Source organism: Syzygium oleosum, unplaced genomic scaffold (genome assembly GCF_021117445.2).
Source record: "Syzygium oleosum isolate NSW1041296 unplaced genomic scaffold, Sole_v2.1 Sole_v2.02, whole genome shotgun sequence".
NCBI lineage: Eukaryota > Viridiplantae > Streptophyta > Magnoliopsida > Myrtales > Myrtaceae > Syzygium > Syzygium oleosum.
In genome coordinates, this window is record NW_026607486.1 from 3,725,442 (window position 1) to 3,795,359 (window position 69,918).

Consider the following 69,918-nt stretch of genomic DNA (forward strand, 5'->3'; position numbering starts at 1 on the left):
TAGAAGATTTGAGGCGTAAGCTAGACAGGATGAAGTTTCTTTGTGTTTGGATGACTTGGCATTGTGTTTTGGACTTCCTTTTCATGAGTTGAATAAATATGATAGGAAAATTGCACCTGAAATTGTGAGCCTTGTGCACAAAATGCATTGAAGTCCTAACCCTTTTTATTGATGGAATTTATCCCATAACCTTTTTGAAAGAGTGTAATCAAGTCCCGGTCAAAACTTCTCCAATTCCTCGTATTTGACATATCATCAGGCTGCTATGTACCCAATGTGCAACTGCCACGTAAGCAATTAATGGCAGAAAGACTTAATTGTACTTCTCTTGAAATTTTAGGACTTAATTGCCCCATTGAAAAGTTTAGGACTCTATTTACATTCCTACTCTATACAAAAAGTACACAACTTTCGGTGCAATTTTCCTATATACTGTATCATCAAAACTGCAGGGTTGTCAATGTAATTTACCTTTCCACAAAATGCCAAAGACATGTAGTTATGCTGGTGCGCAATTAATTGTTCCAGATATGATTTTGGTGAAAAAGAAACTTTTTTGGATATGATGTTAAGAATAGTTTTGTTTTGCAATAGTCTTCTCTAATTTGTTTTTTCTTGTAACTTCAAATAGGTTCCTTCATTTAGTTCTCTACACCGCAGAGAGGGCTTGGAGTCATGCAATGGAGAAAAGACAACTTCCGGATGGTCCAAATTCTCGACAACGCATACATTTGATTGGTAGGCTGAGGAAGGCTGTAAAGTGGGCTACCTTGTTCTCACAATTGTGCTCCGTGAAAGGAGATTCACGGACGTCTTTAGAAGCTGAGGTGTGCTTCAATTTGAATAGGAATGGTATCTTGTGTACGCTAATTTCTAATGTTTATGCCTGATAGGCTGTTACTTTATGATTTCGGTATATAACTTTGATCGTGAGACTGAGACACTTTGAATTTTAATGAATTTTAAGTTGAGTTCTTCTTAACGGTGGGAACCATTATTTTCAATGCTATGATGATTGTAAAAGAAGTAACCGTATAGAACCAAATGATTTCCTACCACACTCTTCTATTCTTATATTCATACCCCTTCAGTGAGGCCAAAATGTAGACAGAAGACTATCTTTAAGAGCTTCCTTTTCTCAAACTGTCTTGCAATTAGGTTGCTTAATGAAGATTTTATGTTGAAGCTATTCGTAGTTTGTCACGACAAAACAAAAATCGAGAGGGTTAATTGAAATTTGAAGAGGTAAATCCACGGGGCTAAGGTTAATTGTTTCTTCATTTCTTCTAGTTTTCTTCTTGTATACTTCTATATAGATTTAATTAGTTCCAATGAACATTCGGTTGCTCTTTCTGATAGATGTTAATTGCACTGTATTTCCTTTCCAATTAGCTTAGTGGAGTTGCTTATTTTCAGGCCTATGCTTCCTATATGAAAGCGAACCTTTTGTTTGAGCAAGATCGGAGCTGGGATACTGCATTGATGAATTTTAAGAGTGCCAGGTAGTTCCTTTTCTGTTTTCGAACAATCATTTTTGAGTTGTTCCTTTTTGTCTAAAGTCTGAACACAGTCACATTGGATCAACAGTTAGGGTCGGGTTAGGATTTGATTTGACCTATTTTGAAATTTTCTTGGATGGGTTTCCATTTAAAAATTTCTTAAATAATATGGAACTCATGAGAAATACATCATATTTGCTTCTTTTAGTAAGTATATTCTAACTGTTGGTATTGTCACAATTACAGGGCTGTTTATGAGGAACTAGGTAAATATGGGGACTTAGAAAATCAGGTGTTGTGTCGTGAGCGAGTTGAGGAGCTGGAACCAAGCATTCGGTATTGCCTGCACAAAATTGGCGAGTCCAATCTCCAAACCTCTGAATTTCTGCACATTGGTGAGATGGAAGGACCAGCACTTGACCTTTTCAAAGCAAAATTAGAGGTAAGCACTTCCTAAACATGAAATATGCAAATTTGTACTTATATTTTGCTCCCTAGAATGTAGTTATTTTTTCTGTCTTTTCAGTTTTCTTGCAGAACTCATTATTACTTTTTGCCTTCAATCTAGGCAGTGAAGTTTTTTTATCTTCTACAGCAAAGAATGTTTCTTATCTGTATGTTCTTTGGTAAATATTAATCTTGCTTTTGTGCCGTCTTTCAATTAATATAAAATTCGGTGCTTGGTGGCTTCTTTTCTTTTCATTTCTTTTTTAATGTGATACTTGGTGCATTTCTTGAGTCATGTTGTCACCATGCCATTTTTATGTTTCTTGGGAACTTGTTCAGCTTCAGCGATTGTAGATAATGACCTCCTGATTTTTGTGTATTTAAATGGCACAGGGGGTTCTATCTTTTAACAGGAATTTGCTCTTACCTTTCTCTCTATTTTGACTGTAAATAGTGGAACATATCCTTTTTTATCTCCTTGATAAATTATCTGTCTCAGATGTTGAGATTCTTTTGCCTGTGTCATAAGGGATTTTCTGGTTCATCATTCCTTCCAGGATGCTTTAGATCGATTTTCTTTTCCGAATCGGAGTCTACAAAGATCCTTTTGAAAAATGTCAAGTAGCGGTATATGCCTACCTATATATAGCTGAATTCCAGGAGTTGTCAGCTTTATTTTTTTATAGTTGTAGAGGCTTCGTTAATTATGGAATTTAGTGTAACTGCAACAATTCTATTTTAAGAGTTGTCGACCACACACACACACGTAATGCGTGCAGTTGTTTTTATAAGCGTTGGCTATGACTATATATTGGGCATTCCTGTGCATGAAATGGCTGCCACTATTAAAATGATCCTCGACTTCATCTGGTAGCTATTGTTCGTTGTGTTTGTTTTCTCCGCCCTTCTAGACCTGTTACTTTTTGGTTTGACAAGACTCCATGTTGATGCCTCTTGATAAAAATTTTATTGCCTCTTTGATCTTTTTTGTTAATTGCTTTGTAAATTACCGCCTCCTCTTCGTGCTTGACCTTCATTCATATGTTAAATGTCGTGATGCTCGAGTTGTCTTGCTTCACAGGCGGTCATGGCTGAAGCAAGAACCCAACAGGCCGCATCGCTGACAGAGTTCCATTGGCTTGGTCATAGATTTCCTATTTCAAATGCAAAGACTCGAGTTGCCATTTTAAAGGGTTAGTGCCAGTTCTTGCTAAGTGACAATGGATTTCTTAGATTAGATCAGTAGCAGTGTTCTTTGTGAGCGACTCTATTGCTGATCCCTGATGCTGTTTACCCCCACCCCATACCCTCGTAACACCGCCCATTATCGCACAATGATGGAAAAGGGAAAAAAATATATAAGAGGAATTCTGAGGGGGGGAAAGAACGAGAAAGAGCCTTTCTCTGGATGAACTCTGTCCCACAGGCATAATGCTTAAGAGCTGTAGAATTACTACTTGCTTGAAGATTCGTTGACTTGTCACATCTGCATGGTTTCAACACTTGCATTCCACCTCACTCTAAAGGGGATGAACTCCTTTCTGTGGCCATACGATTTGAAATGATGTTTACTGTGTGACATCATGCAGCACAAGATCTAGAGAAAGATTTGCATGGTCCAGCAGCGGAATCCCTTTCGTCAGAGAAAAGATTGACTGTCTTTGACAAATTATTTGCTGCTTATAATGAGGCGAGGAGTTGCATCAGAAATGACCTGGTAAGGGATATAAGAATATGAACTCTCTTTCCACTGAGGAACTTTGTCATGTTCAATTGCCCATTCTTTTGAGAAAGTTGTGACCTATTACTGTTGATGAAATGTATCTTCTAGGTCAGTGCCGGGAATGCTGAAAAAGCGAAAGATGACCTGAATGGTCTTGACAAGGCTGTTAGTGCTTTACTAGGACAACGAACCATTGAGCGCAACCAGCTTTTGGTCAGCATTGCCAAGAGTAAACTCACTAAGCGTCGTGAGGAAAAAAATGAGAAAGTTACCAAGCCTGAAGAGCTTGTTCGCTTGTACGATCTCCTACTTCAGGTTGACTCTTCTAGTCTTTTGGTTTCTAACTTGCATATTGACATACAATTGCGCGGAGCAAAAATCCTGGAGTCATGTTTGCATGTTACCGTGTTAGTTGGGTGAATTTTTAGATGCTTTATTCTGCAGAATACTGCTGATCTTTGCGACCTACTAACTTCTGGAAGAGACCAAAAACCGGAAGAAGTGGCACTAGCAGAGGAGTGTGTACTTAAGACTCTTGTATTCCAAGCAGAAAGGTTTTCCTTGGTCCCTTTGCTTTTATCTGCATCAGCATTTGCCTTATTAAATGTTCTAGAGAAGTTCTGTCAATTTCAAACAGTTTCCTGGTCAATAAGGTCATCTTGGTGTTCCTTGATGCTAAATAGTTTATGAAACTTCATTGATGAGGGTCAACATTCTCTGCGATAGTATCTTCAGTTTTTGCTCTTTGCTCATCTTCTTTTTTCTCCCATTACACTATATACCAATTCTAGCTCCAATTTTATGATTTTTCATTTTGTGAATGACTTTCAAAAACCAAACTTACATGAGGCTCTCATATTGTCTATTTTCATCAATCAAGACGTCTCTCTTATTCGTTTCCAATTTCTACTTTGATGGAGACATCCTTTGTTAGCTACTTTTGGGGTATTAAAAATTAAAAGTGCTGGTTCATCTTACATCTTAAGCTTTTAGATAAGTTGGCAATGGTATCACTATTTATACAAGGTGACAGAATGCAAGTCAGAATTTCAAATTTTTGACACTCTTATTTTTAATTTTTATCTGTTATTTTGTTTTTACCTCCAAGGTGTGTTAAAAAGAAATGCTTGATATGCATTGGTGGCTTGTTTGCTAAGATTTTTTTTTTGGTTGAATTCCTAAGAGCTTAAGATTGATCATTTAACATGGCATTAGGTCATATGTTCGAATCTTGACAGACCCATCATTACTCATATTCATAATTAATGTCAACACTTTGCCTTTGTTCAAATCCCAGTCTATGCTCAAGGAGGAACTGCCAGGCATTATGTATTTAAGGCACGCTTTAGTTTTACAGCTTTTAGATAAGTAGGCAGATGGTCTCACAGTTTCTATAACAGCTTAGGTTTTAGATAAGTAGACCTTACCTTTCAATTCTGTGTCAATGGATGTCTTTAATTTGAAATAATAATGGTTTCTAATCGTCTGCAGGTGCTTTTACTTAGCCTTGTCATATGGTTTGGCTGGAAAGAGGGTGGAAGCATACGCATTGTATTGTCGTGCTCGCTCTTTAGCAGAGGAGGCGCTTCAAAAATATGACAGTTCAGGCCGTAGTGATGAGGTATCCAGATTTTTTGTGTATTTTATTGCTTTTGGTTGATAATTTATTTGGAGATGCTTCTCTGTTTTGGGAAATGTTAATTATCCACGGGATGCTATGGTGTTGCCAAATTCATGGTTTGGCTTCTGCTCCTTTCACAGACGATGCGAAGAGAGTTGAAGACTTTACATGATGAGAGCAGATCTAACAGTTGCATAGAGCATGCAAAAGGAATATTGGAGGAGGTTAAGGGTCCTGAGAATCTCTCGAAGAAAATATCTACTATATCATTGTCTGGGACTGACAGGAAGGTACTTCTTTAGTTCCCTTTTTTTCCCTCTTCTATATACAAAGAGAAGACTCGGCTGCAGTCATAGTTTAGTGTAGCTAAATTAGACATCGAAATGAAAAAAAAAATCAAAATACGGGGATTTTCCGCAATTGATAATCTGTCCATGAAAACTGGCAATGCTTAAATTGATAATCTTGTAAGGTAAAAACTTGATTAAGAAATCAAAATTGTTTTAAACAGGAGCGAGCTAGACTTCTCAAAGTCATCATGAGTCATGACACCACAGGGGTTTTTGGGTAACGTAAGGGTCATCTATGTCAATGAGTCATACACCAAAACTTTTAGAATGTTTCTTTAGGTGACAGTGTATTAGTCATTGAGCTTATTTCATAACAAAATAGCCCGACAACAATAACAAATGGGTGATTATGTATGTGTCACACTTTGCTCAAGTAAATAAAAAGAATGATCTTTGATAATACTGTTGGACTGTACAATATTGCCTTGACGTGGGATTTTTGTGACCCTTACTGTGTTTCAGCTGGAGAAACTTCTCGAGAAACTTGACGTATACGAATCTGCAGTCGGCGATTCTTCTGTGAAAGGCGTTACTCACATTGCAGCCTTCCCTCCTGCTTTTGAAGCAGTGCCCCGTAATCCCATTGTTCTCGACCTTGCTCATAACTGCGTAGAGTTCCCATCTCTTGAAAACAGGATGAAGAAGGACAAGAAGGGCTTCATAAGCAGGCTATGGCGATGAACCCTGTTGATGAGGTTTTTCGATTGTGCAGATTTATCTTCCAGCTGCTCTCCGTTTCACCATCTATTTAATCTTCCGGGAGGGGCGTGTTGAATTTTGGCTCAAATTGCTTGCATTTCGGTGAATGACCTCCGATATATACTTCTTTTTCAAAGTTTAGGCGCTCTTAACATTTTCACTTGACAAACAACTGCATGAACTTTCTTCTCCTACGAGCATGACGCCGAGGAAAATGGAGCAGCGCGTGAGATTTCGTCCAGTTTATTTCATTTCGGCATTCAATAGTATTGTGAAATCGGGAAATTTTGGTATGTATCTATAGATGTCACACAACTGCTCTAATTTTTCTCTTTCTAAAGACTAGCAAAAGAATAGTGAGAGAACAAGAATGATGCGAAGGCAGATTGTTTACAATTGTTAGATGCTTTCCGAAGCAAATTCATCTACGGAGTCTTTTGATTACGTTAGTAGGACCTCAATCTGTTTTGGCAAATTTTCTACTTTTGGTAATCACCCGGTACTTTGACGTTCTTTCTCCGCACGGGAAGTTGCTGACCAAGGAAAGAGTTTACCCCAACTGGTCAATGTTATAATGCTCGCTTTATCAATTTCATCTACCAAATGACTACAAAGAAGAAATGTAATCCACGCTATATGAGGTAAACACGTGCACGGATTGTTTTCCATTGTTATATTCATGCACCTATACACAAACTTTTTGAAAGTAATTCACTGATTTTGTGCCTAAGGTGCACTTGTTAACGAGGCCCATAAACATAACATCTTTTTCATTGACTTCATTCTTGGTGGGGGTTCTTTAAAACTCACAACAATATATATATATATATATATATATATATATATATATAAAAAAAAGGTCACCCAACAAATTTCCATGATGGAAATTGAAAGTCAGACAATTCCACGATGTAATCTGTTGTTCGATCTGAACCTTCGGGTCCAACAGATTTCAATGATGGAAATTGAAAGTCCGACAATTCCATGATGTAATCTATTGTTCGATCTCAATCTTAGGGTACATCGGATTTTGTTTGTTTTTTATTTCTGCACTTCAATTGCCCTTTTGCTAGTGTCTTCTTCGTACACTATTACAGTTTTCTTAGTTACCTTACCTGCAACATCTCTCTCTCAGCTCTCTCTCAACTTCTGTTAGAACACTACTTCACCGATCACTATCCGACATTTTGCATGAAACCCATGAAAAGGATCAGCCCAAAAGCCATCTCTAACATCATATTTTTATCATTATCTGCATTTCTTTGGAATGACAACACGAATACGTGCTCGAAAAAACTGGTTATTCGATGGGACATATGGTGGGTTCATTCATTTCTGGCGTCACCAAAAGGATTGGTGGTCTCTTGGAATCTCCTCGCAATTTCATGTCAGGAAAATCTTGCAGGTAAGCATCGCCCTGCTCTGAGTCATTCATTCTTTTGTTCTTAGTTCGAAATAAAAGAAAATTAAGTTCATGCTATTCGGTTTTCGTCTGTTTAGAAGAAGCCTGTGCATACACGAGTTGCATGAGACAATGCCTGTGCAATGTGAAATACGTGTGCATGTAGCAGTGTTTGTCTGTGTTGATAGAAGCCCTGTGCGTCTAAAGTTACATGAAACAATGTCTCTCTCTTTATTAAAAAGTGGAAGTACTTTGTATTTGAATTTTGAGAGTAATTTTCTGTTAAAATTGCGCTTCAGCTCTTTTTGCAGATCGACATGGGACTTCCTCTGTTAAATAGAGAACTTTTGTATTGTCAATCTGCTGTAGATGGCCGCGGTTGCGATTCGTCTGTACATAAGTATGGTGCCTAGTCTTTCAGGATCATAGTACTATAAACTGCAGCCTTCGAATCAATGGAAAACTTTCGAGCTTGTTTCTTTTTAATCAGCTATCGACTTACATTCAAGGGTGCTTTTCATGTCATATGGCTCGGACTTGTTTTCCACATTATCAGATATAAGGCTACAGAGATTGCAGTTATGCTTCTGAAGCTTTCTAAGATTAGCACTCGGGTACCATTGTCATTGATATAGTCCCTTCATTTTAGCTGGTGATTTTGAGACGTATCTTTTCCTGACGATCTAGTATAGGTTCCATTTGTTATCTTGCCTGCGACGAAACAGATGTGAAATGAGGCTGTGCAATAATCTGTCTTTTAATTCAGGTAAGCTAAACTTACAAAGGTATTTAGAGGCTGAAATGTCTTGAGAGGCCTAATTCAGTCCAATAAATTTGGGTTGTCTGCTCGCGTGTTAGGAATTTGATTTTTCCTTTTCATTTGCAGTTCTGCTCTTCTTTTATCTTCTGTACAAATTGGGCATCTTCCGGTGTGTTGGCAGGAGCCTTGGCAAATTGGCATGGTCATGCTTCTTTTGCTGCTTCACCGCCCTATGTTGATGCTTTTTCCTTCAGGGATAAGCTTCTGAGCAGTGTGACAGAGTTAATTGAAGGCGCTGGAGAAGTGTGGAAGGCTTGTATTCAAGCATAGAATATGACGACTACGATGGAAACTCTGTGTATGATATGAGTAGACATATGGAAATTAGGAGTTCATCTCATCATCTGAGATGCCGTAAACTTTCTCACTTGAGGAAGTCTTTGCAGCCAAGAAGTAAAATAAGCATGAGCAGATATGATCACAGGAGAAAGGCTTTGCAGCAGCATTGCAATTGCGGTGGCTCACTACGTGATTTTAGGGTAGTTAGGACAAAGAAACTTGTGCTAAAAACGCACAGATTTTGACCATGGGATTGGCCGAAGGTGAAGGAGGTGAGATGGCGGATCTAAAACACACCGGAGGTGAATTTTTCTTGCGAAGTAATCTGCGGTTGCATTCCTTTCAGCACTTGCGCATAAACATGTCCATAAGACTTCATATAATATAAGTTTACTTAACTCGATTTTGCTTGGTACTTACTTCACGAGATGTTGAAGTTAATTATGATGGTCCCTTATTAAAATTCTTCTGCCTAAACGGATCGAGCTTATGCCTCTATAATCGACGTTTGGTAAAACCTAGATTAGAATTTATAACAACCCATTGTGTATTCCATTCCCACAATATTTTCTCTCGTTACCAGATGAAAGAATCTCGTTCCAAATTCCATATTTCTTCGTAACCCAACAAAGAGATGGAATCCTGATTTCATTTTATTCTATTGTTGCGAATTCCATTTTGCTTCGTTGTACCAAACACATCATTAGCTTTTGGTATACTGAGTCTAACAGGTTTGTGCTTATGTTTCTGAAGTGTATCGGCTAAATATTATGCATAATATCTGGGAAGTACAAGCACCACTCAGCAAGACATATTCACCAGCTATTGTACAACTCAAGTCACCAATCTGTCTCTCATTCTCATGAATTCACTTCAAAGAACATTCCACAATCACTTTGCCAACATATATTGATTTTTATAATTCATTAGAGGATTCAGTTTTGAGAATCAAACAATCTGAAGAAAGTCTCTTGGAGTAATACAGCTGCATACAGCCAATTTTTTTGAGTTTGATGTGATGTGAGTGCACAGATGTTTTTCATGCCTCTTAGGGTGCGTTTGGCAACTTGCCAAATAGTAACTGATTCTATTCTTTTGTTCCCAGAATCAGTTTGGGAATAAAAATCCGTTTGTTAAATTTTTTTTGCCCGGACACAATTTTGCAAAAAATTGTGCCCAGAATCAGTTTTGGAACAGAATTAAGAAGCAAAAAAAAGTAGCTTCTTGATTATTGAACAATTTTTCCGGAACTGATTCTTCTTGGTTTTCTTCCTTTCTTTGGTTTGTTGTTGTTCTTCGGCCCCGCCACCCGCTGGCCACCGGCCGCCGGCTACCGACCACAGGCTAGGGCCGGCGAGGGCGGCTCGTGGTCGCGACGGCAAGGCCTCGCCCAGCCAAGGCGAGGCCGGCCTTGCCGTCGCCACCCAGGCGACCGACTTGGCTGGCGACGGCGAGGCCTGCGGCGAGGGCCGCAACGCCCTCGCCGGCCTTGGCCTGTGGCCGGTCGCCGGCGTCGGCGGCCGGCCATGGCCAAGGGAGGGAGGGGAAAGAAAGGAAAAAAAAAAGAAAAAAAAGAAAGAAATATTAAAAAATTCAAAGTATTATTAATAAAAAGAAATTTTGTGTAGTTACCAAACGCATTTCTGTTCTTTTTCTATTTTAAGAACAAAAATTTTGGGCAGTTACCAAACGCCTTCAAATGCTTAGAAATTGTTTCCGGGCATGGAATTAAAAAGAATCATTTCTGTCCAGAATCTGTTTCTAGACACAGAATGGTGGCCATGCACAGTCTTAAATTCAAGATATAGGAGCCCATATTCACGCCCATTATATTTACTTTCTTTTTTGACCAAAACAAAATTATATTTACTTTCTTTGAAAGATGTTCCAAACTGTTAAGTGTTCTTGAGGTTTGCCTAAATTACCGGAACATGTCATCATCTGCCACGGAAAGGTTGCCATTGCTTTGCATGAAACTTGTCGTCTCCTTAAAGCAATCTCTAGCGAACATCCTATGTCTTTCCTTGCCTGGCTTGAATTGGCGGCATTCAAACGTTGGTTGTTTACACGTTTATGTCAGAAGAATATGGAATGTCGTCGCTCACTGGACATTGGGTTTCTTCTACTTTGCATTTGAGATTGCCTTCTTTCTCAAGAAACCTAAGCTTCATCTCATTCCAATTCCTCACAATACATCCATTATCTATCCCATCTTTCATCTTTCGTCTAAATGTTAAAAAGGGTCAAAGAGAGAAAGCTTTCTTCTCAATACTCATCGTCTTTTGAATTGCCATGGACAACGAAGAGGACAACAGGAACTCGAGGAACAGGCCGGCCACCCCTCCCGCCGGGATCAATGACGACCTTGGCCCTGATCTCGCCTTCGCAATGTCTTTACCACAAGGAGAGGAAGAACAAGAAGCACGAGAAGAGACAGACCGCTTGGCGACGCTCTCCACCATCGAGAGCGAGTCGGAAGAAGAGGATGTAGACAGCGACGAGGAGTCGAGCGACGGGGGCGAAGAAGAAGAAGACCGTTTCGAGTACTTCTCGGGCATGGGGTTAGAAGTCGAACTCGGGTTCCTGGAGGGAGAAGACAGCAGCCCGAGCGACATGGACATGGCCGAGTTCGATGACATCGATCCGGACGAGCTGTCATACGAAGAACTGATTGAGCTCGGGGAGATAATCGGGGAAGAGAAGAGGGGACTCTCGCTAGAACAAATTGGTAAATGCTTCAGGCCATTCACTTTTCAATCGCAATCAGTAATTGATAGGAGAATGGGAGCGATCGATAGATGTGTCATCTGTCAAATAGAATACGAAGAAGGCGACAAGCTAGTGGTTCTTGATAACTGCGAGCATCCTTACCATTCAGATTGTATCACCCGGTGGCTTCAAGTTAAGAAGACGTGCCCCATCTGTAGCTCTGAAGTTTCCGCGCCCAAGAAATCATTGACTTAGTTGTATTTATTTGGTCCAAATTGTGAATAAATGATGCCTTATATTTTAGTCAATTGATGTGTGTATATTATCTCAAATTTGATTTGTGAAGATAGCAATGTGCAGTTTGGCATTGAAAGGAGAGAAGAAGAAGATTGGAGACAAAGAATGTGGGGAAAATAACCAAAAAAGTCCCAAATGTATTGCATTTTTGCCAGTTCAGTCCTAAACCTTTCGAACGTGCCATTCGAGTCAATCCGGCCAAATTAAATTGGTCGGATATCTCTGTCGTGGACGCCGACTGTCCTACGTTGAGCACCCTAACATTTATCTAAGCTAGATAGATTGTTCGATTTATTGCAACTCGCCTTACCTCGTCAACCCAGTTCGTGGGTCGTGACCGAGTGCATGGGTTGCGGCCGAGGCCATTGTTCTCTTACCACCATGCATACAGTTTCTTTCACTACAGGATCGCGACGGGCTTTGACGGGCCGGTCCGACAGGTCGAGGCCCAGTTATCTCGTCCGTTAGGTTAAATAATGTATGGGCGTGCTATGCCTATTCAAGCCGGGCGTACAACAGCTGTAGTGTGCAATTAATGGTAGAGGGAAAACCCTAAGGTAGACGCAAAAACGATCAAAAGCCCAACCACCATGGAGGGTGACAATTCGAACATGGTGACCATGTACTCTTAAGAATTCCAGTAGCATGTCGCTGTCCTCCGATAATAGGTGGTGCTGGTGGTTCGCTGCGTGGGCCGCATTGGGCCCATCTGCGAAGGCTGTCCACATCGTTAAATATATAACTCGATCTAGTTCCGGGCCCTACTCATCCGTGCATCAATTGTGTGTGGGGCCATTCAATTGATTAAATGAGTTATTTACTCCAACAGAGGGGGAGGGGGGAAATTGCTATTCGTCGATGTGTCGGTGTGTCCAATCTGGGAATCGACACCCGACTAATTAGATACAATGCTAGCGATTTCTGCAAAAAGAAATAGGGGTGATCGGTTTCGGGTGGGTCGGTTCCAGTCGTGGAACTGGGAAACAGACCACGCAGGGTCGGTTCCCAGTCCGTGGAACCGGGAACCGATCTTGTCCGACCTAGAATCGGACCGGACCGGCTGGTTCTGGGAATTGGCGGCTTTATTTTTTTAAAAATGTTTTATTTTCTTTCTCAAAAGTTCCTAAATATATTCAAAGTTACTTTAGTGTATGATGAAATTACTTTTCACAAGAAAGTTACTAGTAAAAGAAAAATCACTCTGAAACATAATTTGTACATTTTGCCTTTGCTGAATAAAAATATACATATATACATATTCTGGGTCGGTTCGATCCAGTTCCTCTCCAAAATTCGAGAACTAAACTAGTTATTCTTGGTTTCAAAAATTTGGAAAAAAAAACCGGACCAATTTTCTATGAGAACCACCAAGAACTGGCTAGTTCGATATGGTCCAGTTCCTGGGTCAGACCATTACCGATGCACACCCCTAGTAAATAAGAGGTTAGGGATGGTCGCTAAATTGGTATAGAGCATGTCTTTCTATGCTTGAGATACTACGTCACTTTCAAAGGCTAGTGGCCGAAGTTATATATACATCGATATATGTATAGAAATTGTTAAACATGAGGGAAAAAGCCATAAAGAACTCCAAATTATATTCATTGCGAGACATTTAATTTCAACTTCTTCCTATGACATAAAAAACCAAAAATAATGTCAATTATGACACATTTACCTTAAACTTCACGAAAAACTCCAAAATTGTATTATTGTAACACATTTACCCTCCGTCAATGTGTCGTCGGATGATAATCCAACAAAAACGATGTCATTTTTTATGCCGTGTCAACACCGTTTCCTTTTCGTTGTCTATGTAAGCAGATTTTTGAATGTGCTCATTAACGGAATTTTGATGGAAGACAAATATGTTACACAAGTACAAATTTAGGAGTTTTAGGGTAAATGTGTCACAATGGGTATAATTTGAGATTTTTGGCCCTTTTTTTTTCCCTAAAAACAATCATAAATATCCTTATTTCTCCATGTTGTTTCTTTCTAATCTAGAAAGCATCTAATCTATTCTTTTCTTGTCGGTGCGTGAAGGGTAATTAATTCCCCAAAAAGAATATGCTGACGTCGAATTTAGATGGAAATGTCTTCATAATTGTGAAATAATACAGGAGACACGGACATTAATCGTGACCACGAAATCCTCATATTACTCGCGGAGACAAGAAACGTGGAAAAGGATGCTTGTCTTGTATCTTTTGAATCCAAATGAAATCTTGTGTCTCCGTTTCAAGCTTCCAACATCGCCATCATCCTCTTGTTGTCGATTAGTCTTCTGCTAGTCTTTGCCCTTCCTAAGGGTCATCGTCCCCATTGGTCTATGCACACGTGCGAAGCCTCATGGTGTTTGGTAAGACTTAGGCCATCCCACTTCTCTGTCCACCTCGTCACGGCTTCTTATATCATAAGATTCAATCATACCACCACCGCGCAATCGCAATTGTATGCACAAACGATGCCGATGGGGACCGAATTTGATGGATGGGATGGGCTCCGGAAGCTGACTCGTCTTTCGAAGTTGATATCGCTACTTTTTGTATACGCTCGTATAAACGTTTTTCTAATAACGGCCGAACAAGAAAAAGGAAAAGAGAAAAAAAAAGAAGAAGACGGTTTCGGACCCTGAAAACAACAGATTCTATTGATCAGAATGGACAAGTTGTTTTAGATCCATGAGTTTTCCAATGTGTGCGGTGGTCTTAGATTCCACATGAACTCAACACAAGAGGCCAAAAGCCTGCCTACATCTTCTTAGGGGGGGCGTTGGATTGTCCTATCTAACAGCACCATATGGTGGCACCAAGGCTGCGGTCACCCATCATACCAAGATAGAAAAATCGACCACTTCTACTTACTTACACCGATTGAAGTCTCAACTTCCTGTCCTTGTCATCTAAATCCACAAGCATCAGAAACCCAAAATTTTCTTTTGCCCAATTCCCATAAAATCAAAGTTTGCTGGTGCAAATCAAAATATTAACTCGACGATAAATAAGCCGGCAAAACGGGAATATTTGCTATGTCTACATCTCCCTTTCCGTGAAAATAATAGGCGTCAATTCCTCTCGCCTACATTTTAACAGCAACCTTAATAGCACATTATGTGTCCTTGTCAAATTTTCACGAGATTTCGGTAACTTAATAAAAAAAGGAAAAAGAAGAAAAGAAACAAAGGTCATTGTCAGCAAAACACCACTGTTGGAGCTGTGTCGGCAGAGGTGATTGAACGCGCGAAAGCAAAGCGATGAGTGGGAGCAAACTCTTTGGGTTTTCCTTTTAATGATACGAGATGATTGTGAATGGCTAATGATCTCGAGCACCCACATGTGCAAGAAGATGCTGGCGATCAAAGAGCCCACCAGATCTGAACGACCAGTTCTGGATTCCACAGATCATCTTAACTTACTACTGTCAGAGCAAAAGGCAAATAAAAGAGAGTAGGAGGTGGAGCTAGAATCGTCACGAGAAGCAGAATTTGTCCTTTTCGGCACATGCCCATCTCGTCCCCCAAAAGCTTATTAAACAAATCCTGTCGAATTCAGAAAACAATTGGGGAGTGATTAATCTTTCTTTTTTTCTGATGATGACGATGATGGTCTTCCTTCGAGTTCAGCAAACCACGGTCCAAAACGTGATCGTCAAGGCTCATAACGTAACCGTGATGTCTCCCACTCCCTCCCACCTGATCATCAGCTGGCTTCGTCGCTGATGAACTCGAGATCAAACACCAAATCGCCATCACATGGCATGCCCCCGAAAGGAAGACGTCGGTTGCCGCTTGTTTATGTTTTGATCACATCAGAAGATGTGGAGAAAATAAAAAAGGATTGGAACACCAATGATCCTTAAATTTTGATCCAATATATAATGTGATCATTGAATTTTTAATTTATGCAATATGATCCTTGAACTTTGACCTGATGTCCAATGTCGTCCCTAGAACATTTAATTTGTCCAGCGTGGTCTGTGAACATTAGTCCAATGTTCAATATAGCATCTAGATTATATAAAAATGTTTAAGAGTTCAGGGATGACATTGCATATTGAACTAAAGTTCAAGTACTGCATTGTATAAATTAAAAGTTAAGGACGATTTTGCACGTCAAATCAAAGTTCAGAGATTACATTTAACAAATTAAAAGTTTAGGAAAGATACTGCGCATGGATCATTTTTGTTAATTTTTTCTAAATGAAATGGAAAGAAAGGAAAATCAAAAGGGTTAATATCACGAAAAATCTCAAACTGGTACACATATGATAAATTTACCCCAAACTATTTTTTTATCACAAAAAATCTCAAATTGGTACATTTGTGACAATTTTACCCTGAACTATTTTTTTAACTACTAAAAACCCCATACTGGTACACTTGTGACAATTTTATCTCAAACTAATTTAAACCCCAAACTGGTACACTTGTGACAATTTTTCTTCCAACTAATTTTTTAACCATTAAAAACCCCAAACTTGTCCATTTATGACAAATTTACCCTCCGTCAGTATCCATTAAATTGGATTAATATCACGAAAAATTACAAATTGGTAAACTTGTAACAAATAGAGGGGCAAAATCCCAAACTGGTATATCCATCAACTACCACGTGTCATCAAACTTAGCAATTTGTTAGTAAAATTTAACGAAAATTAACGGAGAGTACATTTGTCACAGGCGTACCAGTTTAGGGTTTTCGGTAGTCAAAAAATTTAGTTCGGGATAAAATTATTACAGATGTACCAGTTTGGGATTTTTTATAGTTAAAAGATTAGTTTGGGGTAAAATTGTCGTGGGTATACCGATTTGGGATTTTTTTGGGTCAAAAAAATAATTTTTGGTAAATTTTTAACGGGCGTACCAGTTTGGAATTTTTGATGGTATTAACTCAAATCAAAAGGATAAAAAAAAACAAAATAGTGCACGAATCCCCAAAAGAAGAACAGGAGGCGCTTTGAATGTTTGACTGACCAAACAAGTGCAGCAGAAGAAACCCAATCGATGATGATCGAGGCCCCCCGCAGTTGTCTGACGCTCTCGCGCAGTCTCGCGCTTTTTCCCATGCAAGCAAGCTTCCATTTTTTACAAAACCAGAAATAACTGACAAGACAAAGGCAAGAAAAACAAAAACAAAGATGTTTCACAACGAACATCCTATCTAATCTACCAACTTTCCTTACGAAATTATGTTAGAAATATAACGCGGAAACGACAGGATCTTGCAAATTAAGTCAATGCGAAAATACCAGAGAAATAAACGAGGAACGATAAAGGACACTGAGAGATTTACGTGGTTCGGTCCGAATATCGGTCACCTACATCCACGGGAGAGCCAAGCAACAAATAATCCACTATAATCGGAGAATCAGAGTTACAAATCGCTCAAACGCTCGAGTGTTTCCCACACCTAAATTTAAGCCCAAACCCAAAGTGTTTACGAATAAACAACTTAATTGGACAAAATAAACTCACTGCACAAATCACCGCGTGTTGAAGCCCAAAGCGAAACGCTCTCGTACGATCGAAACCAAGAACGACTGTACGTTCTTTTCTCTTGTTCTCGTGCGGCGCTTCTTCTCTGAGAACTTCGTGGGCGTTCGCGGTTAGTGCGGCTCTGTGCGTGTGCGGCTAGAAACCCTCGCAGAAGATAACATGCCTTTTATACGTGTGCCCCTTCTTTCTCTTTTATTTTATTATTTAATTTCAAGAGTCAACAAAGAATAACTTTGACCAGGGCCCACCAGTTTTCCTTCTCTGTTGAAGACGTCCTTCGCTTTACGTGCCATCAGAAGGAATTCGTTTATAGGCAATTTTGAATATTTTCTCCAAAAGAAAATATATATCTTCACGATAAATATGAAATTTATCCAAGCGAGTCACATTCCGTAAACGATTCAAACTTGAGACATAAATTCAACAATTCTCCACCTTGGCTCGATGTTTGTAGCCAAGTTATAGTGCTCATCTTCCATGCTGCTCTCCCAGCGCCCCGACGGACGCTCACTCTCCACAGACGCCAATTGTGCTCAAGCAGAGCTTGAGCTTCGCCAAAGGAACAGACTTGGTCATCATATCCGCTGGGTTTTCTGATGTCGCAATCTTTTTAACAACAACTACACCCTTCGCTAAGACATCTCGGATGAAGTGGTACCTGATGTCGATATGCTTCGTTCGCTCGTGATAAATCGGATTATATGCCAAATATATCGCACCTTGGTTATCACAGTGTATATCAACACTATTCTGATCTAACCCAAAGTCCGAGAGTAAACCTTTTAGCCATATCGCCTCTTTCGCTATAAAGGTCGTGCCATGTACTCGCCTCGCCGAAGACAAGGCAACGTGATCCCGTAAGGATGCCTTCCAACTAACTGCACCACCTGCTAGCGTAAATACGTACCCTGCTAAAGACCTGCGTTCATCCAAGTCACCTGCATGATCCGAATCCACATAACCAGTGATCTCACTGCCATTATTGTTCCTTCGATACACAATTCCAACGTCTGCTGTCCCCTTTAAATATCTGAGGATCCACTTCACAGCTTCCCAATGAGCTTTACCAGGACGCTTCATATAACGACTAACAACGCTCACTGCTTGTGAAATATCAGGCCTAGTACATACCATAGCATACATAATACTACCCACTGCACTAGAATAAGGAACACGGGACATATGCTCCTCCTCCTCCTCAGTCTGCGGTGATAACTTATATGAAAGTTTAAAGTGCATCGCCAAAGGTGTACTTACAGATTTCGCTGTCTGTATATTAAATCGTGCAACAATCTTCTCAATATATTTCTTCTGAGAAAGACGTAAAATTCCTATAGTCCTGTCACGCAAAATCTCCATACCCAATATTTTCTTTGCAGCACCTAAATCTTTCATCTCAAACTCAACACTCAATTGCCTCTTCAGCATAACAATATCAGACATATTCTTAGCTGCTATCAACATATCATCAACATATAGTAATAGATATATCAAAGACCCATCCTCCAATCTCCTATAGTAAACACAACTATCCATCTGGCTTTTGGAATAGTTCTGACTAGCCATAAAAGAATCAAAACGCTTATACCACTGCCTAGGAGACTGTTTCAGCCCATATAAAGATTTCTTCAATAAACAAACATGATCTTCCTTACCTGGAATAGCAAATCCCTCTGGCTGCTTCATATAAATCCGTTCCTCCAACTCACCGTGAAGAAACGCTGTTTTCACATCTAACCGCTCCAAATTCGAGATCCCGTGCAAGAACTAAGGCAAGTAAAACACGAATAGAAGTATGTCTTACCACAGAGAGAACACCTCGTTGTAGTCAATGCCCTCCCGCTGAGTATACCCCTTCGCCACAAGTCTCGCCTTATATCTCGCTGCCTCGACACCGGGAATGCCGTCCTTCCGTTTAAAGACCCACTTGCTACCGACAATCTTCTGGCTCTTAGGTACTTTGACCAACTCCCATGTCTGATTCTGATAAAGTGATTCCATCTCTTCACTCATAGCCCCTATCCATTGCGACGACTCAGAACTCGCCATCGCCTCAGAGTAAGACGAAGGCTCATCTCGTCTCCACCTCGTCACCTACAAGCCAATGCATAAGCAATATCTCGTATAACCATAACGTACCGGTGGTTTAATTTGCCTTCTCTCGTCTACCCGCGGCTATAGTGTATCGCGGCTCGCCGATTGTTCATTATCACCAACTTCAGAACCGCGCCTCATCTCGCAATCTCGGCTTCGTTACCTTCGAGGTCTCCGAGTCTCCACCCGAATCTCCACCTCACTACTGACACCACGATCTGTCTGCTCTGCTGGTTGTGTCTCAAGACCCCTCCTTTGAAGCATTGCAGTCTCGTCGAAGATCACGTCTCTGCTGATTAGAAAACCGGGTGATCTGGGATCAGTGCACCACAGCCGGTAGCCTTTCACCCCATGTGCATAACCCATAAATATGCACTTCTTCGCCCTCGGCTCAAGCTTACCATCACTCGCATGAGCATACGCAGGACATCCGAATACTCGTAATCCGGAGTAATCAACAGGTTTCCCCGACCATACTTCCTCAGGAGTCTTCCACTCTATAGCAGATGATGGAGATCGATTAACCAAGTAACATGCCATGTTCACTGCTTCGGCCCAAAATTCCTTGCCTATTCCTGCATGTGAAAGCATGCTCCGAGCTCGCTCCAGTAAAGTTCTATTCTTCCGTTCTGCAACGCCATTCTCGCCGTGGTGTCCCGGCACCGTGCGGTGTCTCACAATCCCTTCTTCTCGCAGTAACTCGGTAAAATCTTTACCACGTAACTCCATGCCGTTATCGGTTCTCGTGCACTTGATCCGTTTATCCGATCGCTTCTCAATCAATGCCTTAAATTTCTTGAACCGATCAAACACATCAGATTTGTGCTTCAGAAAGTAAACCCATACCTTTCTGGAGTAGTCGTCGATAAATGTTAGCATATATCGGGCACCTCCTTTCGAAGGAACCGGAGACGGGCCCCAGACGTCTGAATGAATGTACTCAACCGGTCGCTTGGTCGAATGAACAGCTGTTGTAAACTTAATCCGACGCTGCTTCCCAAAGATGCAGTGCTCACATAAGTCCAAGCTTTCCCCTGTCTTTTGACCCTTCAACAACCCCCTATCACTCAGCATCATCATACCTGCCTCACTCATGTGCCCCAAACGCATATGCCATAACTGAGTCAAGTCAGAATCTGACTCACCTAATGAAACTGCAGCAGCTCCTGTCACGGTCTCTCCCAGTAGATGATAGAGAGAACTCACTTTCTTCCCCTTCATCACTGTCATGGCACCTCGAGAGACCTTCAGCACTCCACCTTCAGCGGTGTACTTACACCCGATATCATCGAGTGTCCCCAAAGAAATAAGGTTCTTCTTGAGCTCGGTACATGTCTCACGTCCGTCGGTGTGCGCACCACCCCATCGTGCATCCGAATCCGAACCGTTCCTATCCCCACAACATTGCAAGTTGCATTATTCCCCATCGAACTCTACCACCATCTCGCAGCCGGTAAGTAGTAAACCGGTTCTTATGAGGCGTCATATGATAAGAACACCCCGAATCTAGCACCCATTCGTCTCCTAATGAACCAGTAGTCACACACAAGACGGCCTCTGCATCACTAGTGCTCTCCTCAGCAACGTTTGCCACACTGCTTGTGGCATTCTGCTTGTCACCTTTATTTCTTCGCTTCGGACAATCTCTCCTGATGTGCCCCTCCTCGTGACATTCAAAGCACTTCACGCGTCCTTTAGACTTTCTATTGCGTGACTTTGATCCGCTTTTACCTCTCGTTGCTACGGACCCTCGATGTTGTTCTCTACCTCGAATCACTAGTCCTCGCGCTACATCCCGCGCTAGACCGTCATCTCGCAACTTCCTCTCGCCACTCTTTAGAGAACAATGCCGACTTTACCTCTTCCGAGGTAATCGTAGTACGCCCTTGGAGTAGTGAATCAGTAAAGTGCTCCCATGATTCAGGTAAAGAAGCCAATAACATCATGCCCTGTTCCTCATCATCAAGTATCTTACCGACGTTCTTCAAATCCATCATGAGTTTATTAAATTCATCTAGGTGGGATCTGATCGACGTACCTTCAGTATATCGAAATTGAAACATCCTCTTCAACATGTACAAGCGATTGTTCAAACCCTTCGTTACATAGAGTGCTTGTAATTTTGCCCACAATGCTGCGGCATCCTTCTCCTCAACCACCTCTATTAACACTTCATCCGATAAATTCAGCAGGATTATACTCTTTGCTCTCTCCATTAGGTCTGCTTTATCAGCTGCTTTCATTATAATGGGTAATCCATCTTCGCCATCTAATGCTTTGGCCAAACCTTGGGTTGTCAATAGCGCACGCATCTTGACGCTCCATAACCCAAAGTTGTTCCTCCCGTTAAACTTCTCAATCTCAACTTTCGCTCCAGACATAATTGCAATAGCAGAATTTCCAGATAATAATCAGACAAGCAGAAGCCCCAAATCACAATCCAGAAAAATCCAACCCTCAAGCTCTGATACCAATTGTTAGAAATATAACGCGGAAACGACAGGATCTTGCAAATTAAGTCAATGCGAAAATACCAGAGAAATAAACGAGGAACGATAAAGGACACCAGAGATTTACGTGGTTCGGTCCGAATATCGGTACCTACATCCACGGGGAGAGCCAGCAACAAATAATCCACTATAATCGGAGAATCAGAGTTACAAATCGCTCAAACGCTCGAGTGTTTCCCACACCTAAATTTAAGCCCAAACCCAAAGTGTTTACGAATAAACAACTTAATTGGACAAAATAAACTCACTGCACAAATCACCGCGTGTTGAAGCCCAAAGCGAAACGCTCTCGTACGATCGAAACCAAGAACGACTGTACGTTCTTTTCTCTTGTTCTCGTGCGGCGCTTCTTCTCTGAGAACTTCGTGGGCGTTCGCGGTTAGTGCGGCTCTGTGCGTGTGCGGCTAGAAACCCTCGCAGAAGATAACATGCCTTTTATACGTGTGCCCCTTCTTTCTCTTTTATTTTATTATTTAATTTCAAGAGTCAACAAAGAATAACTTTGACCAGGGCCCACCAGTTTTCCTTCTCTGTTGAAGACGTCCTTCGCTTTACGTGCCATCAGAAGGAATTCGTTTATAGGCAATTTTGAATATTTTCTCCAAAAGAAAATATATATCTTCACGATAAATATGAAATTTATCCAAGCGAGTCACATTCCGTAAACGATTCAAACTTGAGACATAAATTCAACAAATTATATATAAAAAAATTAATTATGTATTTTAAATATTTACATTGGAATTTAAGTGACTTTGCTGCTCCGTTTATGGAAAATGAATGATTTTAATAATATTTTCCTTAAAATGATCCTCTATCAACTTCGTAAATGATTAAAATATTTTTTATACATTCATTTTCCTACGACTCGGTCTGTTTTGTCGAAAATAAATGATTTGGAAGAATTTTTTTGAAAAAAATAATCGCTTGTGTTACTTACGAAAATGAATGGACGAGAAATATTTTCATTGTTTACGAAAATATTTGTACGTAAATTGTTATCGATAGTGAAAATATTTTTTATTGACTAATTATTTCTGGCAATGCAGACGATTATAATGTGAACAATTTTTAATTAGGAAATTTTTTCCAAATCATTCATTTTTCGCAAAATAAAAGTATCCTACGTTTAAGTGTTTACATTTTTTTTTGAATTTTCCAAAAGGTCTCGTGTGTTGACTTCAAATAAAAAAAATGTAAGACCTAAAAAAATTCATAATAAAAAAGGTATAAATCAGGTCCGTTCGAAAAGCGAAAGAGATTGCTCATTATTTCTATTTGTAACTTTTCCTTCATATTATGCAAGTACGAAAATTTGCATCTCGAAAAATCATGAAAAAGATATACGATTACTACGGATTCATATTTGTATATTTGAATAGATTTTGAACATTCCAAGCCGAGAAAACTCTAAATTTGGATGCCATAACGTCAATAAAAAAAAGTTAAGAAAAAGTAGAAGTCATCGGAAACAGGGCTCGAGTGTCGGCATGTCTTTCACATGTATATTCGAATGTTAGGCGGTGAATTCGGTGGTGATTGAATAGTGGGGGCTGTGACGCTATATATTCAGGAAGACCCGAGTTCGGAAAGAGAAAAGAGAATTAGGGTGCAAATAAAAACCATTCTCTTTCTTGAGCCTATTTCTAGCAAGAAATATATTTTTCTATTTCTATTCTTTGAATGAGTTTTTGAGTAAAAAGTAGTATTTGATAACGATGCAAAATTCATGTTCTTGGAATAGAAATTCGTTTGATAGGTTATTCTTAAATTTCTGTTCCCGGAGATTGGCGGGGAGGGAGAGCGATAAGAAGAGTTGTCATTTTCATTTCAGTTCCATAAATTGAAATGTAAAAAGAAATATTTACTTTTTATTTCTATTCCAAATCAATTTCTAAACTAAAAATTTATTCCGGAAATGAAAAAATGAAGCTGCGTTGTCAAACGGATTTTTGTTCAAAATCAGTTCTCGAAAATTAATAAAATAAAAAAACAGAAAAAAGAAATGATTCGTGTCACGATGACTACTTGTTCTCGCTCCAATTATTAAATGCACGAAAAGTAAGTGATTAGACTTAGGTCGAGTGTCGAAATCCAATCATTTCACGGTTTGCTTTATTATCAAATAAAATAAAGAGAGGAGGAAAAAAAAATCAAAAAAGAAGAAAAAAGATAAAATAATATAAGAGAGGAAAAAAAAAACTAGAAAAAAATTAGAAGGAAAACGAAAAGAAAATGACAGAGGTAAGAAGAAGAGCAAAAAGGCACCGATCGCACGTTGAAAAAGAAACGAATTGACACCGACTCTCTCTCTCTCTCTCTTCGTCGCTGCACACTCGATTTCGGCTCCGAGCTGGACTGGATTTGCTCCCGAAGATTCTCCCTCTCTCTCTCTCTCTCTCTCTCTCTGTTCTTTCTCTCTCTAGGGTGCACCGCCGGCGGGAAGGAGGTGGCTGTGCCGGCGTCGGTGGCGGCGGCGGCGGCGTCGTGGCGGCCGCGTTGCGTCCGTTCTTTCGTGCGTGTTCGCTCTTCTCGGCGCATGCATTCTCTCTCTCTCTCGCGTCGGAAGCGTCCATCCAATCCACTTGGCGGGGACGGGACGAGACGAAAAGGAAGAAGTGACGTCTCTCTCTCTTTTGCCCTAGATTCCGCGGCGGCTGCGTCCGATCCGATCTGCTCGTCCCGCCCGTTCTCCGATTCGTTCCGCCGTTCCCGTTTGTTTTGAGCTCGCCGAATCGCCTGCCATCGGCTGCGTTGTCGGTTTTTTTTTTTTTTTGGTTTTTTTGAGCGCGGCTGCTCGTTCGCGATCGCGCATTGCGTGGGCTGGGAAGATCGGATTCGGTCGCGGCTCGATGCTTGTGGCGTGCTCGTTGATCGTCGTTTGGTCTCCAGGGCTTGGTTTTGGGCGATGAGGGAGGTGTCACCTGTGCTATCTATTCGTGTTTAAGCGAATTTCAGTTAAGTGCATTCGATGGCGAGGATTTGAAGTGGGCATTGGAAGGTGTATTAATTATTTTATTGGCCGGCAGGAGCTCTTGCACATCAGTTTGGTTTCGTCCTGAGAGGTACACTTTCTTGGTCTGACGAGCTTACTGCTAGAGTGATTTGACTGCTGCCCGAGGCTTCAGCGTATTAATTTGACTAAAATTATTGCTGTAACACGTTTGGATTTCAAAAATCGGCTTGCTTTTTCTATATTTTAGTTATAATTGTGCTTCTAGCATCGCTACTGATCTTGCGTGAATTCCTCTGGGGAAGGTCGGGGAGTCATCGCGGATGGGTTCCCTGGCCCACCCTTGGGTATGTGAGTCAAGATAGTGAAGTGGGAACGAATAATCAAGTCGGTAAATGTCTTTGGTAATTTTAATGAGCAGATAATCGCTTGGTTTTTCAGACAGCAGGACGAATGTGTGATGTGCCCATGGAGTGTTGCGAGGAAAAGTGAATGATTTTGTTCGCTGTCACGTGGTAGACTAAATTATAAAAGCAGTGGACCTAGTATGGTCATTACTGCCTTGCAGAATGCACGTCTGTTATTGAATTTTTTTTTTTAAGAGAGAGAGAGAGAGCTATTGATTGCAATCTCTCAAACTCCAGATGCTCTTGTTACATATGGGCGTGTGGACATGGATGCTGAATCACCATTCTTTTGTTTGACTCAACTATCAATTTTTTTTTGAAAACTTGATCGGTACTTGTTTCCGGCAGTTTCGAGGTCTTATCCGGCACTTTGCATCTCCACGTGGAATGGAGCAGAGGAACAAGTCGACCAGGTGGAATTGTTTTCGTTGATCCACAGGAGGTAAAGGGCAAAAGCTGAAGCAGAGAGTTGGTGCAGATGTCAAAGTCTGCTTCTCCCGGACCAAGAGAGTCTACTGTCCCATTGACTTCTCATCTGCAGTGAGTATCTCTTCTCCAAATCTTGCCAATGTGGTTTTAATTAGAGTATTAGGTGAAGGAGAAGCAATCCTTGATGGATCCATGCTTTTAAGTGCTTATTTTCGTTTGCCGGTCTTATTGAAAAGAACCCGGTAGAATTCAAATTTCTGTTACACTCCTGGTATCTTTTATTCCCTTTTCCTTTTTTTTTTGGGGGGGGGAGGGGAGGGGGGTTGCGGGGCTGTAGCGAGCTTATGTTTCGAATCACTTTTCTTACAGCATGCCATCATACAGTAATCTACAATTATGTGTTATGTCATAGGGAGTCAAATGGAGCAGCTGGACTGGATGATACAGAAAGCACAATGGCCACAGTTGCTCAGTTCATTGAGCAACTGCAAGCCAACATGTCTACAGCACATGAAAAAGAGCTCATAACAACTCGTCTACTCAGTATTGCCAAAGCAAGAAAGGATGCAAGGATGCTTATTGGTTCTCATTCCCAAGCAATGCCGTTGTTCATATCAATTCTTAGGAGTGGAACCTCTTTGACAAAAGTTAATGTTGCTATGACACTCAGCATTTTGGGCAAAGATGAAGAATTACGTTTGAGAGTCCTTCTTGGTGGTTGCATTCCACCATTGCTTTCACTTTTGAAATCCGAATTGACTGAAGCAAGAAAGGCAGCAGCTGAAGCAATATATGAAGTCTCAGGTGGTGGGCTCTCAGGCGATCATGTGGGTATGAAGATATTTGTTACTGAAGGTGTGGTACCGACCTTATGGGATCAACTTGATCCAAAGAACAAACAAGACAAAGTGGTTGAGGGTTTTGTTATTGGGGCACTGAGGAACCTCTGTGGTGACAAGGATGGGTACTGGAAAGATACACTCGAGGCCGGGGGCGTGGATATTATTATTGGTCTTCTGTCTTCTGATAATGCTGCTGCTCAATCAAATGCTGCTGCTCTTTTGGCCCGTCTTATGTTGGCTTTCAGCGAGAGCATTCCCAAAGTGATAAATTCTGGAGCTGTCAAAGTTTTGTTACGACTGGTGGGTCCGCAAAATGATGCTTCTGTTCGTGCTAGTGCCGCTGATGCCTTGGAAGCTCTTTCTTCTAAGTCAACCACAGCTAAGAAAGCTGTTGTGGATGCAGATGGTATCCAAGTTCTCATTGGTGCTGTAGTCGCTCCTTCTAAAGAATGTATGCAAGGAGGATTTGGCCAAGCTTTGCAGGGCCATGCGACACGAGCTTTAGCAAACATTTGTGGTGGGATGTCGGAGCTAGTCTGTTATCTCGGAGAGGTCTCACAGTCTTCTCGTTTAGCTGCACCTGTTGGTGACATAATCGGAGCACTTGCTTATTCTTTGATGGTGTTTGAGCAAACATCTAGTGTGGAGGAAGAACCATTCAATGTGACGCACATAGAACACATTCTAGTCACGCTACTGAAGCCTCGGGATGATAAATTGGTTGAGCGCATCCTAGAGTCCATGGCCAGCCTATATGGTAATCCTCGTCTATCCAGATGGGTTGACCATGCTGAAGCGAAGAAGGTGCTTATTGGACTTACGACAATGGCAACCCCAGATGTACAAGAGTATTTGATACTCTCCTTGACTAGATTGTGCTATGATGGGTTGGGCCTTTGGGACTCCATTGGAAAAAGGGAAGGAATACAGTTGCTAATATCACTGCTGGGTTTATCAGCCGAACAGCATCAAGAATATGCTGTTGAATTGTTGGCACTTCTGACAAACCAAGTAGATGACAGCAAGTGGGCAATCACCGCTGCTGGAGGGATCCCTCCATTGGTGCAATTGTTAGAAACAGGATCGCAGAAAACCCGAGAGATTGCTGCACTCATTCTATGGAACTTATCTTGCCATAGTGATGATATCCGTGCTTGTGTTGAAAGTGCGGGAGCTATTTCATCACTGTTGTGGCTTTTAAAGAGTGGTGGACCGAATGGGCAAGGAGCATCAGCAAAGGCACTCATAAAGATCGTGCAGACCGCAGATTCACCCACCATCAATCAGTTATTAGCATTGCTCCTGGGTGATGGTCCCAGTTCCAAATCTCACATAATTAGGGTTTTGGGTCATGTATTGACTTTGGCATCCCGGAGCGATTTGGTGTGCAATGGGTCTGCTGCAAATAAAGCGTTAAAAACTCTTGTCGAGGTTCTGAATTCATCAAATGAAGAGACTCAAGAATGCTCTGCTTCTGTTCTAGCAGATATATTTAGCATGAGACAAGACATTTGTGAAAGTCTAGCAACTGATGAGATTATTCATCCCTGCATGAAACTTTTGGCCAGCAATACTCAAGTGATTGCAACTCAGTCTGCACGAGCTTTGAGTGCTCTATCTCGTCCCACCAAGAGTAAATTAGCTAACAAAATGTCTTGCATTACTGAAGGGGATGTAAACCCTTTAATTAGTTTGGCCAAAAGTTCATCAATCGAAGCAGCTGAAACTGCAGTAGCTGCGCTTGCCAATCTTCTATGTGAACCCCAGATTGCCGCAGATGCTCTTGCTGAAGATGTTGTTTCTGCTTTGACTAGAGTACTTGGTGAAGGTTCACTGGAAGGCAAGATTAATGCATCATGTGCACTTAATCAATTACTCAAGCATTTTCCAGTGGGTGATGTGCTCACAGGAAATGCTCACTGTCGCTTCACCGTTCTTGCCCTTGTTGATTCTTTGAACGCAATGGACATGGATGGAACTGATGTTATGGATGCACTGGAAGTAGTTGCACTCTTGGCTAGGACAAAACAGGACACAAACTTGAGTTATCCCCCATGGTCTGTCCTTGCTGAGGTTCCAGCAAGCTTAGAATCTGTTGTCCGCTGCCTGGCTGTGAGCCCCCCTCTTGTCCAAGATAAAGCCATAGAGATACTGTCTAGGCTTTGCGGGGATCAACCAGCTGTACTTGGTGACCTTTTGATTGCACGATCACAATCTATTCATTCATTAGCTAATAGAATCATCAATTCAGCCAGCTTAGAAGTGAGGGTTGGGGGGCCTGCTCTGTTAATTTGTGCTGCAAAAGAGCACAAACAGCAGTCTCTTGATGAGCTTGAGTCTTCTGCATACCTCAAACCCCTAATATATACATTAGTGGATATGACAAAGCATGACTCCAGCTGTTCCAGCTTAGAGATTGGAGTTAGGACTCCCAGAGGTTTTATGGAAAGAACCATTTTCCAGGAGGGGGATGAGTCTGATAATTCTGATCCCGCCACAGTGTTGGGAGGAACTGTTGCCTTGTGGTTGCTGTCAATAATTGCGGCCTCACATGAAAATAATAGACTCATTCTTATGGAAGCGGAGGGGCTTGAGGCTCTTTCTGACAAGCTGGCCAGTCATACTTCCGGTCTCCAGGTAGCGTTACTCTGTTGTCAATTGCTTTCTCATTTTCTTGGGATTGAGATAAATTTTTTATTCTTTTTCGACCACTGTAGTCTTCCACTGGGTGATCATTGCGAACAATTCAGTTGCCGGGTAAATTAGATTGAAATGCATCAAGTGATGAGCAGTCATTTAGGGGCTTTAGCTTAAGATCCTGTCTCTTATACATCTTTTAACTCTTCTGATACTTGCCAATTAAATGCATACTTTCTTTTAAAATGTACAGAGATAGAGATAATGTAAGCCACATAGAATCAAGCGAGGCATTATAGCCAAGAGAGCGTGCCCTTAATTTTCTGGTTAGTTCTGAAGATTATCAAATTTTTAATATATCCATGACCAACGGCACTTAGTTCAGCACCTATAATTCCCTAGGATGCAATTTTTATTCGGTGCATGTACTTGTGACCCTCAATTCATAAGTCAAATTTTCTAGATATGATGCTTTCATTGTTGGAGAATATATTTTATTTCATGGAGCCAAAACATGATTTCTCAAGTTGAGCCCTAGACTTAAGAAAGTCATTCCACTTTGCCCTAACATGCTTGTGTGTTGATGAATTGTAGTTACATGCTGTATTTTTCACCAAAATGAAAAAAATCATTTTAATTTGGGCAAAAGCCACCAAAAACCCTAAACTATGCCTCCTACTTTAACACATTTACCCTAAACTTTTTTTTAGTGATACCAAAAATCCCAAATTTGTACCTGTGTGACACATTTACCATCCGTCAAAGTTCTGTCAATGAGAATCGTTAAAATTCTACCTACATGGACACCAGAAAGCAAATGGTTTTGACATGGTGCTCACATAGCTTAAGTGAAATAAAAATAATGTTGTTTTGGCTGAAAAATCGTCTAACGGAACCTTGACAGAGGACAAATGTGTCACATAGGTACAAGTTTGGGATTTTTTATGTCACAAGAAAAATTTTAGGGTAAATGTGTTACAGTAGGCATAATTTGGGGTTTTTGATGTCACAAAAAAAAGTTCAGGGTAAATGTGTTACAGTGGGCATACTTTGGGGTTTTTTGTGGCTTTTTCCGTTTTAATTTTGAAACATTAACAAACAATATCATGTGACTTCTAACTTTAAATGCCAATGTATAAATTTTTAAGGAGCCAATATACACCAAGGCAAATCGGCTTGAAAAACAAACAAAAAAACAGAAAGGAAGTGAAAAGAATGCACAATCCAACTATTGGATGAAGTTCAGACCAAAAGAAAACTAGTATTGGATGAGGTTAAAATTATTTAATTTAGACAGATGAAATTATTTAATTTAGTCTATGTTGAAAAGAAAATATGCTATTATTTCGCAGTATCAAAATAACTAGCCACTATTTTCGTAGTGGACTAAGGGCTGGTTCAGATTAATGCACAATCTGATGACAATTTGCAACACAATGGGCCATTCTTAGTTGCAAATGGGAAGGGGATATTTAGACAAAGAGATGAAGTATGAGGTCCGTGATCAAATTTCTGTTTTATTTACAGGCTGAATATGGGGATGCAGAGGGCATAAGGATTACTGCCTTGCTGTTAGCTATTCTATTTCAAGATGCAAATGTTATAGTGTCTCCAGCAACTCTCTGTGTTATCCCTTCACTAGCTCAGCTGCTACAATCTGATGAAGTGATTGATAGATTCTTTGCTGCACAAGCAATGGCTAGTCTTGTTTGCCATGGAAATATGGAAATAAACCTTGCCATTGCAAATTCAGGTGCTGTTGCCGGATTGATAAACTTGGTTGGTTATGTGGAGTCAGGTATGCCTAACCTCATTGCTTTGTCAGAGGAATTTTTCTTGTCACGAAACCCTGATCAACTTGCTCTGGAGCAGCTTTTTAAACTTGAAGATGTAAAAAGTGGCACCACTGCACGTAAATCTATACCTTTGTTGGTGGACCTCTTGAGACCAATGCCTGATAGGCCCAGTGCCCCTCCCGTTGCTGTTCAGCTCTTGACTTGTATTGCAGAAGGAAATGATACGAACAAGCTAATCATGGCTGAAGCTGGAGCTTTAGATGCTCTTACGAAGTACCTGTCTTTGAGCCCTCAAGACTCAACGGAAGCTACCATAGCTGATTTATTGAGGATATTATATATGCATGCTGAGATCATCCGGTATGAGGCATCAGTTAGTTCACTGAATCAGCTCATAGCTGTTCTGCGACTGGGGTCGAGGACTTCGAGGTTTAGTGCTGCGAGGGCTCTTCATGAACTTTTTGATGCTGAGAACATCAGAGACTCTGATTTGGCCAGGCAGGCTATTCAACCATTAGTTGACATGCTAAATTCTGCATCAGAGAGTGAGCAAGAGATAGCTCTTGCTGCCTTGACGAAGTTCACTTCAGGAAATCCTGTAAAAGCAGTGGTGTTTACTGAAGTGGAAGGCAACCCCCTTGAGAATCTACATAGAATTTTATCCTCTGCTTCATGCTTGGAATTGAAGAGAGATGCTGCAGAACTCTGTTTTATTCTATATAGCGATGCAAAGGTTAGGGCAGACCCAATTGCCTTGAAATGCATTCAGCCCCTCATAATGCTTATGCAATCCAAATTAAGTACAGCAGTGGAGTCTGGGATATGTGCTTTTGAGAAATTGTTGGACGATGAAAGACTGGTGGACCATGCTTCAGCCCTTGATATCATAGATCTCATTGTTGGCCTGGTCTCTGGGACAAATTATCGGCTCATTGAGGCCAGCATCTGTGCTCTCATAAAACTAGGGAAAGACCGGACTCCTTGCAAATTGGCTATGGTTAAAGCTGACATTATTGACAGATGTCTTGAGCAACTCCCTGTCGCACCCATTTCCTTATGCTCCTCAATTGCAGAACTCTTCCGCATTTTGACCAACAGCAGTGCCATTGCCAGGGGTTCAACTGCAGCTAGAATAGTAGAGCCTCTTTTCACGCTTTTGCATTCTCCGGACTTCAGCTTGTGGGGACAGCACAGTGCCTTGCAAGCACTTGTAAATATTCTGGAGAAGCCACAGAGCCTCGCTACTTTGAAACTCACTCCTTCCCAAGCAATAGAGCCATTGATTTCATTTTTGGAGTCCCCATCTCAAGCCATCCAGCAGCTAGGCACAGAACTTCTCTCTCATCTTCTAGCCCAGGAACATTTTCAGCAAGACATCACTACAAAAAATGCGGTTGTGCCGCTTGTGCAGCTTGCCGGAATCGGTATCCTCAATTTGCAGCAAACAGCAATAAAAGCACTGGAGAAAATATCTACTAGCTGGCCGAAGGCTGTGGCAGAGGCTGGTGGTATATTCGAGCTTGCGAAGGTTATCGTGCAAGATGACCCGCAGCCACCACATACATTGTGGGAGTCAGCTGGTTTAGTTCTTTCTAATGTTCTGCGCTCTAATGCAAAGTATTATTTCAAAGTTCCTCTTGTTGTCCTAGTTAAAATGCTGCATTCAACACTGGAGAGCACTGTTACAGTTGCTCTCAATGCCTTGATAGTTCATGAAAGGAATGATGCTTCAAGTGTTGAACAGATGACTGAAGCTGGAGCAATTGATGCTTTGCTAGACCTTTTAAGATCTCATCAGTGCGAGGAAGCATCTGGTAAATTGCTTGAAGCATTTTTTAACAATATTAGGGTTCGAGAGATGAAAGTCTCCAAGTATGCTATAGCACCTTTATCACAGTATCTGCTGGATCCACTTACTAGATCAGAGTCTGGCAGACTTCTTGCAGCTCTAGCACTTGGGGACCTCTCCCAGCATGAAGGACATGCTAGAGCTAGTGCTTCTGTTTCTGCATGTCGTGCTTTGATAAGCTTGCTTGAAGATCAGCCTACAGAAGATATGACAATAGTCGCAATTTGTGCGCTGCAGAATTTTGTCATGCATAGCAGAACTAACAGGCGGGCCGTGGCAGAAGCAGGTGGCATATTAGTAATTCAGGAACTGCTGCTGTCTACCCATTCAGAAATTGCTCGGCAGGCAGCATTGCTCATCAAATTTCTATTTTCTAATCACACCCTCCAAGAATATGTCTCCAATGAACTGATTAGATCATTGACAGGTACATTACCAGAGTAACTGATTATTCCTTAGCTCATATCAAGGGTCGATACTTCTTCTCTTTTCATGTATGTTCCTGGCTTTACGTTGTCATTGACCAAAAACTTTGCATGCCTAATGCATTGATGCCATGTATGCCATCTGTCCAGATTTTCTCGGTGGTATTCTTTGTCCTTCAATTTTAATAATATTGGGTTGGCTATTGGTGAGAATCCAACCCTCTTATTGACTGCAAAATTACGATCCAATATATCAAACATTTAGTTTTGGACCTATATTACTTTTTCCACTGCATGTTCACTGCCTTCTTTGTCTCACCATTTTGTTTCTCAGTTTTGATAGATGTACAGAACTTTCCCTTTTTACTTCATCATATATCAAATTGTGCCCCTGTTTCTTTTGCAGCTGCACTGGAGAAGGAATTGTGGTCAGCAGCAACCATCAATGAGGAGGTCTTGAGAACTCTGAATGTGATTTTCATGAACTTCCCTAAGCTTCATGTATCTGAAGCTGCTACCTTATGTATTCCGCACTTGGTAAATGCCCTCAAATCTGGTAGTGAGACGGCTCAGGAATCTGTTTTGGACACTCTATGTTTGTTGAAACAATCTTGGTCCTCGATGGCTTTGGACATAGCAAAGTCACAGGCCATGATAGCATCAGATGCCATTCCGATACTTCAGATGTTGATGAAAACTTGCCCACCTAGTTTCCATGATAGGGCGGACAGCCTTCTCCACTGCTTACCGGGATGTTTGACAGTGACCATTAAGCGAGGGAACAACTTAAAACAGGCCATGGGTAGCACAAATGCCTTCTGTCGACTGACAATAGGCAATGCTCCTGCACGACAAACAAAGGTAACATTTCTTTCATGATAAAAATCGTTTACCAACAATATCTTTTCACCTCATCGGCATGGCTTTGATGTATTTTTTTTTTTGTTAATGGTAGGAGCTTAGGAGGCTTGATCCCAATACTTTTAGTTTAGTTCTTGAACAGTTAATATTGGCATGCTATAAGTTGAAAACTCTGGCTATTTAGATTATGAAGTATGCATCTACATTTGCATCTAGACACTGATATTTTTAATTTTGCAACTCTCATAAAAGTGTTCTTTTTTCGTTTCTTTTTTATTTTCCTCCCTCAGGTGGTTAACCACAGCATCTGTCCAGAATGGAAAGAAGGTTTCACTTGGGCTTTTGATGTGCCTCCAAAAGGACAGAAACTGCATATCATTTGCAAAAGCAAAAACACGTTTGGGAAGGTCTGTGTGCTCTGACCACTCTATGTTGAAGCATATCAACCTAGACACTTATTATTGCAATGAATATATGCAGTTCATGTTATCGACCAGCACCTTTACCAGGCAATTCTTTAAATAAATGTAACTGTGTGTTCGATACATGCTTAACTCTTAAAAACTTATTATCATGCTCTATAGTCCTACATGGTAATCTGTACTTGAACTTGGGTGAGCAAGTAGCACATACAGCCAAAAGTTGTCCCGACCACTATCATGTTCTTCGATCTGACATGAGATGTGTCCCTTTTCAGGCAACTCTCGGGAGAGTGACTATCCAAATAGACAAAGTTGTGACAGAAGGAGTATACAGTGGATTGTTCAGTCTTAATCACGAGAGCAACAAAGATGGATCTTCCCGAACGCTTGAAATAGAGATTATCTGGTCCAACGGGACACCAGGTGATGACATATGAGGGGATTAAGTTAATTTCCCTGATGAAAATCAGAAGACGGCAAGGTCATGAAGTTAGCTGGAAAATTGATCAGTAATAGTGTGCAGGATGTTGATTTGCTTGTAATTATTTGTCATTTAAAGCTTCAGTTTTGTAGTCTGATGCATGGTGCTGCTGGAGGGGTGTACAGTATAAAACTTACGCAAACTAGCAGAGGCCATAAGAGTCGTGGGATTTTCGCTTTAGCCTTCTAAAGCTAAATTATAGATCTACTGTACAGGTCAGTCTTCTAGGATCTAGCAAGTTAAAAATCCTTGCAGAAATTGGCAGTAGTAATCGAATTTTGCCGATAGTGCTGCTCTTAGCTGACGAAATTGTTGTACTCGCGTCATGCTTGTGATCTTTCATGAGGCAAATCCTCTCTGCAAGCATTCGCATTCGCTTTTGTTTTGGTCTCAGAAGTGGATGTATAGGTTGTTTGAAATATTTCTTCTGGAGTTGCAAAATCTCTCAAATAAGAGATTCGTTCGTTGAGTTCAGAGGCTGAATGTCCGAGGGCTAGCAGGGGCCATTGCCTCCTCTGGCAGTTTGGTATCTGGTGCAATTTTATTGATTATTTATTGTATTCTTTGGAATTCCATGTGTATTTTTTAAACCTTGCCTCTAACAAGTTCAGATTTTGCAAACCTTCTGATCTTGCCTATGGTCCAATGGAAGCAGGAAGACAAGAAGGTGATCCTTAACTTCTCATTCCTACTTATTTTACTAGACATTAAGTTCCATCTTATGAGATTAATCCGAATTAAAGGTCGTGAGAGATAAATGGTTCTGATGGAAGAAATTTGCGGTGGGGGTGGGTTTTACCTCTTCGATTATAGACAGCTTGACCTGGAATTGACTCGCATATAGTTATTTCCAAAATCCGTGTAAGACGGACCAGGTGCATGTACCTGGGTCTATCTGGACCGTTAAATCAAGTGGGTTTCAATGTTTCATCATCTACATGAGGCCGATTGGATTTAATGACTTTTTTTTTTTTTGCTCGGAACCGGATTTAACGACTTTGATAGGCTAATGGGGCATGCGATTAGTCCACATGATAATGCACGATCCTCTGCCCTTGTAGAAGATGTAGCATAGGACAACCGAAACAAAGTTTGCAAAAACTCATGTTCAACGGCATAGTTGCCGGACTGTTTTAAAACAATAAAATGGAAAATAAATATGAAGAGGTTTTTGCCTCCTTTCTATAGTAAACAAGAAACATAAACTAACCGTCTTTTCATTAGATGCCTGTTTGATCGCGCAAAAAATGACACGGTCGTATACACTTCGTAGCGCGAGAATCCATCCAAGATAGGCCATAGCTATCTCTCATTTTCATTTCTACGATGCCGAATGGGTTTTCGTCAAGACCCAAATTGCTTGGCAATGCGACTTATAATCACTAATCACCAAATTGGATTATGATATTTGATCCACGTCTTAGATTTCAACCTTGAGCTGCTTAGGAAGGTCGAATCGATACATCATCACAAATCTCGAGAGTAAAGTAAAATTGGTATGGGTTTCGCAAAAAAGGCACCCTCAATCTAAAGTTTTGTTCAACAGGGCAGTAAGTCGGGAGCTCGATTCTGAGTAGAGACGATTGACTAATAATAACCAGCGTTTTGAATGGACGTGATGACGACACGTGTCTCGCACACAGAATATCACTACACGGGGTGCGGTTCAAATGGGACTCACCCCACGCATCGACCGACCCGCCCAAAAAAACAAAAACTCTTTCCGAACTCGTACTTGACCCGAAAGAGCGCACCCACCCAGGGCCAAAACCGTCTTTTCTCGCTCGCGCGCACGAGGCAGGAAAAAATGAAAATGAAAAAAAAAGAAGAAGAAAAAAACGGAGCCAAAGGCCAAAACCAAACATTCAGACAATTTCAAAGCTTCAACGAATAAAAAGTTAAATCCCTGGTTTTTGGAGGGAGCAAGCAAGCAAGCACCTTCCCCTCCCTCCCTCGTGACCACTCTCCCTCTCTCTCTCTATGTGTGAAGCTCGCCCATTCTTCGGCGATGTTCGGCTCCAGCTCCAGGTCGCAGAGATCCTCCGCTTCGTCCATCTCGCCGTTACGGTCGCGCAGGCCGCCGGTGTCGGCGGCGGCGCCTCCTCCTCCTCCTCCGCCGGCCTCGGCCAAGCGCCCGGCCACTCCTTCCTCGGGCAGGCCGCCGCCGCCGTCTTCGTCGTCGTCGTCGTCGAGGCCGGCCGGTAAGCCGGCCTCGGTTTCTCCGGCGGCGGCGGGGGCGGCGTCGGCGTCGTCGTCGGCGGCCCCGAGGAAGAACGCCAGCCCGACCTCGCAGAGCGTCGAGCGGCCGGGTTTCGGCAAGTCCAAGGAGAACGTCACCGTCACCGTGAGGTTTCGTCCTCTCAGGTAGTCAAACGCGTGTTTATTTGTTCTTCTCTCTGAGAGTTGACTTTTTTTCGAGTTACGGGGCTGTTTGCTAGTTGATGGCGATCAAGTTTTCATTTTTTTTTTGCTGCTGATTCTGATTTTTGGAAATGTGGATTGATTTTCGTGCAGTCCGAGGGAGATTAATAAAGGAGATGAGGTGGCCTGGTATGCAGATGGGGATTACGCAGTGAGGAACGAATACAATCCTTCGATTGCCTATGGCTTCGGTTAGCTTCAGTTCATCCTTTTGCTTCTTGAAGCAGTTTTAGACCAAGGGTTGGGTGGTCTTCGACAAACTAGCTTATATGAGCACATGCTGTTGGACTGCCAGTTGCCACATGTAGGTTTTGAACACAATTAGCAGTGCACCAACACAATGGAATCCACGTGGTCGACTAAGTTGTAGATTCTGAATGGTGGGCCGGTGGCTGCACCTGAAGCTAGGTTCTTAAGTATCATATGACTTTTCCCACTGATTTGGCATTATGGAAACTTTACTTGACCACACTTATATATCGATAATACAACAACAATATTTTTCAGCCAGGATAAAATGCACGGTCTCACCATGGAACCCTAGTGCCTTGAATTGGGATTTCAAAATCTGAGACATGACTATGGTGGTTTTGCAGATAGAGTATTTGGTCCAGCAACAACAACACGCCATGTTTATGATGTTGCTGCTCAGCATGTTGTCAGCGGTGCTATGCAAGGGATCACCGGTATATATCTTTTTCTTCGCTTGACCTGGTTTTTTCTGTTTTAGAAAGCAAATAAGAGAATTGCATGTTCAGAAGCCTTGACTTGAAAGGTGAGATAATATCTTACCTAAGGAAGAAATGCTGTAAAACAAAATGGCAACGCGTTGTGTTTCCATAATGATATTATTTTTCATCTGTCAAAAAGTAGCCATATGACGGAACGTATGCTGGTGATTTTCTGTCTAAGGTAGGAACCTTAGCTACTGACCCTGCTCATTTTAGTTTGATGTTCCTGTTGATTTGATGTATGGAGGAAGTTTACTTTCTTCTCTTGGACCAGTTGTTTAATATAAGTGCACATCCTAGTTGTACTCTGCACCTTTAAATTTGATGTACATTGCACTGATTGGTAAGTTATGACCCAACGGTGAGTTTCTTGTACAATGAGTGGTCACTGTGGGCACAGATAATACTTAGCTTTAGTTTCTCCATTCTGGTGCAGGTACTGTATTTGCATATGGCGTCACTAGTAGTGGGAAAACTCATACTATGCACGTAAGTCAGATATTCATATCCTTTCTATTCAAATATTTTTATCACTCTCCAGATGACTTGTGATTTATACTGATGAGTAATATCTCGTTTTGTGAGAACTAGTTCTTCACAAATGCGTTAGCGATAATGATGGAAATAGTTTGTTAAGATCAACAGGGTACATGAATGGCATCAGTTTGCCTTCACTGTCCTCACTGTTAATGTATCTTGTTTGCTTTTGATGTTGATTTATTATATCGTTCTTTCACTTGATTCAACGTGTTTAAATTCTACCTTGTTATGCTAATCTTTTAATTTAGTGCAAGTGATTTGCAAAACGTGGTTTTATATCCAGAAACAAGTTCTCTCCATATCAAGTGGTTTTGTGTGGTCTATGCTGCTATCAATTGGATATAAATATGAATGCCAATCAACACTCTTTAAACTGAGGTTAACTATATCCACCTGTTTTAAGTGTGGTTTGGAAAGCTGTAGAGGCATTTTACTTTGTTAGAAATATAATGTTTTTTATGGTGACTTGGTTTTAAAATGAAAGATGTATACATATCAATGATGGCATTGCCACCATTTGTACCAAAACTTGTTGCTTTTCTTAAGACATTGTAGAAATTTAGGAGAAATTGTTCTAAGTTTTATTTCTCCAGAAAGGTCTACGGAATTACATGAGGCCTCTGGCTTTTTATAGCTGCTCGTCCAGCTAATTATTTTGTGCTAACTACCGAAGCAAAAAGCCAGATATACTAGCCATAAATCTGGTTAGTATCTGCTGGTTGAAAAAAAAAATTATCAGCACCCTAAAACTTAGGAAACAAATTCCTAAAAGCTAACAAACAGAATCCTGAAAATCTGAAAACAAAATAATCGAACTTCTGCTTCTAACTAAAATATCCGGATCTGGTTTTCAACACTCCCCTCAAGCCGGGTTATGAATGTCTATCATACCCAGCTTGCACCTTAGAGTCTCGAAACTATTTCTAGATAAAACCTTGGTCAAGTATATCCATTTGTTTGATGATTGGTTGGAACATACAAGAGCTTCAATATTCCTTCATCGAGTTTTTCTGTGATGAAATGTGGATCGATCTCCACATGTTTTGTTCTATCATGATGAACCGGGTTCTTGGCAATCTCAATAGCAGCTTTGTTGTCACATAATAATAACATAGGATTGATATTAGTGAACCCTAGTTCATTTAAGACTCTTCTCAGCCACATGCCTTCACATATTCCTTGACACATTGCTCTAAACTCCGCTTCAGCGCTGCTCCTAGCAACAACGGGTTGCTTCTTGCTTCTCCAAGTAACCATGTTGCCCCACACGAAGGTACAATACCCTGTTGTCGACCTTCGGTCCGTGAGAGATCCAGCCCAATCTGCATCTGTGAAAATCTCCACGTTTCTCTCCTCTGTTTTCTTAAAGTAAAGTCCTCTTCCGGGACTTCTCTTCAATCTTGTAAGATTCGAAAACCTGTCTGCAGGTGCTTCTCTCGTTGGTTGGTTCATGTATCTACTAACCATACTTATGCAAAACCAATGTCTGGCCGAGTATGTGAGAGATAGATTAGTTTGCCAACTAATCTTTGATACCTCCCTTTGGCCGTTAATGGTCCTTCTTCTTCCATCTCGGTTTTATAGGTAGAAACCATGGGGGTGTCCGCTGGTTTACACCCAAGCATACCAGTTTCCTTCAAGAGATCAAGAGTATACTTGCGTTGGGAAATTGCAATCCCTTTCTGTGACCGAGCTACCTCCATACCTAGGAAGTATTTGAGTTGACCTAGGTCTTTAACCTCGAATTCTTGTGCCAAGATATTCTTCAGTTTTCCAATCTCCTCCAGATTGTCACCAGTTAGGATTATATCATCGAAGTATACGATCATTATTGCTCTTCTACCTACAGCTGACTTCTTGACAAACATTGTATGATCTGTTTGACATTGAGTGAAATTCAGCTTCTTAACGACCCTTGTTAACCTCTCGAACCAAGCACAAGTTGATTGCTTTAGGCCGTATAGGGATTTCTTGAGTTTGCACACCTTGTTGAAGCTCTCTTTAGTGTCAATTCCAGGTGGGACCTCCATAAAGACTTCTACCTCCAATTCCCCATTTAAGAAGGCATTCTTTATGTCTAATTGCTGTAGGGGCCAGTCCAAGTTAGCTACAAAAGAGAGCAACGCTCGGATGGAGTTTAGTTTGGCCACCAGAGCGAAGGTTTCTTCGTAGTCTATTCCATATGATTGTGTGAATCCCTTAGCGACCAGTCTTGCCTTGAAACGATCAACACTACCATCGGCGTTGTGCTTAACTGTAAAGACCCACTTACATCCCACCAATTTCTTCCCAGCTGGCAATTTTGTATATTCCCAAGTCTTATTCTTCTCAAGTGCATGAATTTCCTCAAGAACCGCACTTTTCCACTCAGATTGAGCAAGTGCCTCTTGGATATTCTTGGGAATTTGAATGTCGCTCAATGTTGAAACAAATGCCTTGTATTTCGGAGACAACTTTTCGTAAGACACAAAGTTGTTAATGGGATTTGAGTGCACCGTCTCTTCCCCTTCCTAAGAGCAATAGGCTGATTAAGATCATCAAGTACAGCAGAATTTTCTGAGTTTGCAGGAGCACTACCTTCATCGACTGTGGGTCTTGAACTCAGATCTGTCTCTTGAGCCGGCCTTGATGTAGTACGGTCCTCCAACTCCTTTTGAGTCTTCCGCCTAGAGAAGACAATTACCTCTTTATTTTTGTCTTGTGTAGCATCTTGAATGGGTAGACACGAAAGACTTTCGGATGTTGGATGACTCTCGGATGTTGGAATGGGTAGATATAGAGGACTTTCGGATGTTGGATGACTCTCGGATGTTGGAATGGGTAGACATGGAAGACAAGGAGAATTTATTTGTTGTGACCCGAGTGACTGAGAAGTGTCCCAAAAGTAATATTCCTCACAATTCTCCCATTGAATGATATTTTTGGAGTGAAAGGGCTGGTGCTCAAAGAAGGTAACATCCATGGTGGTATAAAAACGCTCTGTTTGTGGGCAATAACACTTATGTCCACTTTGATTTGGAGCGTATCCTAGAAACACACATTTGAGGGACTTAGGATCTAGTTTGCTGCGATGTTGCTGATTTATATGAACAAATGTTGTGCAGCCGAATACTTTGAGTGGGATATGTGAGGCAAAACGAATATGTGGGTAGGTATGAAGTAGCCTCTGAAATGGTGTTCAGAAATCTAGTACACGGGAAGGCATACGATTGATGAGATATGTGGCTGTTAGCACTACTTCTCCCCAAAAATGTTTAGGAACATGAGTAGCTATCATAAGAGAACGGGCGACTTCCAAAAGATGCCTATTTTTTCTCTCCGCCACTCCATTTTGTTGTGGAGTTTCTACACAAGAGCTAATATGTATGATACCTTGGCTATTTAGATATGACCCGAGCTATGAGTGAAAGTATTCTCTTCCATTATCCGTTTTGAAAACTTGGATTTTTGTGCTGAATTGGGTTTGGATCATTTGGTTGAAGGTTTGGAAAATTCGGCCAATATCTAATTTTTCTTTCATCAAAAAAAGCCAAGTGAGTCTTGTGTGATCATCAATGAAGGTAACAAACCACCTAGAACTAGTGATATTATTGACACGAGAAGGTCCCCAAATATCGCTATGAATCATGTGAAATGGATGAGAAGACTTATAAGGTTGCAAAGGGTATGAATTGCGAGTATGTTTGGATAATTGACACACCTCACATTGAAATTTTATTGAATCTTTGTTGAACAAAGAAGGTAGCAACCTTTTTAAGTACGAGAAATTTGGATGACCTAACCTATAGTGCCACAATCTTACTTCACTCTCTTCCTTAGCACGAGATGCTACACATGACATTTTCTTTTTTTTCCATTTTGAGGCATTAACTCGCAGAAGGTAGAGGCCCGCATCCATCTTAGCACTGCCAATCGTCATCCTCGAGTTCAAAACCTGAAATTCACATGAGTGTGGGAAAAATTTAGTAATGCAGCCTAAATCTTTGGTTAACTTGCTAATGGAGAGAAGATTATAGCTGAGTTTGGAAATAAATAATACTAAATTCAGTGTTATATCTTTTGAAATAACCACTGATCCAACACCAGCCACCTTTGAGCAAGAACCATCAGCAATTCGAACGCTAGTGCCGTTTTGACATGGATTGTACTCGTTGAACACTGTGATATCTCCGGTCATGTGGTCGGATGCTCCTGAGTCTACAACCCAAGAGGTGATTTTCTCCTGTTTAGCACTAAAGGCATTTAGAGAATTACCTCGTTGAGCTATCGTTGCTGTACTAACCCCTTCTGAACTGGTTGCCTTCTGAACTGATTCCTGTTGCAGCTTTTTCAGCATCTCCAGCTGCTCTTTGTTGAAGGGACTCAAATCTACTGAAGCGTTTGTTTCGGTTTGGACTATGTTGCTTCTGCTCTCCCGGTTTTGAGTAGGACGTGAGGCTTATGGCTTCCAATCATCTGGCCGACCATGAAGTTTCTAGCATGTGTCTTTTGTGTGACTTGTCCGTTTGCAATGATCACACCACGGATGACCACCCTTTCGCTGGTTGTTGTTTGATTGAGTGCCTCGACTGTAGAATGGTTGAGATCCTCGGGCTATTAAGGCAGAATTTTCTGGATTGGTCTGGTTTTTTGAACAACCAAGCATCACCTTTCACCGAGTCTCTTCTCTCCTGACCTCCGCAAAAACTTCTCATACATTAGGTAGGGGCTTTATGCTTAGAACTCGTCCACGTACCTCATCAAGCTCTTGATTCAAGCCTAACAGAAATTTATAGATGCGTTCTCGATCTTGAATTTGCTTGTACCGCTGGCTATCTTCAGGACAACTCCACATCATATCTTCCAACATGTCAAGTTGCTGCCAATGACGCATGAGTTGGTTAAAATAATTAGTGACCGAAGATTCCCCTTGCCTTAGATCATGAAGAATGCCCTTGATCTCGAAGATGGCTGAGGTGTTATCTTTGTTGGAATAAGTTTCATGAATAGCATCCCAAATCTCCTTCGCTGTCTGGTAGTACATGAAATTCTCCCCTGTTTCATTTGTCATTGAATTCAGCAGCCAGGACATCACCATGTTATTTTCCACCTTCCATGTTCGATAGTTTGGGCTCGTCGCCTCAGGTTGTACGGCAGCTCCAGTTAGGTAATCTTCTTTACCTTTTCCGCAAACGAAAATCATGACAGAATGGGACCATTGATTGAAGTTGTGATCAGTAAGTTTATGACCGGTGATGAGAAGAGTTCCCCCTTCGGATACATTGATAGGTTGGGTAATCAAAGGAGAGTTTTGAGCTTTAGGGTATGAGGTTTCACTCTCAACCTCGCTTGCCATGGTGGCTCTAGGGTATTTTGTCATGGTGGAAACACTCAGAGATATGGCAGAAAAGAATGGTCCAGATTGAGCTCTGATACCATGTAGAAATTTAGGAGAAATTGTTCTAAGTTTTATTTCTCCAGAAAGGACTACGAAATTACATGAGGCCCTTGGCCTTTTATAGCTGCTCGTCCAGCTAATTATTTTGTGCTAACTACCGAAGCAAAAAGCTAGATATACTAGCCATAAATCTGGTTAGTATCTGCTGGTTGAAAAAAAAAACTATTAGCACCCTAAAACTTAGGAAACAAATTCCTAAAAGCTAACAAACAAAATCCTGAAAATCTGGAAACAAAATAGCCGAACTTCTGCTGCTAACTAAAATATCCGGATCTGGTTTTCAACGGACATTGTGCAAATCAAAGTGACAGTTTCTTGGCTTAACTACTGGAGGTGCATCATGTGATTAGGATAATTATGTGCTTGCAAGCTGACCAACCACTATCTTTTTGTAATTGAAGGGGGAGCAAAAATCACCAGGGGTTATCCCATTGGCTGTGAAGGATGTGTTTGGAATTATACAAGAGGTTGTGAATTTTCTGTTGTTTGATATTTTGACGTCGATCTGCAGTTTTCTACTAACCCTTGTTGCCCTTGTCAGACACCTGGACGAGAGTTTCTTCTTCGCGTTTCATATCTAGAAATTTATAATGAGGTCAGCTCAACTTAATTGCATTATTGTGCAGTATGGTATAGTAATTATGATATCTAATATATACCAAATTTTGCACGATGGTGATTTTTTTTTATTATTTTAAATCTCAAGCGTGAACAATTCAAAGCAGTCCACAGAAAGAAAGTAATTCTCTTTTTTCTTGCTCAAAGCTTATTTTATATCCCCTTCGTACTTTCCTTATTGATTGAAAGACTCAAGATGACTGATTTTAGTTTATGATTGCATGTACCTGGTGCATGTCTTGTCTGATCCGAGGACTAGGAGAGTTGTGCGCTTTTAATTATTTTAGCATTTTGTTGACTATTTAAAGTAATTAGTTTTGGAAAGGGAAACATCAGGAGGGAATCCTGACTACAGGACCGATGTACTCTTTAATTGTTGTCGATTACTGAAGACTTGATCTTTACTTTTATGGAGCCCGTCCAGTTCTGGATTGAATGGGAAGACACTACAAGATGAGATCTAACGGGCAGTCTAAGCCGGCAGTGTATTGGGAAGAACTAAACAGTAGTACACCTGTCAGAAACATTACTGCTCTCTGTACATTCAGACGAAGTTGGTGCTAATGAGTTCATGACCATGCTATTCTAGGAGATCATAGAATTGGTTATGTTGATCCTAGGTCTTATCCAGATCTACTTCTAAGCTAAATGTATTCTTGTGCATATGGAATTCCAAAAGTTGCTGTACATGGACAAAAAGGATATCCTAATCTTCTCTCATTTCGGGCATGAAGAGAGTGAAATAGTGGCGTAAATAAATTTGGGAGATGAAAACGAGGTAGTACTGCTGGTTAGTGTTTTTACTGATAAATTAACGTTACCGTGGGAGGGTTGTCTCAAGAAACAGTTGCATATTACCAAAGATCTGTTTCTCTGCTTGTCTGCTGTTAGTTCAAGGATTTGATTTCTCTTTAAAACTCCAAGTCTGCTGTATTTAAATCTTGAGAAGTGATTAACATTTCCCTCTGCACATATGGAAAAGCTCAACTACTTACGTGGCTGGAGCAGATAATTTTTACTTCATGATTTTCTTTTGGCTTCTGTCTAGTTGTTAGTACTTGACATTTAGGTTGCTTTTTCAGCGATTTAGCATGTTGTCGAGCGTTTTAGCTCCCGGGAGCTTCATTGATGTTGTGACTATGGTGATCTTTCTTTCCTGGACTGCCATTAACAATTGGTCTCATTATTTTTGAGAAAAAACATCTGGTGATGGGCGATTTGTATGGATTTATGGTTTGCTGGACATCAATGATCCATCGGTCCAATGTTATTGGGATGAGCCTTTTCTTTCTTTTTACTTTTGTCTGCATTGTCAAATTCATCCATTGCACATGAGTTGACCGTGTAATTCATTCGTCGATTAGTAGAAAATGTCTCAGATAATCTATTTTATTTTTCTCTGGATTGATTCTTTTCTATCTGTCTTTTGCTTTTGCTGGTAATTTTTTTTTTTGGGTTATTGATTACTTCTATTTTGGTTATTCTAGGTCATCAATGACTTACTCGATCCAACTGGCCAGAACCTCAGAATCCGGGAGGATGCTCAGGTTCATCATTCCTCTAGAGATAAAGCTGTTGATATTTTATGCAGTCAGCTCTAGTTTTGGATACTTTAATAGATGCTAAGGAATGATTTTAAGCAATTTACTTCAATGTTACTAATGAATGCTTCAAGTAATTTTCAATGTTCACAATTCACAATATCATGTTGAGAAAAAAAACTGAATTGAATGCTTGGTTAGGTCTATGTGACCCCAAGCTATCTATTTATAATAAAGCTAAAACGCCAAAATTACGATATTACCCTTATTGCTGCAATACATAAAATAATAAAGGAAATAGACAAATATGCCCCTATTAGCCAAGTACTCTCAACAACATCCTAATTTTCCTATTGAATATCTTTTTCACTAATCAGTCGTGTGAAATACTTGACTATGTATCTCATAATTCAACATGATTTTCTATACTCCTTTCGAGTGAGACAAGTTAGCAGATGCATAGATCTTAAAACTTTATCTACTGATCAAATTCATTATATACGTGGCTGCATGTCATCTCTCTTTGATTTTGCTAACTAAGGAAGGCACATAACTCAGTTCAGAGTGAATCATCTATAGCAGGAAACATCAAAAGATAAGTTAGCTTAGTAGAGTATGTAAAGACATTTAACCCATCTCCAATTTGTGGAGCGACACGTGATTTATCATCTTCAGCAAGCCTCAATGAAACGCTTTTTTTTTTGACACCTTCAAACGATGGCTCCCTGAATTAGGCAGCTTTGCACTTCATTTTGCTTCACCATATATTTTCAACGCCTGTGCAACTTATGGTCTGCTACAGGGTACCTATGTTGAGGGAATTAAGGAGGAGGTTGTGTTGTCCCCTGCTCATGCTCTTTCCTTGATTGCATCTGGAGAAGGTAAACTTGTGTCCTTGCGATCTTATATAGTATCTTCACTCATTTATGCCCTTCCCCTAGTTCTTTTCCTTCACTTTTCGGTATTAATTTGATGTGATGGTTTCTAGCTTCATAGACAATCTTCTCCTTGAGTTTATATTTTGTTCTGAATAGGTAATCTTTCCCCGTATAACGTTGCAACTGTTGTCAGATGCTTGATTTTGTGAGAATTGATAATCCTCTCTCCCTTCTGTTCCTGAGCTCATTTTAATATGTAACATTATAATTTTGCAGAGCACAGACATGTGGGTTCTAATAACTTCAATCTTCTGAGCAGTCGAAGCCACACTATTTTTACATTGGTAATTGTAGTTTCAACATAGAATCTCTTCTTTTTAGTACCTTTATATAAACCTTCCATTCAATTCTCAGGAGAATCTTTCCTAGAACTACAAATGTATCAATAGCTTATTTGAAGTTCAACCTTTTTCCTACATGTAATGGAAATTGTCTTGTTCGTTGGCATGTAATTCCGTTGACCTGTGCAAGATTGGGGAATTGAGATCAGAACATCCTCATCTAACACTTCAATATTGGCTTGGCACCATAGTAAAATGATCTAGTGAGAATGAAATTTCTAACTTGTGGAGTATCCTGCAACTATATTAAATGAAGTAATATTTGGTTTTGTTAGCAAGTGCCCCCAAGACACTAGTTAAGCTTAACCAAAAAAGGAAAAAACAATTTTTGAGACATTTGCAAAATTATAAAATGTTGAAGTATTGTCCCATATCGCTTGATAACGGGTCCTAAATGCTCTTTATATTCATGTGGTCTCCCTTCAACTATCGGCTTTAGCCTTTGGGATGGATTTTCTAGTATGGTATTAGAGCCAGTGTTATCCCTTTCGCAAATGTGCGTGGTCAAAATTCTACGTGAAGTATTGTCCCACATCGCTCGACAACGGGTCTTAAATGTTTTTTATATTCATGCGGTCTCCCTCCACCTATCGGCTTAAGCTTTTGAGATGGACTTTCTAACAAAAAATTACAGAGCTTAAGAAAGCTAATTTTAAATAGACAATTTTATATTTTCAAAGCATATCCATTGAGGCTCAATAAGTGCCCTAGGGGCACTCTTTAACACAACCCATAACATTTTTATATGCAAGCATGGGGAATTTGTACATCAGTTTTCTTGATTGCTTGGTGCATGTTCACCTTTAGAACCTTCTGTTACTTTGTGTGTCTCTACTATGTACACCTCAACTACTTCTGACGGATTAAGATTGAATCTGGGGTCGAGTGGAGATTGTGAATTGATGATTTAATTGTGCATGAAGGCCCCAAGCAAAAGGATATTCTAGGGCCCTGATGTCTCCTTACATGTTCTTATATGTTCTTATGAGGAATGATTTTTTACCTGAGGGAAGGAAGTAGCTTACGACGCACATTACTGCGAGTAGTATAATATAGTGTGGTACTTGATAATCAGACAATCTATCTGTTTAAAAGCCAATGTTGAATACTTACATGTTATTTCGTGTAATAAATGAGGAATCTTGAAGCAGCTTCAAAAATTGATTGGTAATTATTGGTCCAGTGCTAACCTAAATGTATCCTGTCAGACAATTGAGAGCAGCCCACGGGGGGGAGACCAAGTGGAAGAGGAAGTTACATTATCCCAATTGGTAATCTTTCATGCTTTTCATTTATTTAAGATGACAATGATAACCTAGCAGATAGAATCTTCATTCTGATATGTGTGCGTGCATTGCTGACAATAAATTGCTGACTACCTTTTTATGCACTCGCTTAAGTTTTTCTTTGATCTGGTTTTGCAGAACCTAATTGATCTTGCTGGATCTGAAAGTTCGAAAACTGAGACAACTGGCTTGAGGAGAAAAGAGGGTTCATACATAAATAAAAGTCTACTTACTCTTGGCACAGTGAGATTTTATGCCCTTTTATTTTTCACTGAGTAATAAGTAGACTATATCGAATATCTTAACTGTGTGTCCTTCTCATATATTATCACAGATATCCTAATTTCTTTATCTGTCCATGCTTTGACTTAGATAGATATTGCTGAAGGCATCGTTGTCAAATTGACTTTGCAATTTGCCTCTTTAATTCTTCTTCTTGCTGATGACATAAGTTACCATACATGACCTAAATAATGAATATTGATGCTGTAAGGTGAATTAAGAAGTCACTGGTTTCATTGCAACATTAGTTTGGGTTGCTGGGGTAAATGAACATTTTGAATGCATTCATATATTTTTTTGTTTTCTTCACTTCTAGGTCTCATTATGTACCTGTAGTTGGGAAGGGCAGTTGTATGTCTCGGATGCCTTTTTCTGATAAATGAATATGAGCTATTTTGCTGTAGGTGATCTCCAAACTAACAGATGGAAAGCCATCTCATATTCCCTATCGGGATTCAAAACTCACCCGTCTGTTGCAATCATCTCTCAGTGGCCATGGGCGGATTTCTGTAAGTTCAATACCATATGTTCTTTTAGATTGGAAACTCATCATTCAGTGGACTGTTTCATGCAGTCTGTTCTTACCTTCTAAAACCGTTGCACTATAAATTTTATACGAGTGTGTGCAAAAATCTGATTCCTTCGGGATAATATTAGCTGTTTGAAACTATTTTGCAGCTTATTTGCACCGTGACACCTGCCTCCAGCAACAGCGAGGAGACACATAACACATTGAAGTTTGCACATCGAAGCAAACACGTGGAAGTTAAAGCATCTCAAAACAAGGTTGATATGAAACTGCAATTTAATGTCAGATCTTACTACCACTTTTTACTTGTCACCTCCGCTTATTCAGTCATTATTATACTCTACTAGATCGTTGATGAGAAGTCTCTTATCAAAAAGTACCAGAGGGAAATTAGTACCTTGAAGGAAGAACTCCAGCAATTGAAGTGTGGTATGATGGGAAACCCTTATACAAGTGCATCTGCACAAGAAGATTTGGTCAATCTGAAGCTTCAGGTTTGTCCTCTACACTATACAAGGACAAGGAGAGACACACCATTTATATTCATGTTTTGCCACTTCTTGTGTTAATGCTACATATAAGCTGGTTACTATAATTCTAATGTGTATGTGGCACTTGTAAGCAGAGCAAGATTTCCGTAGTTCATCGAATATACTTCTGATACATCCATTTTTTAGGGCCATTATTTTTTTCATCGGTTTTACTTATGGGTGTTATTTTGTGATTTTAAAGCTGGAAGCAGGTCAAGTTAAGTTGCAGTCAAGATTGGAAGAGGAAGAGCAAGCTAAGGCTGCTCTGATTGGAAGAATTCAGCGACTAACTAAACTCATTCTGGTATCTACTAAGAATGCCATGTCAACAAACCTTCCAGAAAGGCCTGGCAATAGAAGGAGGCATTCTTTTGGAGAAGACGAGGTGTGTGATGCAGCAATTAAATCCACATTTTAAGATCATAGATCAATGGTGAAAAGTGTGTTTGATTAACAATGTATATCTGCCAAGGGACATTTCACACAGCTTGATTTCTTTCTTTCCTGATAATGTGAAGTGCTGCTCTTCTTGACAGTATGATTTGGATCTTCTCATTCATCTATCACGTGGACAATCTGCAGCTTGTCAGAATAACCTTTATGCGTTACTTGTGCAGCTGGCATATTTGCCTGATAGAAAGCGGGAATACATAATTGATGATGATGCTGGAAGCTACGCTTCTGAGTTTCCACATGATGGAAAGGAGGATGTGATTAATCTAGATGAGTTGGTCAATGATTACAAAAGAAACAGGAAACGTGGGATGCTTGGTTGGTTCAAAGTCAGAGTAAGCTCCAAGCTTCTATTTAATTAATAGTTCTTCATTATTGGCCCTTCCTAGCCAAAAAAAAAATTATTTGGCCCGTCCAGGCCTCATGTTACCACGTAGCTCCATCCGACAGCATCAATCCTCTAGAAGAACTGCCAGCCCTATCTAATGCAAACTTGGGCATCAATTTCATGGCATGGACGTCTTCCCTGATAACATTCCTTTAAGCGCTATATTTTTGCTGCAAAACTTGGCCATTGTTTGAACCTCAGCTATTGCTAATAAGCTTATGACATATATAGTCAATGAGAGTGATGGGGTATCGCACATAATCCTTACTTGTTGATGTGTCTCTTGATAGACTTGTAGTTTCAACTATGTCATGAATTAAATTGGGAAAGAAAATTGTAATAAGTTGTGTTAGAATAATTAAATATTAAACGACACCTTCATCTAAAAGCTTAAGCTTTTAGAACAGTTGGCAGGTGGTCCCACAAAATCTAACATGGTATCAGAGCATGAGATTATGAGTTCAAATCTTTTTGGACCCAATTTGCCTCCCCAATTAAATATGTCCACGCTTAGTACTAGGCAAATAGACCAGACTAAGCATGAGGGAGAGTGTTAGAATAATTAAATATTAAATCACGCCTTCATTTAAAGGCTTAAGCGTTCAAAACAGTTGGCAAGTAGTCCCACAAAATCTAACAAATTGATTCCCCATTTCTGAAACATACGTATTTTGTTTCTCGGCTGTGCTGATAAGTTGAAAAGGCTGAACGTTTGAATGAGATAGACATCTTCTTGGAAGTTTTTGTTTTAATGCTTCTTTATTCTTTGTCAATGTAACAAAACAATAATTCTTAATTTCAGCTTCATTCGGTTAGTTTTGAAATGTCAAGTGTGCTCAATAAAGCATTAACCTGTGAGTGCAGAAGCCTGAGAGCTTGCCGGGATTGCCTCCTAGTGCTGATAGTGAGAGCTCTGCCAGTGCGTCACCTGCATCTGGTTCAAAATCATCACAAAGCAGAGTGATGTTCAGTGATATCAAGGATGGACAGAGGAAATCACTCAGCAGAAAAGGGGATGATGCTTCAGCTGTGGAGTCCTTTCCAGAAAGAACTCAAGCTGGTGAACTATTCAGAGCTGCTGTTGGAGGTCGTCGTCTTCCTCCAGTGAGTGGAAGTCTTCTTGCCAGTTATTTGCTCTTTATGTGTTGGGGGAGAAAAGACGGTGCTTATTTAGAATGAACTTAGATCTTATAGAAGAATTGATGCAGAATAAAGCGCAATGGCGGAAGGGCATTCATCCACATATCTTCACCTGAAAAATGAAGTTAAATTACGAAGAATTTGTGGTATCTTTGCATTCAATCTTACAGGATGCTAAAATTTTTTAATACTTGGACATGAACTTTTTAAATTGTGAGCTCCTACAGGTACAATCTGCGAATGCTGAATCATTTAACAAGTGCGTAAAATGTATGTATTTACTCTGAAGGAATGTGATGTATGAAATTGGACAGTAACTATGATTGGAAACCCCCTTTCTTGACTCTTGGAAATGAATTACCCACTTCTACTTGAAAAATCTCCATTACGCATTTAAGAGGTTTTGCACATGATTGCCTGAATTGAAATCCAGTATCTGTTTTATAGATCTGAATAGTTCCTTTCCAGCATTGTTGTATCACTGTTCCACATTTATTCTTATTCTGGTCCTTCTCTGCAATGTGCTGCTAACTCATAATACTGAGTCAGTCAGTGATCTGAAAATTTTTCATGAACCTACTCCGTGGTTCTTTCTTCAGAGCGGTACTACCATCACAGATCAAATGGATCTCCTCCGGGAGCAGGTCAAAATGTTGGCTGGGGAAGTGGCATTGTCCACCAGTTCGCTTAAAAGATTGTCTGAGCAAGCGGTTAACAATCCAGATGATTTGCAACTTATGGTATGGAACGCACGAGGAACTTCTTTCACTTGAAAATAAAAAAAACTGATTTGGATCTGATTCTCCTTCATGTTTTCTGTGGCCACCTTGGTTGATGCAGGAACACATGCAGAAGTTGAAGGATGAAATTCATGAAAAGAAGCTCCAGATGAGCATCTTGCAAAAGCGTATGATTGGATCACTTGAAACAGCTCCTCACACTTCAAATATGATTGAGATGTCTCAGGTTACCTCCTGCCATTTGATATTTACCAAGTTAGCAACCGATGGGAAACACGTGGGAGGAGTTTTGGGGGGGCGAGTTGGTTCATGTTTACTGACCATTTGGCATGAGTTAAGGCAGCCTGTTACTGTATTGCAGCCATCCAATGGAGGAAATACTGTATAAAGCCTTAAAAGTAAATGGACATGGATGACTTATAGGGTTGGCAGTTAGGTATCAAAATTCTTCCTCTAAACTAAACGATACAATTATAAAAACGATTGGTCGATAACGAGTAAAAGAAATTGGTCATTTTTTTTTAGTTATCTGGAATGAAGCAAATGCTATGACTTTATAAAGAGTGAGCAATCACTATATAATCCTCAACCAGCATTGGACCTTGGAAGGGGGCAGGGGCAGTACCCCCCTCGCAAAAATATCTTAAGTAATTCAAAAAAGATGATCTTGTCCCCAATCTAGAACTCGCAGTCCGCCATTGTCCTCAACAATGATGTGTCCCCATCACACGTGTGAATTAAAATGATCCTGTTTATGTTCTTTTTAATTTTATACATCGCCAGCATTGGCAGATTGGTAAAGGAGTGTCGGGCACAATGATTGGAACTTGTGACATTATGTTACTCTTACTTTTCTATGATTAGCTGCTTCCATAAGAATGCCATTTGTTTCTCATTTCTCTTCAATATAAATATTTGATTACCTGAAGCAAAGCTCTTTATTTGGTTACCTGAAGCAAAGAAACTCTTTGCCTACACATTTTCATCCTGAACTGAAGCTTGGCTCTTTCCATTAAGTTGCCGAGAGTGCTCATTCCCCACTCTTCCTGGATTCATGAGAATTTGTTTTTGGAACAGGGTGTTCTTAGTTCAAACTTTACTTGTGCGCTGGCGAAAAAAAATGATTATAGAATTACAACCAGAATTGTTCTATTTTTTGATTTCTTGATTACGTAGCTTTCCTGAATAAGTGGCATTTTGCATGTTGCGCAGGCTCTGTCAAAGCTCACTACACAGCTAAATGAGAAGACTTTTGAGCTAGAGGTTTGTTGCAATTTCTGAATGGTTTTAAAATAATATAGACAGTTACGACTATTCTGCTTTGTCAATTAAGTCTGCTTCCGATGTATTTCCCAGATTAAGACTGCAGATAATAGAATACTACAGGAGCAGTTGCAGACAAAGGTAAATAACTAACCTTCCGTGACATTTTTTGCGTAAAATTTTGTGTTTCCAATTATTTGGTAACCATACTTCGAAATAGATGTCAGAGAATGCTGAGATGCAGGAGACAATTCTTATGCTAAGGCAGCAGCTCAATCTATTATCGAATAAAAGTTCTGCCAGTGAAAAACATAGTGCTGAGAGTGAGCCTACCTCGTACAAAACTGGATCTGGAGATTTACTAGGAGTGAACCGGATTGGCTCATGTGATGAAAATTGCATTGACGAAAACACTCCCACTAGTGTCATCAACCTAAACAGGGTATTTTCCCAGGAGGATTCAAGAGATTGTGGCAATGATGCTTTTCTAAATTCCCAGGTCCTTATGCAGGTCATTCTCCTTCAATCCCATTGTTTCCTATGGCTTTCCTTCTCAAGTTATGCTCTGATCTTCCTTTTCTTGTTTGTGCAATCAGCTTCACATATTCTGTGTCCTTTGACCTTAGTATTACGGTGCAGATTGAATTGTGCATCATGTACAACACACAACTTGTAGTATCCTAAAAATTTTGTTCCATACAAAAATACAGGCTGCAGAGATAGAACATTTGAGACAAGAGAAGTGTAGACTCAGAGAACAAAAGGATGGACTTGAAATTCAGATCCAAAAGCTCGCAGAGGAAGCTTCCTATGCAAAGGAGTTGGCTTCTGCAGCAGCAGTTGAACTCCGTAACTTGGCTGATGAAGTTACTAAACTTTCCTTTGACAATGCAAAACTAAGGGGGGACGTGGCTGCCGCAAAAGAGGATTCATGCAGGCACAAATGTTGCACCCTATCTGATGACTATCCCGGAAAACCAGATGGAGCTTTAATCAATGACTTGCAGAGGGAATTAGATGCAACACATAAGAAAGAGGCAGACCTGGAAATCACAGTTTCAGAAAAAAATATACTGTTATTTGAGCTGAGGAGAAAACTGGATGAAGCAAAACAACGTGAAGAGAATTTGGAAAATGAGCTAGCTAATTTGTGGGTTCTGGTTGCAAAGATAAGAAAGTCTGGCGATGATGCCCACAAGAAGATGAGTCAAGGGGTCCCTATCTCAGACAAGCAAGGAAGAGCCAGAAATGGGATTCTTCTATGTAATGGTCACTCTCGAGGAATGTCCCAGTCAGATGAAATCTCTGACGAAATGGATGAGCCAAATACTTTGGAGCGATTAAAAGCTAGCTACCTTAAAGAAAGCAAACGATGCAGAGAATTGGAGAGTACAATTTCCAGATTAAAGGTAAAATATCTAAAACCATATAAAAATCTTTCGAAGAAGTTAGTTACCTGCTATACCAGTCTTAGGCATTAGTCTAGACCATTGGGCGTTGTTAGTGGGTCCATGTTCCATAGTTAGATATTACAGCTAAACCCTAACTCTATTAATTCTAGGGTGAGGATCTTTCCGGCCTAGATGTCGCTGTCTTGGAGGAACTGCAGAACCTCCATGTTGAGGCCATAACAAAGATTTGCCACGCAAAGGTGCCCTTTTGCCATATGCATGAGTTTCTTTTATGGTTCTCGTTGATGTGTACTACTTCACGATGCTCAAAGTCATTGCATGCTTTGCCCTCAATCTAGTAAATCCGTTTGCATCTCATTCCTTATTTCAAAGAATGTGTAGATATGGTTCCTCAGCACTGATTCTGACTTGAATAGCATTTTTGTTTGTGCCTAATACAGTGTGCAAGTCGTATCTTTGCAAACTGAGGTTTACTTTTTGCCGTCTCGAGCAAATGGAGATTAAATTATGAGGTTGGTGCCAGCTTTTCTTACTAATATGTGCGGAAGTGGTCATGACATTGTCTGATGAGATTCTCAATCCCATTTCTTGCAGGTTTCGTCTAGCTGTAGGGTGGTATCGTGTACAGTCGTTGAAAAGTTGAAAGAACTAACATATTGATATCCACTAGGGGTCTCCGACAGGTTTGTTGCGCAAGCAAATAAGCGAGGAGATCAAAGGAGCTCTCTCTCTCTCTCTCTCTCTCTCTCTCATATATCTACTGACACATTCTCGATCAGCCAAAGACTGCTTTTCAAAGGAAGCAAGTCGCTGGACTCAACTATCTTAAGATACCAAAATAAGCTGCATAAGGCTCAGAAAAATTACCATTATAATCATGACCCGCACTGTTAATTAATCAGGAAAAGAATTCCTGGTGAGAAAGTACACAGCGCATTATTATTTAATAATAAAAATTAACTCAGAACAGATCAGGGTTCCGGAAGCATGGCACAGTTTGCCGAAACCCATCCAATCTGCTTCTTCTCATTGTCGTAGATCACCATTTTATCTTGCATGGAAATGTCTGCAAACAGCAAGCGATAAGCATGTCAAATCTGCGAAAGCAATTGCATCGACATCCACTGATCTAAGCTCTATGAATTGCTTTTTACCTCCTATTATACTGGGCTCTCGTGGTCCCTTTTTCTTGACTTCGTAAATTCCCAAGCATGCAGCACCAATATTCTGGGGTAAAAAACTGAGCCTCAACTCATCGCGAACAAACTATAGGAATGAGTTGCTGTGCACTTGCACGATAAAAAGAGAAGAAATACAAGCTTACACTGATGATGAGATAATCCTCGGGCAGCAACTGGAGTTGGGCATTTCCTTTCATAAAGCTCAACGCTAGAGGCATGAAGTAATTCTTGACCTCATTCACGTTCTGGAAAGGTTTTGCTCCCTTCCAGCATATTGGAAATCCCTCGTGCCCATCTACTTTTTCCAGAGGCTTTCCCTTCAAATCTGCCCTTACCTAACATGTGAAATTGGGGAATTACTCACTAAGAAGGTTACTCGAATCTAAATTTCAACAAAAAAATGTCTAGTTTCCAGCAAACCTTGTCGACCACAGCTGCATAAGCCTCAGTATTAAAATAATTGACGGAGGTTCCACTGTCAAAAACCACTTGAAGACCGCCTACTCCAGTAGGCTTACCATTGTGCAAGAGTTCCGCAGGTCCTGCTTCGTAGTAGGGCTTGCTGAAACAATTCATTTCGTCAAGTCCTCAAGATTTCAGCAAGATATAAAATCTGAACAAAAATTAGCCGAACGAGATAAGATGGAATGGTTACATACGTCAATGAACCAGCTGAAAATGGTACCCAGGCAATTTTCGAAGAAGGGACGAGATCACCTCCCAAGAACAGGAAGCCTCCACCTTGAGCGCTCAGACAGTGACCTAGTACATTTTGTATCGCGTTGACGCTAACTAATTGAGACAGGATGCCAACTTTGCCTTTGCCAAGGCCAAGGAGACCAGCGTTGGTAGTACTAGGAGATGTGTCACCGGCATTTTGTTCATATGCACATCTTCGGGAGACATCATAAAATCAGTAGCAAGTCAGAGATAACGCCATCTGGACAGTAGCGACTCAAAGAACACGAATGAAAACTTGTAGGAATAAATTCTCACCCAAAGGTCAAACGTGGCTTGAGGGTAGACCCGTCCCTTAATTTCAGGGAGAAAGAGTCACTGACGAGAGAACCAGTAGATGAACTTCCCTCTAAATATCGCACCTTATATGGACAATGATCTCTGGGGAGCCTACGTCGTTGGTTTGTAGATCTAGGTGAGGCAGCGCAGAGAGGGTCCGAACGGAGCACAAAGTTGTTATGAGGCTTGTAAAGATGTTCGGGATCCTGTTCGTATAAGATAAGCAAACATCAAGATAACAAAACCCCTGCCACGGAAAACCTCACTAACAAAATAATAAGCTAGTGGCACGGTTAAACTCGACAGCATTCTCTTGTTGTATTCACAAGAAATGGAATCCAGCAGCTTAGCCCTTTGAGATAATCCAAGCATACCACAGCAAGGACAAACTCTCGATCATGTCAAACAACTTTACCTGAGTGCACCCGGTACAAGAAAGATCACACTCAACCCAAGTTAAGACACTGCCAGTGTCAATGTCCATTTTAAAAGCCTTGCCACCAATGTCGATCGACACAGAAAAGTACCTGAATGTCACGGTGACAAAAATTCAATGACCGTCATCATAATCGGCATACTCAGAAAGTTGACGTCAAGGATGTACACAATAAAGCACTGTCAACTTTTCTTTCTGGCTAATGACATTACAAGATTCACTTGTCTAAATTAGTAAACAGTAGCGTCCAAAAGATGATCGGAGAAGAGAAAGCGGTACGTACTCATCAGGGTAAACTTTTCCGGCGAGAGGAAGGACGAGGGAGGAGCCGGAGCGAGAGGGGGTGTTGTTCCAGAAGTGAGGAACATCGGCGGAACAGCCTTGAAGAGTGGCACTCACCAAGACCCAGCAGAGCACGGTGACCATAGCCTTTTTTGATTTGCCCAGACTACCCATCTTTCGATGGATTCTGGTCTTGGTTTTTGGTGTTGGAGGAGAGATTGAAGTTTCGAGTTTTGGAAACGACGGTGGTGGTGGTGAAGAAGGAGGAGGGGGGTGGGGGAGTTTGGTGGTAATGGAGGGAGTGGAGTTATATAGTTGTGTGCGGGGCCGTGAATGGGAATGGAAGAACGACGACGGAATGAGGATGACATGATGGGCATATCTATTTGCGGCTTCAACCTCAACCTCAAAGACCCAGCAGACCATTGATGGTTATTTTTAATGTGTGTGTGTGTGTTTGAACAGAGATACGTGCGCGAACGGCAGTGGAAGAAGAAACGAGTGTGATGGTGGGAGAGCAAGAAGCAGAGGAGAAAATGAGCGAAAGAGGGGAGTTTATAAAATTGGAGTCGATTAACGTGTGTGGATGACAACGCAACATGCATTACTCTACTTCAAGCATGCAAAAAAGAGAAAAGGTTATAAATGTCTTGGAAGACCCAAGCTTGGTCTTGCCAAGCAGAAGGAATATTGAACAAATGGAGCCTTGACTAATGGAGACAAAGCATTAAATGCTCTCCAAACTTAGCCATGATGCATGCACACGTTGAATGAGTATGCTCGGAGACAAGCCAAAGCAAAAGTTCTTCTCTGCATTAAAGCATTTATTGTAAATTTCAATTATGCTGCTGACTGGGTCGTTTTGACCTTCGAGAAAGTGTAAGTGGAGTATTCGTATCTTCTGTGAAGTGCTAAAGAGGGTCCAAGTCCGTTTCATGTCAAATCACACCAATAAAAGACTTTAATCGCGTTAATTTTTTTTTTTTTTTGATAACCCAGGGAACCCCCGCACGGCCGACAGCCGGGAAGTAAACACTGGGGGCGACACGTGCTAGCCACCACACACGTGCCACTGGTTAAGTCACCCTGCGGCGCCCGGGATTCGAACACTCAACCTTTTGCGAGAGGAAGAGTGCGCGTTCCAGCAGCGCCACCCAGGCGGGTGGTTAATCGCGTTAATTTATACAGAGAAAATTATAAAAAAAAAAGAATCTTAAACTAATTATATTTTTGTTTGTTTAGTCCTAAATCTTTCAATTATATCAATTTAGTCATAAATCTTTTCACGTTTTATTAATATAGTCCATTTGATCAATTTTGATCGGAAGTTACTGACGTGTTCGATGGTTATCTTACATGTCATGGACGACGCTAAAATAGACAAAAATTTTTAACTAGACATTTGTAGAGAATGGAATGAGTTTCATTTTGATAGGTTGTACGGCCGAACACAGATCAGTTGCTAGGGATAAAACCCTCAAAATCCGGGTATCTCTTGCTGGTTTCGTGGTCTGGAAAATTCCAGATTGAATATAGTGAAATTTTATTAGGGTTTTGAGGTTCTTAATGTAAAATTCTAGAAAAGTGATGAAAAAGGGCTTCTTAAGCTTTCCAACGAGGAAGATTTAATAATTTTCTAGGTTGATTTGCTTTGGCAAAAAGGTCTTCCATTTAATGGTCACTCACGAGGAATGCCAGTCACATGAAATCTCTAGAAATGGATGGGTCATATACTTAGGAACGATTAAAAGCTAGCTACCTTAAAAAAAAAGCGAACGATGCAGAGAAAGGAGTGTACAATATCCGTATTAAAGGTAAAATATCTAAAACCATATAAAAACCTTTTGAAGAAGTTAGCAATCAGCTATAAGAGTTTTCGGCATTAGTCTAGATCATAGTGTGCTGTCAGTGAGTTCATGCACTAGAGTCAGATATCATAGCTAAACCCTAACTTTATTAATTCTAGGGTGAGGATTTTTCCGGTCTGGACGTCGCTGTCTTGGAGGAACTGCCAAATCTTCATGTTGAGACCATAACAACGATTTGCCATGCAAAGGTGCCCATTTGCCAAATGCATGATTTTCTTTTATGGTTATCGTTGATGTGAACTACTTTATGATGCTCAAAGTCATTGTATGCTTTGCCCTCAATCTTCGCAATTGGTTTTCATCTCATTCCTTATTTGTTATTTCAAAGTTGGTGTAGATATGGGCACCACGGTGATGGTTCTGACTTGAATAGCATTTCTGTTTGTGCCTTACGCAGTGTGCAAATCGTATCTTTGCAAACTGAGGTTGACTTTTTGCCGTCTAGAGCATATGGAGATTAAATTATGAGGTTGGTGCCAGCTCTTCTTACTAGAAGTGGTCGCAGCATCGTCCAATGAGAATCTCCATCCCATTTCTTGCAGGTTTCGTCTAGATGTAGGGGGGGTATTGTTAATGTGCACTGTCATTGAAAGGTTGAAAGAACTAATACATGATTTTTTTTTTTGGGAAATGAGCAGCTCACGGTGGCTATCATACATTAAAACTAACGGCGGCTTGTCCACAGCCTAATATTCTCAAGGAAACTGCTTAACTTATTTAACTGGTTTTTCTTGAGAAAATTAGAATTGAAACTCTCACATGGTGAGATTTCCTCAAATCCCACTACGTCAGATTTTATGAATATGAAGAAAGAAAAAACAACACAAGGAAATAAGCAAATTGAATAACATAACATAGATAATCACCGATGTTGGAGGAGAGATTGAAGTTTCGAGTTTTGGAAACGACGGTGGTGGTGGTGGTGAAGAAGGAGGAGGAGGGTGGGGGAGTTTGGTGGTAATGGAGGGAGTGGAGTTATATAGTTGCGTGCGGGGCCGTGAATGGGAATGGAAGAACGACGACGGAATGAGGATGACATGATGGGCATATGTATTTGTGGCTTCAACCTCAACCTCAAAGACCCGGCAGACCATCGATGGTTATTTTTAATGTGTGTGTGTGTGTTCGAACAGAGATACGTGCGCGAACGGCAGTGGAAGAAGAATGAGTGTGATGGTGGGAGAGCAAGAAGCAGAGGAGAAAATGAGCGAAAGAGGGGAGTTAATAAAATTGGAGTCGATTAACGTGTGTGGATGACAACACAACATGCATTACTCTACTTCAAGCGTGCAAAAAAGAGGCAAGGTTATAAATGTCGTGGAAGACCCAAGCTTGGTCTTGCCAAGCTGAAGGAATATTGAACAAATGGGGACTTCACTAATGGAGACAAAGCATTAAAGGCTCTCCAAACTTAGCCATGATGCATGCACACGTTGAATGAGTATGCTCGGAGACGAGCCAAAAAAAAAGTTCTTCTCTGCATTAAAGCATTTATTGTAAATTTCAATTATGTTGCTGACTGGGTCGGTCTTGACCTTGGAGAAAGTGTAAGTGTAGTATTCGTATCTTCTGTGAAGTGATATAGGGGTCCCAGTTTGTTTCATGTCAAATCACATCAGTAAGAGACTTTAGTCGCATTGATTTACACGAAGAAAATTATAAAAGAAGTGTTAAATTAGTTGTATTTTTTTTTTTTTGGTAAGGGTGTTAAATTAGTTGTATTTATGTCTATTTAATTCTAAAATTTTTAATTATATCAATTTAATTTTAAACCTTTTCACGTTTTGTCAATGTAATTCATTCGGTCAATTTTAATCGAAAGTCATTGACGTGTCCAATGGTCATCTTACATGTTATAGGCGACGCTAAAGTAGATAATTTTTTAACTAGACATTTATAGAGAATGGAATGAGTTTCGTTTTGATAGGTTGCACGGCTGAACAAAGACCAGTTGCTAGGGATAAAATCCTCAAAATCTGGGTGTCTCTTGCTGGTCTTGTGGTCTGGAAAATTCCAGATTGAATATAGTGAAATTTTATTATGGTTTTGAGGTTCTTAGGCTGTGTTCGTTTGCGGAAAAATATTTTTCTGGAAAACATTTTCCGCGTTTTTCGGTGTTCGGGGGCGGAAAATGTTTTCCGTGGGAAAACATTTTCCTTCCCCACCCCCAAATCCTTCATTGTTTTGAGGAAAATGATTTCCTTTTTTCACAAAGAGGAAATCATTTTCCCCCAAATTGAAGGCAAAATTGCCCATGGGAGGGAAAATGCTTTCCGCGGGAGAGGAAGTTGATCGTCGGTCACCTCAGTTGGCCGCAAGCCACCCGCCGGTATGTCGTCGATCTTGAGCCGCCCGCTGAGCCGCCGCCGGCCTCACGCCCACCCTGCGCCCGCCCGCCCTCTCGCTCGCCCATGCCCGCCGCCCGCCGCCGCCGCTCGCCGCCCCAGCAGCCGCCGCCCGCTAGCCGGCCGCCCGCCGCCCGCCCGCCCCCGGCCGCCCGCCCGCCGGCCGCCGCCGCCGCCGCCCGCCCGGCCGCCCGCCCGCCGGCCGCCGCCCGCCGCCCGCCGGCCGCCGCCCGCCGGCCGCCCGCCCGCCGGCCGCCCGCCGGCCGCCCGCCGCCCGCCCGCCGGCCGCCCGCCCGCCGGCCGCCCGCCCGCCGCCGCCCGCGGCCGCACCGCGGCCGCCCGCCGGCCGCCCGCCGGCCGCCCGCCGCCGCCCGCCGGCCGCCCGCCGGTCGCCCGCCGCCGCCAGTCGCCGGTGAAAAATATTTTCCGAAACTTTTTCATATTGATCGCCGAACACCGGAAAATTATGTTCCGGGAAAATATTTTCCAAAAGGAGAATATTTTCCGCCAAACGAACGGAGCCTTAATGTAAAATTCTAGAAAAGTGATGAAAAAGGGCTTCTTAAGCTTTCCAACGAGGTAGATTTAATAATTTTCTAGATTGATTTGCTATGGCACAAAGGTCTTCCATTTAATGGTCACTCACGAGGAATGCCAGTCACGAGAAATCTCTAGAAATGGATGAGCCATATACTCGGGAACGATTAAAAGCTAGCTACCTAAAAAAAAAAAAACCGAACGATGCAGAGAATTGGAGAATACAATATCCAGATTAAAGGTAAAATATCTAAAGCCATATAAAAACCTTCCGAAGAAGTTAGCAATCAGCTATACGAGTCCTAGGCATTAGTCTAGACCATAGTGTGCTGTCGGTGGATCCATGCACTAGAGTCAGATATCACAGATAAACCCTAACTCTATTAATTCTAGGGTGAGGATTTTTCCGGTCTGGACGTCGCTGTCTTGGAGGAACTGCCAAATCTTCATGTTGAGACCATAACAAAGATTTGCCATGCAAAGGTGCCCATTTGCCAAATGCATGATTTTCTTTTATGGTTATCGTTGATGTGCACTACTTTATGTTGCTCAAAGTCATTGTATGCTTTGCCCTCAATCTTAGTAATTAGTTTACATCTCATTCCTTATTTGTTATTTCAAAGTTGGTGTAGCTATGGGCACCACGGTGATGGTTCTGACTTGAATAGCATTTCTGTTTGTGCCTTGAGCAGTGTGCAAATAGTGTCTTTGCAAACTGAGGTTGACTTTGTGCCATCTAGAGCACATGGAGATTAAATTATGAGGTTGGTGCCAACTCTTCTTACTAAAAGTGGTCGTAGCATCGTCTGATGGGAATCTCCATCCCATTTCTTGCATGTTTCGTCTAGATGTAGGGGGGTATTGTTATTGTGTATGGTTATTGAAAGGTTGGAAGAACTAATACATGACTTTTTTTTTTTGGGGAAATGAGAAGCTCACGGTGACTGTTATACATTAAAACTAACGGCGGCTTGTCCACCGCCCAATTTCTCAAGGAAACTGCTTAACTTATTTAACCGGTTTTTCTTGAGAAAATTAGAATTGGAAACTCTTGCTTGGTGTGATTTCCTCAAATCCCACTACGTTAGATTTTATGAATATGAAGAAAGAAAAAACAACACAAGGAAATAAGCAAATTGAATAACATAAGATAGGTAATCACAAATAAAAAAAATTATCACTAGCTCAAAAGAAATATTTATTTATTAAATTTCAAAGATGATAATCACTTCACTCATTGCTGACAAATTTAAATGTGTGAAAAAATAGATTATATTTTTTTTGTTAAAGAAAAAATAGATGATCATAAGTAGAACGATATTATCAAATTTTTCCCATAAATCTTGGGTAATTAGGAGAAATCTTTGACGTGGCATGTTTGGGAGGCATATGAGGAGAAGTTGGTAACGTGGCAGAGAAGAATGACAAATAGTACGATCAATTCGGTGAAACAAATAGGAAAAGTAGGAGGAGATGATTCCAGTTGCCCATCTCTCGGAAACTTAAATTTATGGTCACAAAACCACCGTTAGATAATCTAGCACCCTCTTTTTTTTTTTTTTTTTTTTTTTTTTTCGTTTGAGCGTTAGCTAGGTCTTCGACAGGTTCCCGCACAAGCAAATAAGCACGGAGATTTTTTGGTCGGAATAAGCAAGGGGATGAGTGGGATGTTTTTGGTTGTAGATTGTAACATAATGTTCTGCGCTTTTCTATGACAAATAACATGTATTGCCCCTGTTAATGTAGGGCTTATGGCAATTACATCTGCAGACAAGCGAATTTACAACAGGCAAAGGATATAATCTTTGTAATCCCTATCTTTGCAAAAAAAAAAAAAATACATGTACAGCCCGTAACATCAAAGTAATTCTCTCTCTCTCTCTCTCTCATATACCTCATACGTTCTTCATCAGCCAGAGACTGCTCTTCAGAGGAAGCAAGTCGCTGGACTCAACTATCTTAAGGTACCAAAATCAGCTGCATAAGGTTCAGAAAAATCACCATTATATTCACGATCCGCAATGTTGATAAAGAGGAAAAATGTTCCTGGTGAGGAAGTCCACAGCGCATCATTATTTAATAAGGAAAAAACTGGATGAAGCGGAAGCTGCAGAACAACGTGAAGAGAATTTGGAAAAGGAGCTAGCTAACTTGTGGGTTCTGGTTGCAAAGATGAGAGTCTGGAGATGATGCTGGCGACAAGATGAGTCAAGGGGTGGTCCCTATCTCTGATCGGCAAGGAAGAGCTAGAAATGGGATTCTTCCACGTAATGGTCACTCAACAGGAATGCTACAGTCAGATGGAATCTCTGATGAAGTGGATGAGCCAAATGCTTTGAATCTATTAAAAGCTAGCTACCTTAAAGAAAGCGAACGATGAAGAGAATTGGAGAGCACTATTTCTAGATTAAAGGTAAACTATCTAAAACCATATAATAATCTTCTGCAGAAGTTAGCTATTTGCAATACCGATCTTAGGTAGTAGTCTAGATCATTATGTACTGTCAGTGGGTTCATGCTCAAGAATCAGATATTATAGCTAAATCCTAACTGTATTAATTCTAGGGTGAGGATCTTTTCGGTCTGGATGTCATTGTCTTGGAGGAACTGCAGAACCTTCATGTTAAGGCCATAACAAAGATTTGCCATGCAAAGGTGCCCTTTTGCTATATGCATGATTTTCTTTTATGGTTCTCGTTGATGTGTCCTACTTCATGATGCTCAAAGTCATTGGACACTTTGCCCTCGACCTAATAAATTGGTTTGCATCTCATTCCTTACTTGTTATTTCAAAGATGGTGTAGATATGGCTCCACAACACTGGTTCTGACTTGAATAGCATTTCTGTTTGTGCCTATGCAGTGTGCAAGTCGTATCTTTGCAAACTGAGGTCTACTTTTTGATGCCTCGAGCAAATGAAGATTAAATTATGAGATTGGCGCCGGTCTTCTTACTAATATGTGGGGAAGTGGTCATAGCATTGTCCGATGAGATCCTCCATCCCATTTCTTGCATGTTTCGTCTAGAAGCGGGGTGGTATTATGTAGAGTCATTGAAAGGTTGAAAGAACTCTTTAACATATTGATATCCGCTAGGGGTCTCCGACAGGCTTGCCGCACAAGCAAACAAGCAGGGAGATGAGTAGGATGTCTTTGGCGGTAGATTGTAACATAATGTTCTGCACTTTTCTATGACAAAAAACATGTATTGCCCCTGCAAATATAGGGCTTATGGCAATTACATTTGCGGACCAGCGAATTTACAACAGGCAAAGGATATAATCTTTGTAATCCCTATCTTTGCAAAAAAAAAAAAAAACATTACAATCCGTAACATTTTCCGTGAAACAAACGCCGCAAAACATTTTTCTGAAAATTGTTTTCCGCAAAACGAGCCGAACCTTAGGGTGCGTTGTTTTGTGGAAAGTGTACAATTTCTGAAAAATACTTTCCAAGAAGTCACTTTTTAGGAAAATGAGTTCATTTTTTTATGTTTGGCTAAAACCTAAAAAAAACTTGGAAAGTATTTTCAGTTGTTTGATGAGGAAAATATGATTGTGAAAATTGTAAAAAAAATTGTATTTTTTTAAATTAATTGTTATTTTTATTAAGAAAAGAAAATACATGAATGTTTTCCTTCTTAGAAAGAAAAGAAAGGAAAAAAAAAGAAAGAAAAGAAAGAAAAGAAAAGAAAAAATATTAACAAATGCAAGATGAGGAATCCCATAAAATGTTTTCGCCTTCTTATATTAAGGAATTCACTTTCTTAATTTTATACATGAATATTTTTCTTGACTAACAAGTGTTTTCAATTGATTTACCATTTTTTGCGAACCAAACGGATAAAAGTTCGGAAAATAGATTTCCGTAAAAACATTTTCCCTCGTACAAACTCACCCTTAATTACTATTATTTGTTGGTTTTTTTTTCACAACCTCCAAGATTTAATGCTCCGTTTGCTTCGCCAATTGAATATCTAAAACATATTTTTCATCGTCGACAACACTTACTTTTCGTCCATTCATTTTTTTCAGTAAACAATATGAGAGATTATTTTTAAGAAGATATTTTTAAAATTATTCAACTTTTTGCGAAACAAATTGAGTGAGTGAATGCCTTTTTCTTTTTTCAATGGCGAAGAAATCATTGGGAGGGGTTTCGCTGGTAAATTTCTATGATTTACTAAAATCCCAGGTCCGACTCTTAGGTCGGGTTTGATGAACCAGATATAACTCTGGATATGATCATTTATATCCAATATGGTGTTTGGGGTAATGTGAAGTCTCGTCTATGTCCGAATATAGCCCTAATAAAAAAATCACACTTAAGAGATGGGATAAAGCCGGATAAAATAAGCATTAAAAAAATGAAAAGAAAAAAAAATTGTAAGCTAAAGCAGAGGGAAAGGATTTGCCGGCCCATCCTACTGCACCTTCCCCAGCCATTCCGACCACGTCGACCGCCAATCGGTACCTTCAATCGTGTTCCCAAATCGAAGCTTCCCCTTCGACGTCTCCACCTTCGCCCAAATCGATGCCTTCCTCGACATGAACACCTTGGCACGTCGCAGAAATTTTCAGCCCTAAAGTAGCTACAATTGTTTGGAATGGTAAAGATTCGAGTTATCGAACTTCCTCCGAGTTTTGCTGCAGAAATTTTCTTGAACTTGAAGATCTTCTCAGGATTGAAGTAAAAAAAGAAGAAGAAGAAAATGGAGCAAAACAGAGGTGTTTCGAAACTCTTCCCATGTAGGCAAATCTGCAAATCTTTCTCTTCTCTCTCCCTACCCACTTTCACGATCTAGATCGTGCGTCGCCCGCCCGTTTTCTCGTTCTCTTGTTCATCTGCGAAGACTCAGCCTTGCCGACGATCGAATGAACCCCAGATCATAGGTTGCCCAAGACCGACAACACCATCCGAGGCGACACAAGGCCGCAAGGGTCGTAGTTTCGAGAATCGAGACGGGACAGAGATGGCGGCGGATTGGGGTGGGGCACAAGTCGGTGATTGGGCGACGCTAGGGGACGCGAAGATGACGGGCGACGGCACAGTGAAGTGAGGCGGTGTGAGAGCGGCTTGATAGGTGGCGGCGGAAGGCAACGGCGATTTTGGGTTGATGACAATATGGCAGATGTGGAGGTGGAAAGAGAATAACCTGTGTTTTGGTAAATTGACGCCCCGAATCCACCACCACAGGAGCTTTTCCTCCGGGCTCTAAAACGACTGGTGTTAGGCGCTTAGCCGCAGCAGCAGCAGCAGCAGCCATCACAATCTGCCCCACCCTGCCATTACCTGCAAAGACAAGTTTCATTTTAGCTGTGAAAATTCCCCTAAAGCTTATGAAGACCGCCTTCTGCATGAATTGCCCCAAGACCAATTATTCTAGAAGCTCAATGATATCTGCCAAATATAACTTCCAATTCTTCCTAGACAGTACACAATAGCACAAAAGACTCTCTCGGTCCAAGCTCAGGGTACAAAACCTAAGTTGGAAATGGACCTTTTACACTGGACAGTCAGATGCAATGAAAAGTCAGGAATGGCTGGAACAAGTCAACGCACGTAGAGTGAAGATAATGATGTTTGATAAGGTAAGCTTTCAATTATTCATACTCCTTCACAGTAATATTAAACCTAGCGAACTGCTACTATTGCCTGCTGGTTGGTTATTGGTTTTCTAGCTTATTTTCTATGGAACCGGTGATACCACTGTTTCATGATTAATCCTACTGAAAAGGATCTCAAGCTAGACTAAAGAGAAGGGTCTCAGTTCATATCCAATCAAAATGCAGAATATCTCCTCAATGGTGTAGAGTATACAGTACATCTGCCCCTCTCCAGATGACATCTCCTTCATTTTGTCATTCCCATTGAAATACAGAGTATACCCAATAGTATATCCAAGGAGCACATGGCATCCCAATATAATCAAAGAAACTACTATATATTTCAGAATAAATTAACATACCCTACAAAGTAGGCAGAAATCAAAGAAAATTCATTTTTGCCCCAAATTTATTGACCAGCACAGAGGTAGAAGTTGTTCATCGATTCAGGAATGAACAACTATTCCAATAGTCATCTGCAACCGGAAGTGCCAAGGAATCGTTCTCAATTAGTGACTTTGAGTTTGGATGCAGCTAATTGGTATCCTATACTCGGCACAAAATTTTTTGAGATCATATTGCCAAGGGGGAGGGGGAATCTCTTCCCCCTTTCAAATTTTAGTTACTAATCCCAAAGTGCATACTCCAATTTTCTCCTTGTCATATTATCTCAAGGGCTCTTTTTTTATGACATTGTAATCCACCTAAATTGAATAAACCCCAAACCCATTAAATAACACACTAACCTCATTCATTGGGTAAGATGCGACCTAAAACCCCAGTGGGTGGCTCTAAAATAAGTTTATTTGCACCTAATGATGTGGGAAATCCCACTTGTGTCATCCACCCCGATCCAGGCTTAGAGATCCACTCCTTAACCATTAAACTGACCCCATGGAAATCGACCTTAACAAACTTTGTATTTTTCACTCATTTTTCACTTGCTCGTTCTCATATTACTGAAATAAAGTGATGACAATAGATGTAGCTGTCAAGGAAAAAAAAGAG

At 40.7% G+C, this 69,918-nt stretch overlaps 6 protein-coding genes across 8 annotated transcripts in view; 4 read left to right on the plus strand and 2 right to left on the minus strand.

Annotated features, from left to right (window-relative positions):
• Positions 1-6,636, plus strand: part of LOC115666607 (uncharacterized) — an 8,339-nt gene extending 1,703 nt beyond the window's left edge. Inside the window, exons 4-13 of the mRNA XM_030588311.2 lie at positions 632-827; positions 1,417-1,502; positions 1,746-1,941; positions 3,028-3,139; positions 3,536-3,663; positions 3,778-3,984; positions 4,114-4,223; positions 5,161-5,290; positions 5,431-5,580; positions 6,103-6,636. Coding sequence (XP_030444171.1) covers positions 632-827; positions 1,417-1,502; positions 1,746-1,941; positions 3,028-3,139; positions 3,536-3,663; positions 3,778-3,984; positions 4,114-4,223; positions 5,161-5,290; positions 5,431-5,580; positions 6,103-6,321 — 1,534 coding nt within the window. The 3' untranslated portion in view covers positions 6,322-6,636. The remainder of the gene's footprint in view (positions 1-631; positions 828-1,416; positions 1,503-1,745; positions 1,942-3,027; positions 3,140-3,535; positions 3,664-3,777; positions 3,985-4,113; positions 4,224-5,160; positions 5,291-5,430; positions 5,581-6,102) is intronic.
• A 4,247-nt stretch (positions 6,637-10,883) lies between these two features.
• On the plus strand, positions 10,884-11,857 carry LOC115666634 (E3 ubiquitin ligase BIG BROTHER-related). Its single transcript, XM_030588329.2, has one exon. The coding sequence runs from the start codon at positions 11,133-11,135 to the stop codon at positions 11,802-11,804; it is 672 nt and encodes a 223-aa protein (XP_030444189.1). The 5' UTR covers positions 10,884-11,132; the 3' UTR covers positions 11,805-11,857.
• A 12,400-nt stretch (positions 11,858-24,257) lies between these two features.
• LOC115667749 (protein CELLULOSE SYNTHASE INTERACTIVE 3) lies at positions 24,258-35,518 on the plus strand. The gene is made up of 7 exons (XM_030589294.2): positions 24,258-25,012; positions 25,656-25,847; positions 26,149-29,215; positions 30,743-33,287; positions 33,692-34,146; positions 34,437-34,553; positions 34,844-35,518. The coding sequence occupies exons 2-7, from the start codon at positions 25,786-25,788 to the stop codon at positions 35,003-35,005; spliced, it is 6,408 nt and encodes a 2,135-aa protein (XP_030445154.1). The 5' UTR covers positions 24,258-25,012; positions 25,656-25,785; the 3' UTR covers positions 35,006-35,518.
• A 1,464-nt stretch (positions 35,519-36,982) lies between these two features.
• LOC115667904 (kinesin-like protein KIN-7C, mitochondrial) lies at positions 36,983-56,441 on the plus strand. 3 transcript variants are annotated; one of them, XM_030589435.2, is made up of 26 exons: positions 36,983-37,413; positions 37,564-37,661; positions 38,067-38,156; positions 38,638-38,690; positions 44,580-44,645; positions 44,720-44,773; positions 46,284-46,343; positions 47,140-47,218; positions 47,492-47,559; positions 48,825-48,887; positions 49,041-49,145; positions 49,589-49,693; positions 49,863-49,970; positions 50,061-50,207; positions 50,446-50,628; positions 50,861-51,031; positions 51,949-52,188; positions 52,824-52,964; positions 53,065-53,190; positions 54,177-54,227; positions 54,321-54,368; positions 54,448-54,738; positions 54,938-55,636; positions 55,789-55,878; positions 56,080-56,151; positions 56,234-56,441. In XM_030589435.2, exons 1-25 carry the CDS (start codon positions 37,058-37,060, stop codon positions 56,104-56,106), a joined length of 3,519 nt encoding a protein of 1,172 aa, XP_030445295.1. In that variant the 5' UTR covers positions 36,983-37,057; the 3' UTR covers positions 56,107-56,151; positions 56,234-56,441. The 3 variants fall into 3 exon arrangements, with proteins under 3 accessions (XP_030445295.1, XP_056164584.1, XP_056164585.1); XM_056308609.1 differs by lacking the exon at positions 44,720-44,773; XM_056308610.1 differs by lacking the exons at positions 44,580-44,645; positions 44,720-44,773.
• Positions 56,442-56,487: 46 nt separating this feature from the next.
• Positions 56,488-59,000, minus strand: LOC130137407 (aspartic proteinase Asp1-like). Its single transcript, XM_056308611.1, has 8 exons — positions 58,557-59,000; positions 58,253-58,364; positions 57,817-58,043; positions 57,480-57,713; positions 57,241-57,382; positions 56,964-57,155; positions 56,794-56,866; positions 56,488-56,705 (listed from the first exon to the last, which is right to left on the minus strand). Exons 1-8 carry the CDS (start codon positions 58,979-58,981, stop codon positions 56,611-56,613), a joined length of 1,500 nt encoding a protein of 499 aa, XP_056164586.1. The 5' UTR covers positions 58,982-59,000; the 3' UTR covers positions 56,488-56,610.
• Positions 59,001-68,321: 9,321 nt separating this feature from the next.
• LOC130135146 (aldehyde dehydrogenase family 3 member H1-like) overlaps positions 68,322-69,918 on the minus strand; it is a 2,809-nt gene continuing 1,212 nt past the window's right edge. The window contains exon 4 of the mRNA XM_056303576.1: positions 68,322-68,596. Coding sequence (XP_056159551.1) covers positions 68,322-68,596 — 275 coding nt within the window. The remainder of the gene's footprint in view (positions 68,597-69,918) is intronic.

Coding starts and splice junctions, on each gene's coding strand:
- LOC115667904 (XM_030589435.2), top strand. CDS start 37,058: ATGTTCGGCTCCAGCTCCAGGTCGCAGAGATCCTCCGCTTCGTCCATC. Junction 48,888..49,040: donor AAGTTACATTATCCCAATTG/GTAATCTTTCAT, acceptor CTGGTTTTGCAG/AACCTAATTGATCTTGCTGG. Junction 49,694..49,862: donor GTGGCCATGGGCGGATTTCT/GTAAGTTCAATA, acceptor ACTATTTTGCAG/CTTATTTGCACCGTGACACC.
- LOC130137407 (XM_056308611.1), bottom strand. CDS start 58,981: ATGGTCTGCTGGGTCTTTGAGGTTGAGGTTGAAGCCGCAAATAGATAT. Junction 58,365..58,556: donor GGAAAAGTTTACCCTGATGA/GTACGTACCGCT, acceptor CGTGACATTCAG/GTACTTTTCTGTGTCGATCG. Junction 57,156..57,240: donor ATGCAGCTGTGGTCGACAAG/GTTTGCTGGAAA, acceptor TTCACATGTTAG/GTAAGGGCAGATTTGAAGGG.
- LOC115667749 (XM_030589294.2), top strand. CDS start 25,786: ATGTCAAAGTCTGCTTCTCCCGGACCAAGAGAGTCTACTGTCCCATTG. Junction 25,848..26,148: donor CCATTGACTTCTCATCTGCA/GTGAGTATCTCT, acceptor GTTATGTCATAG/GGAGTCAAATGGAGCAGCTG. Junction 34,554..34,843: donor GCAAAAACACGTTTGGGAAG/GTCTGTGTGCTC, acceptor GTCCCTTTTCAG/GCAACTCTCGGGAGAGTGAC.
- LOC115666634 (XM_030588329.2), top strand. CDS start 11,133: ATGGACAACGAAGAGGACAACAGGAACTCGAGGAACAGGCCGGCCACC.